The following is a 70,569-nucleotide window of genomic DNA, read 5'->3' as shown; positions in this document are numbered from 1 at the left end:
CGCAGTCCGAATGCGCTGCGAGCAACGGATCAAAAGTTACAGCCGGAAAACGAAAGACGTATTTTCTCAATTTTTCCGCTGCTGGTCCCTGCGTCGTAATATCTCTGCTGTTGGTCCCACGCTTTTTTTGTTGTGTTTTCTGAGTTCCTTGGCGTCCAATTAATCTAGAAAGGGTCATACGACTCGATTCCGAGACGAAAAATTCTCGGCTCCAAAAATGGACGAAAAAGTAAGGCTAACCCCTTTGTATTTTTTGCGAAAATTTCGACGATTCTGAAAAGTGCTGCAATTAATTCTTGCATGCACTATTCCGACGTAATTTTGCGAGAGAAAACGATTGAGCGCAGTCCGAATGCGCTGCGAGCAACGGATCAAAAGTTACAGCCGGAAAACGAAAGACGTATTTTCTCAATTTTTCCGCTGCTGGTCCCTGCGTCGTAATTTCTCTGCTGTTGGTCCCACGCTTTTTTTGTTGTGTTTTCTGAGTTTCTTGGCGTCCAATTAATCTAGAAAGGGTCATACGAATCGATTCCGAGACGAAAAATTCTCGGCTCCAAAAATGGACGAAAAAGTAAGGCTAACCCCTTTGTATTTTTTGCGAAAATTTCGACGATTCTGAAAAGTGCTGCAATTAATTCTTGCATGCACCATTCCGACGTAATTTTGCGAGAGAAAACGATTGAGCGCAGTCCGAATGCGCTGCGAGCAACGGATCAAAAGTTACAGCCGGAAAACGAAAGACGTATTTTCTCAATTTTTCCGCTGCTGGTCCCTGCGTCGTAATTTCTCTGCTGTTGGTCCCACGCTTTTTTTGTTGTGTTTTCTGAGTTCCTTGGCGTCCAATTAATCTGGAAAGGGTGATACGAATCGATTCCGAGACGAAAAATTCTCGGCTCCAAAAATGGACCAAAAAGTAAGGCTAACCCCTTTGTATTTTTTGCGAAAATTTCGACGATTCTGAAAAGTGCTGCAATTAATTCTTGCATGCACTATTCCGACGTAATTTTGCGAGAGAAATCGATTGAGCGCAGTCCGAATGCGCTGCGAGCAACGGATCAAAAGTTACAGCCGGAAAACGAAAGACGTATTTTCTCAATTTTTCCGCTGCTGGTCCCTGCGTCGTAATTTCTCTGCTGTTGGTCCCACGCTTTTTTTGTTGTGTTTTCTGAGTTCCTTGGCGTCCAATTAATCTAGAAAGGGTCATACGAATCGATTCCGAGACGAAAAATTCTCGGCTCCAAAAATGGACGAAAAAGTAAGGCTAACCCCTTTGTATTTTTTGCGAAAATTTCGACGATTCTAAAAAGTGCTGCAATTAATTCTTGCATGCACTATTCCGACGTAATTTTGCGAGAGAAAACGATTGAGCGCAGTCCGAATGCGCTGCGAGCAACGGATCAAAAGTTACAGCCGGAAAACGAAAGACGTATTTTCTCAATTTTTCCGCTGCTGGTCCCTGCGTCGTAATTTCTCTGCTGTTGGTCCCACGCTTTTTTTGTTGTGTTTTCTGAGTTCCTTGGCGTCCAATTAATCTAGAAAGGGTCATACGAATCGATTCCGAGACGAAAAATTCTCGGCTCCAAAAATGGACCAAAAAGTAAGGCTAACCCCTTTGTATTTTTTGCGAAAATTTCGACGATTCTGAAAAGTGCTGCAATTAATTCTTGCATGCACTATTCCGACGTAATTTTGCGAGAGAAAACGATTGAGCGCAGTCCGAATGCGCTGCGAGCAACGGATCAAAAGTTACAGCCGGAAAACGAAAGACGTATTTTCTCAATTTTTCCGCTGCTGGGCCCTGCGTCGTAATTTCTCTGCTGTTGGTCCCACGCTTTTTTTGTTGTGTTTTCTGAGTTCCTTGGCGTCCAATTAATCTGGAAAGGGTCATACGAATCGATTCCGAGACGAAAAATTCTCGGCTCCAAAAATGGACGAAAAAGTAAGGCTAACCCCTTTGTATTTTTTGCGAAAATTTCGAAGATTCTGAAAAGTGCTGCAATTAATTCTTGCATGCACTATTCCGACGTAATTTTGCGAGAGAAATCGATTGAGCGCAGTCCGAATGCGCTGCGAGCAACGGATCAAAAGTTACAGCCGGAAAACGAAAGACGTATTTTCTCAATTTTTCTGCTGCTGGTCCCTGCGTCGTAATATCTCTGCTGTTGGTCCCACGCTTTTTTTGTTGTGTTTTCTGAGTTCCTTGGCGTCCAATTAATCTGGAAAGGGTCATACGAATCGATTCCGAGACGAAAAATTCTCAGCTCCAAAAATGGACGAAAAAGTAAGGCTAACCTCTTTGTATTTTTTGCGAAATTTTCGACGATTCTGAAAAGTGCTGCAATTGATTCTTGCATGCACTATTCCGACGTAATTTTGCGAGAGAAATCGATTGAGCGCAGTCCGAATGCGCTGCGAGCAACGGATCAAAAGTTACAGCCGGAAAACGAAAGACGTATTTTCTCAATTTTTCTGCTGCTGGTCCCTGCGTCGTAATTTCTCTGCTGTTGGTCCCACGCTTTTTTTGATGGGTTTTCTGAGTTCCTTGGCGTCCAATTAATCTAGAAAGAGTCATACGAATCGATTCCGAGACGGAAAATTCTCGGCTCCAAAAATGGACGAAAAAGTAAGGCTAACCCCTTTGTATTTTTTGCGAAAATTTCGACGATTCTGATAAGTGCTGCAATCAATTCTTGCATGCACTATTCCGACGTAATTTCGCGAGAGAAAACGATTCAGCGCAGTCCGAATGCGCTGCGAGCAACGGATCAAAAGTTACAGCCGGAAAACGAAAGACGTATTTTCTCAATTTTTCTGCTGCTGGTCCCTGCGTCGTAATATCTCTGCTGTTTGTCCCACGCTTTTTTTGTTGTGTTTTCTGAGTTCCTTGGCGTCCAATTAATCTAGAAAGGGTCATACGAATCGATTCCGAGACGAAAAATTCTCGGCTCCAAAAATGGACGAAAAAGTAAGGCCAACCCCTTTGTATTTTTTGCGAAAATTTCGACGATTCTGAAAAGTGCTGCAATTAATTCTTGCATGCACTATTCCGACGTAATTTTGCGAGAGAAAACGATTGAGCGCAGTCCGAATGCGCTGCGAGCAACGGATCAAAAGTTACAGCCGGAAAACGAAAGACGTATTTTCTCAATTTTTCCGCTGCTGGTCCCTGCGTCGTAATATCTCTGCTGTTGGTCCCACGCTTTTTTTGTTGTGTTTTCTGAGTTCCTTGGCGTCCAATTAATCTGGAAAGGGTCATACGAATCGATTCCGAGACGAAAAATTCTCGGCTCCAAAAATGGACGAAAAAGTAAGGCTAACCCCTTTGTATTTTTTGCGAAAATTTCGACGATTCTGAAAAGTGCTGCAATTAATTCTTGCATGCACTATTCCGACGTAATTTTGCGAGAGAAAACGATTGAGCGCAGTCCGAATGCGCTGCGAGCAACGGATCAAAAGTTACAGCCGGAAAACGAAAGACGTATTTTCTCAATTTTTCCGCTGCTGGGCCCTGCGTCGTAATTTCTCTGCTGTTGGTCCCACGCTTTTTTTGTTGTGTTTTCTGAGTTCCTTGGCGTCCAATTAATCTAGAAAGGGTCATACGAATCGATTCCGAGACGAAAAATTCTCGGCTCCAAAAATGGACGAAAAAGTAAGGCTAACCCCTTTGTATTTGTTGCGAAAATTTCGACGATTCTGAAAAGTGCTGCAATTAATTCTTGCATGCACTATTCCGACGTAATTTTGCGAAAGAAAACGATTGAGCGCAGTCCGAATGCGCTGCGAGCAACGGATCAAAAGTTACAGCCGGAAAACGAAAGACGTATTTTCTCAATTTTTCCGCTGCTGGTCCCTGCGTCGTAATTTCTCTGCTGTTGGTCCCACGCTTTTTTTGTTGTGTTTTCTGAGTTCCTTGGCGTCCAATTAATCTAGAAAGGGTCATACGAATCGATTCCGAGACGAAAAATTCTCGGCTCCAAAAATGGACCAAAAAGTAAGGCTAACCCCTTTGTATTTTTTGCGAAAATTTCGACGATTCTGAAAAGTGCTGCAATTAATTCTTGCATGCACTATTCCGACGTAATTTTGCGAGAGAAAACGATTGAGCGCAGTCCGAATGCGCTGCGAGCAACGGATCAAAAGTTACAGCCGGAAAACGAAAGACGTATTTTCTCAATTTTTCCGCTGCTGGTCCCTGCGTCGTAATATCTCTGCTGTTGGTCCCACGCTTTTTTTGTTGTGTTTTCTGAGTTCCTTGGCGTCCAATTAATCTAGAAAGGGTCATACGACTCGATTCCGAGACGAAAAATTCTCGGCTCCAAAAATGGACGAAAAAGTAAGGCTAACCCCTTTGTATTTTTTGCGAAAATTTCGACGATTCTGAAAAGTGCTGCAATTAATTCTTGCATGCACTATTCCGACGTAATTTTGCGAGAGAAAACGATTGAGCGCAGTCCGAATGCGCTGCGAGCAACGGATCAAAAGTTACAGCCGGAAAACGAAAGACGTATTTTCTCAATTTTTCCGCTGCTGGGCCCTGCGTCGTAATTTCTCTGCTGTTGGTCCCACGCTTTTTTTGTTGTGTTTTCTGAGTTCCTTGGCGTCCAATTAATCTGGAAAGGGTCATACGAATCGATTCCGAGACGAAAAATTCTCGGCTCCAAAAATGGACCAAAAAGTAAGGCTAACCCCTTTGTATTTTTTGCGAAAATTTCGACGATTCTGAAAAGTGCTGCAATTAATTCTTGCATGCACTATTCCGACGTAATTTTGCGAGAGAAAACGATTGAGCGCAGTCCGAATGCGCTGCGAGCAACGGATCAAAAGTTACAGCCGGAAAACGAAAGACGTATTTTCTCAATTTTTCCGCTGCTGGTCCCTGCGTCGTAATTTCTCTGCTGTTGGTCCTACGCTTTTTTTGTTGTGTTTTCTGAGTTCCTTGGCGTCCAATTAATCTAGAAAGGGTCATACGAATCGATTCCGAGACGAAAAATTCTCGGCTCCAAAAATGGACGAAAAAGTAAGGCTAACCCCTTTGTATTTTTTGCGAAAATTTCGAAGATTCTGAAAAGTGCTGCAATTAATTCTTGCATGCACTATTCCGACGTAATTTTGCGAGAGAAAACGATTGAGCGCAGTCCGAATGCGCTGCGAGCAACGGATCAAAAGTTACAGCCGGAAAACGAAAGACGTATTTTCTCAATTTTTCCGCTGCTGGTCCCTGCGTCGTAATTTCTCTGCTGTTGGTCCCACGCTTTTTTTGTTGTGTTTTCTGAGTTCCTTGGCGTCCAATTAATCTAGAAAGGGTCATACGAATCGATTCCGAGACGAAAAATTCTCGGCTCCAAAAATGGACCAAAAAGTAAGGCTAACCCCTTTGTATTTTTTGCGAAAATTTCGACGATTCTGAAAAGTGCTGCAATTAATTCTTGCATGCACTATTCCGACGTAATTTTGCGAGAGAAAACGATTGAGCGCAGTCCGAATGCGCTGCGAGCAACGGATCAAAAGTTACAGCCGGAAAACGAAAGACGTATTTTCTCAATTTTTCCGCTGCTGGGCCCTGCGTCGTAATTTCTCTGCTGTTGGTCCCACGCTTTTTTTGTTGTGTTTTCTGAGTTCCTTGGCGTCCAATTAATCTGGAAAGGGTCATACGAATCGATTCCGAGACGAAAAATTCTCGGCTCCAAAAATGGACGAAAAAGTAAGGCTAACCCCTTTGTATTTTTTGCGAAAATTTCGAAGATTCTGAAAAGTGCTGCAATTAATTCTTGCATGCACTATTCCGACGTAATTTTGCGAGAGAAATCGATTGAGCGCAGTCCGAATGCGCTGCGAGCAACGGATCAAAAGTTACAGCCGGAAAACGAAAGACGTATTTTCTCAATTTTTCTGCTGCTGGTCCCTGCGTCGTAATATCTCTGCTGTTGGTCCCACGCTTTTTTTGTTGTGTTTTCTGAGTTCCTTGGCGTCCAATTAATCTGGAAAGGGTCATACGAATCGATTCCGAGACGAAAAATTCTCAGCTCCAAAAATGGACGAAAAAGTAAGGCTAACCTCTTTGTATTTTTTGCGAAATTTTCGACGATTCTGAAAAGTGCTGCAATTGATTCTTGCATGCACTATTCCGACGTAATTTTGCGAGAGAAATCGATTGAGCGCAGTCCGAATGCGCTGCGAGCAACGGATCAAAAGTTACAGCCGGAAAACGAAAGACGTATTTTCTCAATTTTTCTGCTGCTGGTCCCTGCGTCGTAATTTCTCTGCTGTTGGTCCCACGCTTTTTTTGATGGGTTTTCTGAGTTCCTTGGCGTCCAATTAATCTAGAAAGAGTCATACGAATCGATTCCGAGACGGAAAATTCTCGGCTCCAAAAATGGACGAAAAAGTCAGGCTAACCCCTTTGTATTTTTTGCGAAAATTTCGACGATTCTGATAAGTGCTGCAATCAATTCTTGCATGCACTATTCCGACGTAATTTCGCGAGAGAAAACGATTCAGCGCAGTCCGAATGCGCTGCGAGCAACGGATCAAAAGTTACAGCCGGAAAACGAAAGACGTATTTTCTCAATTTTTCTGCTGCTGGTCCCTGCGTCGTAATATCTCTGCTGTTTGTCCCACGCTTTTTTTGTTGTGTTTTCTGAGTTCCTTGGCGTCCAATTAATCTAGAAAGGGTCATACGAATCGATTCCGAGACGAAAAATTCTCGGCTCCAAAAATGGACGAAAAAGTAAGGCCAACCCCTTTGTATTTTTTGCGAAAATTTCGACGATTCTGAAAAGTGCTGCAATTAATTCTTGCATGCACTATTCCGACGTAATTTTGCGAGAGAAAACGATTGAGCGCAGTCCGAATGCGCTGCGAGCAACGGATCAAAAGTTACAGCCGGAAAACGAAAGACGTATTTTCTCAATTTTTCCGCTGCTGGTCCCTGCGTCGTAATATCTCTGCTGTTGGTCCCACGCTTTTTTTGTTGTGTTTTCTGAGTTCCTTGGCGTCCAATTAATCTGGAAAGGGTCATACGAATCGATTCCGAGACGAAAAATTCTCGGCTCCAAAAATGGACGAAAAAGTAAGGCTAACCTCTTTGTATTTTTTGCGAAAATTTCGACGATTCTGAAAAGTGCTGCAATTAATTCTTGCATGCACTATTCCGACGTAATTTTGCGAGAGAAAACGATTGAGCGCAGTCCGAATGCGCTGCGAGCAACGGATCAAAAGTTACAGCCGGAAAACGAAAGACGTATTTTCTCAATTTTTCCGCTGCTGGTCCCTGCGTCGTAATATCTCTGCTGTTGGTCCCACGCTTTTTTTGTTGTGTTTTCTGAGTTCCTTGGCGTCCAATTAATCTAGAAAGGGTCATACGACTCGATTCCGAGACGAAAAATTCTCGGCTCCAAAAATGGACGAAAAAGTAAGGCTAACCCCTTTGTATTTTTTGCGAAAATTTCGACGATTCTGAAAAGTGCTGCAATTAATTCTTGCATGCACTATTCCGACGTAATTTTGCGAGAGAAAACGATTGAGCGCAGTCCGAATGCGCTGCGAGCAACGGATCAAAAGTTACAGCCGGAAAACGAAAGACGTATTTTCTCAATTTTTCCGCTGCTGGTCCCTGCGTCGTAATTTCTCTGCTGTTGGTCCCACGCTTTTTTTGTTGTGTTTTCTGAGTTCCTTGGCGTCCAATTAATCTGGAAAGGGTGATACGAATCGATTCCGAGACGAAAAATTCTCGGCTCCAAAAATGGACCAAAAAGTAAGGCTAACCCCATTGTATTTTTTGCGAAAATTTCGACGATTCTGAAAAGTGCTGCAATTAATTCTTGCATGCACTATTCCGACGTAATTTTGCGAGAGAAATCGATTGAGCGCAGTCCGAATGCGCTGCGAGCAACGGATCAAAAGTTACAGCCGGAAAACGAAAGACGTATTTTCTCAATTTTTCCGCTGCTGGTCCCTGCGTCGTAATTTCTCTGCTGTTGGTCCCACGCTTTTTTTGTTGTGTTTTCTGAGTTCCTTGGCGTCCAATTAATCTAGAAAGGGTCATACGAATCGATTCCGAGACGAAAAATTCTCGGCTCCAAAAATGGACGAAAAAGTAAGGCTAACCCCTTTGTATTTTTTGCGAAAATTTCGACGATTCTAAAAAGTGCTGCAATTAATTCTTGCATGCACTATTCCGACGTAATTTTGCGAGAGAAAACGATTGAGCGCAGTCCGAATGCGCTGCGAGCAACGGATCAAAAGTTACAGCCGGAAAACGAAAGACGTATTTTCTCAATTTTTCCGCTGCTGGTCCCTGCGTCGTAATATCTCTGCTGTTGGTCCCACGCTTTTTTTGTTGTGTTTTCTGAGTTCCTTGGCGTCCAATTAATCTAGAAAGGGTCATACGACTCGATTCCGAGACGAAAAATTCTCGGCTCCAAAAATGGACGAAAAAGTAAGGCTAACCCCTTTGTATTTTTTGCGAAAATTTCGACGATTCTGAAAAGTGCTGCAATTAATTCTTGCATGCACTATTCCGACGTAATTTTGCGAGAGAAAACGATTGAGCGCAGTCCGAATGCGCTGCGAGCAACGGATCAAAAGTTACAGCCGGAAAACGAAAGACGTATTTTCTCAATTTTTCCGCTGCTGGGCCCTGCGTCGTAATTTCTCTGCTGTTGGTCCCACGCTTTTTTTGTTGTGTTTTCTGAGTTCCTTGGCGTCCAATTAATCTAGAAAGGGTCATACGAATCGATTCCGAGACGAAAAATTCTCGGCTCCAAAAATGGACGAAAAAGTAAGGCTAACCCCTTTGTATTTGTTGCGAAAATTTCGACGATTCTGAAAAGTGCTGCAATTAATTCTTGCATGCACTATTCCGACGTAATTTTGCGAAAGAAAACGATTGAGCGCAGTCCGAATGCGCTGCGAGCAACGGATCAAAAGTTACAGCCGGAAAACGAAAGACGTATTTTCTCAATTTTTCCGCTGCTGGTCCCTGCGTCGTAATTTCTCTGCTGTTGGTCCCACGCTTTTTTTGTTGTGTTTTCTGAGTTCCTTGGCGTCCAATTAATCTAGAAAGGGTCATACGAATCGATTCCGAGACGAAAAATTCTCGGCTCCAAAAATGGACCAAAAAGTAAGGCTAACCCCTTTGTATTTTTTGCGAAAATTTCGACGATTCTGAAAAGTGCTGCAATTAATTCTTGCATGCACTATTCCGACGTAATTTTGCGAGAGAAAACGATTGAGCGCAGTCCGAATGCGCTGCGAGCAACGGATCAAAAGTTACAGCCGGAAAACGAAAGACGTATTTTCTCAATTTTTCCGCTGCTGGTCCCTGCGTCGTAATATCTCTGCTGTTGGTCCCACGCTTTTTTTGTTGTGTTTTCTGAGTTCCTTGGCGTCCAATTAATCTAGAAAGGGTCATACGACTCGATTCCGAGACGAAAAATTCTCGGCTCCAAAAATGGACGAAAAAGTAAGGCTAACCCCTTTGTATTTTTTGCGAAAATTTCGACGATTCTGAAAAGTGCTGCAATTAATTCTTGCATGCACTATTCCGACGTAATTTTGCGAGAGAAAACGATTGAGCGCAGTCCGAATGCGCTGCGAGCAACGGATCAAAAGTTACAGCCGGAAAACGAAAGACGTATTTTCTCAATTTTTCCGCTGCTGGGCCCTGCGTCGTAATTTCTCTGCTGTTGGTCCCACGCTTTTTTTGTTGTGTTTTCTGAGTTCCTTGGCGTCCAATTAATCTGGAAAGGGTCATACGAATCGATTCCGAGACGAAAAATTCTCGGCTCCAAAAATGGACCAAAAAGTAAGGCTAACCCCTTTGTATTTTTTGCGAAAATTTCGACGATTCTGAAAAGTGCTGCAATTAATTCTTGCCTGCACTATTCCGACGTAATTTTGCGAGAGAAATCGATTGAGCGCAGTCCGAATGCGCTGCGAGCAACGGATCAAAAGTTACAGCCGGAAAACGAAAGACGTATTTTCTCAATTTTTCTGCTGCTGGTCCCTGCGTCGTAATATCTCTGCTGTTGGTCCCACGCTTTTTTTGTTGTGTTTTCTGAGTTCCTTGGCGTCCAATTAATCTAGAAAGGGTCATACGAATCGATTCCGAGACGAAAAATTCTCGGCTCCAAAAATGGACGAAAAAGTAAGGCTAACCTCTTTGTATTTTTTGCGAAAATTTCGACGATTCTGAAAAGTGCTGCAATTAATTCTTGCATGCACTATTCCGACGAAATTTTGCGAGAGAAATCGATTGAGCGCAGTCCGAATGCGCTGCGAGCAACGGATCAAAAGTTACAGCCGGAAAACGAAAGACGTATTTTCTCAATTTTTCCGCTGCTGGTCCCTGCGTCGTAATTTCTCTGCTGTTGGTCCCACGCTTTTTTTGTTGTGTTTTCTGAGTTCCTTGGCGTCCAATTAATCTAGAAAGGGTCATACGAATCGATTCCGAGACGAAAAATTCTCGGCTCCAAAAATGGACGAAAAAGTAAGGCTAACCCCTTTGTATTTTTTGCGAAAATTTCGACGATTCTAAAAAGTGCTGCAATTAATTCTTGCATGCACTATTCCGACGTAATTTTGCGAGAGAAAACGATTGAGCGCAGTCCGAATGCGCTGCGAGCAACGGATCAAAAGTTACAGCCGGAAAACGAAAGACGTATTTTCTCAATTTTTCCGCTGCTGGTCCCTGCGTCGTAATATCTCTGCTGTTGGTCCCACGCTTTTTTTGTTGTGTTTTCTGAGTTCCTTGGCGTCCAATTAATCTAGAAAGGGTCATACGACTCGATTCCGAGACGAAAAATTCTCGGCTCCAAAAATGGACGAAAAAGTAAGGCTAACCCCTTTGTATTTTTTGCGAAAATTTCGACGATTCTGAAAAGTGCTGCAATTAATTCTTGCATGCACTATTCCGACGTAATTTTGCGAGAGAAAACGATTGAGCGCAGTCCGAATGCGCTGCGAGCAACGGATCAAAAGTTACAGCCGGAAAACGAAAGACGTATTTTCTCAATTTTTCCGCTGCTGGGCCCTGCGTCGTAATTTCTCTGCTGTTGGTCCCACGCTTTTTTTGTTGTGTTTTCTGAGTTCCTTGGCGTCCAATTAATCTAGAAAGGGTCATACGAATCGATTCCGAGACGAAAAATTCTCGGCTCCAAAAATGGACGAAAAAGTAAGGCTAACCCCTTTGTATTTGTTGCGAAAATTTCGACGATTCTGAAAAGTGCTGCAATTAATTCTTGCATGCACTATTCCGACGTAATTTTGCGAAAGAAAACGATTGAGCGCAGTCCGAATGCGCTGCGAGCAACGGATCAAAAGTTACAGCCGGAAAACGAAAGACGTATTTTCTCAATTTTTCCGCTGCTGGTCCCTGCGTCGTAATTTCTCTGCTGTTGGTCCCACGCTTTTTTTGTTGTGTTTTCTGAGTTCCTTGGCGTCCAATTAATCTAGAAAGGGTCATACGAATCGATTCCGAGACGAAAAATTCTCGGCTCCAAAAATGGACCAAAAAGTAAGGCTAACCCCTTTGTATTTTTTGCGAAAATTTCGACGATTCTGAAAAGTGCTGCAATTAATTCTTGCATGCACTATTCCGACGTAATTTTGCGAGAGAAAACGATTGAGCGCAGTCCGAATGCGCTGCGAGCAACGGATCAAAAGTTACAGCCGGAAAACGAAAGACGTATTTTCTCAATTTTTCCGCTGCTGGTCCCTGCGTCGTAATATCTCTGCTGTTGGTCCCACGCTTTTTTTGTTGTGTTTTCTGAGTTCCTTGGCGTCCAATTAATCTAGAAAGGGTCATACGACTCGATTCCGAGACGAAAAATTCTCGGCTCCAAAAATGGACGAAAAAGTAAGGCTAACCCCTTTGTATTTTTTGCGAAAATTTCGACGATTCTGAAAAGTGCTGCAATTAATTCTTGCATGCACTATTCCGACGTAATTTTGCGAGAGAAAACGATTGAGCGCAGTCCGAATGCGCTGCGAGCAACGGATCAAAAGTTACAGCCGGAAAACGAAAGACGTATTTTCTCAATTTTTCCGCTGCTGGGCCCTGCGTCGTAATTTCTCTGCTGTTGGTCCCACGCTTTTTTTGTTGTGTTTTCTGAGTTCCTTGGCGTCCAATTAATCTGGAAAGGGTCATACGAATCGATTCCGAGACGAAAAATTCTCGGCTCCAAAAATGGACCAAAAAGTAAGGCTAACCCCTTTGTATTTTTTGCGAAAATTTCGACGATTCTGAAAAGTGCTGCAATTAATTCTTGCCTGCACTATTCCGACGTAATTTTGCGAGAGAAATCGATTGAGCGCAGTCCGAATGCGCTGCGAGCAACGGATCAAAAGTTACAGCCGGAAAACGAAAGACGTATTTTCTCAATTTTTCTGCTGCTGGTCCCTGCGTCGTAATATCTCTGCTGTTGGTCCCACGCTTTTTTTGTTGTGTTTTCTGAGTTCCTTGGCGTCCAATTAATCTAGAAAGGGTCATACGAATCGATTCCGAGACGAAAAATTCTCGGCTCCAAAAATGGACGAAAAAGTAAGGCTAACCTCTTTGTATTTTTTGCGAAAATTTCGACGATTCTGAAAAGTGCTGCAATTAATTCTTGCATGCACTATTCCGACGAAATTTTGCGAGAGAAATCGATTGAGCGCAGTCCGAATGCGCTGCGAGCAACGGATCAAAAGTTACAGCCGGAAAACGAAAGACGTATTTTCTCAATTTTTCTGCTGCTGGTCCCTGCGTCGTAATATCTCTGCTGTTGGTCCCACGCTTTTTTTGTTGTGTTTTCTGAGTTCCTTGGCGTCCAATTAATCTAGAAAGGGTCATACGAATCGATTCCGAGACGAAAAATTCTCGGCTCCAAAAATGGACGAAAAAGTAAGGCTAACCCCTTTGTATTTTTTGCGAAAATTTCGACGATTCTGAAAAGTGCTGCAATTAATTCTTGCATGCACTATTCCGACGTAATTTTGCGAGAGAAAACGATTGAGCGCAGTCCGAATGCGCTGCGAGCAACGGATCAAAAGTTACAGCCGGAAAACGAAAGACGTATTTTCTCAATTTTTCTGCTGCTGGTCCCTGCGTCGTAATTTCTCTGCTGTTGGTCCCACGCTTTTTTTGTTGGGTTTTCTGAGTTCCTTGGCGTCCAATTAATCTAGAAAGAGTCATACGAATCGATTCCGAGACGGAAAATTCTCGGCTCCAAAAATGGACCAAAAAGTAAGGCTAACCCCTTTGTATTTTTTGCGAAAATTTCGACGATTCTGATAAGTGCTGCAATCAATTCTTGCATGCACTATTCCGACGTAATTCCGCGAGAGAAAACGATTCAGCGCAGTCCGAATGCGCTGCGAGCAACGGATCAAAAGTTACAGCCGGAAAACGAAAGACGTATTTTCTCAATTTTTCTGCTGCTGGTCCCTGCGTCGTAATATCTCTGCTGTTTGTCCCACGCTTTTTTTGTTGTGTTTTCTGAGTTCCTTGGCGTCCAATTAATCTAGAAAGGGTCATACGAATCGATTCCGAGACGAAAAATTCTCGGCTCCAAAAATGGACGAAAAAGTAAGGCCAACCCCTTTGTATTTTTTGCGAAAATTTCGACGATTCTGAAAAGTGCTGCAATTAATTCTTGCATGCACTATTCCGACGTAATTTTGCGAGAGAAAACGATTGAGCGCAGTCCGAATGCGCTGCGAGCAACGGATCAAAAGTTACAGCCGGAAAACGAAAGACGTATTTTCTCAATTTTTCTGCTGCTGGTCCCTGCGTCGTAATATCTCTGCTGTTTGTCCCACGCTTTTTTTGTTGTGTTTTCTGAGTTCCTTGGCGTCCAATTAATCTAGAAAGGGTCATACGAATCGATTCCGAGACGAAAAATTCTCGGCTCCAAAAATGGACGAAAAAGTAAGGCCAACCCCTTTGTATTTTTTGCGAAAATTTCGACGATTCTGAAAAGTGCTGCAATTAATTCTTGCATGCACTATTCCGACGTAATTTTGCGAGAGAAAACGATTGAGCGCAGTCCGAATGCGCTGCGAGCAACGGATCAAAAGTTACAGCCGGAAAACGAAAGACGTATTTTCTCACTTTTTCCGCTGCTGGTCCCTGCGTCGTAATTTCTCTGCTGTTGGTCCCACGCTTTTTTTGTTGTGTTTTCTGAGTTCCTTGGCGTCCAATTAATCTAGAAAGGGTCATACGAATCGATTCCGAGACGAAAAATTCTCGGCTCCAAAAATGGACGAAAAAGTAAGGTTAACCCCTTTGTATTTTTTGCGAAAATTTCGACGATTCTGAAAAGTGCTGCAATTATTCTTGCATGCACTATTCCGACGTAATTTTGCGAGAGAAAACGATTGAGCGCAGTCCGAATGCGCTGCGAGCAACGGATCAAAAGTTACAGCCGGAAAACGAAAGACGTATTTTCTCAATTTTTCTGCTGCTGGTCCCTGCGTCGTAATTTCTCTGCTGTTGGTCCCACGCTCTTTTTGTTGTGTTTTCTGAGTTCCTTGGCGTCCAATTAATCTAGAAAGGGTCATACGAATCGATTCCGAGACGAAAAATTCTCGGCTCCAAAAATGGACGAAAAAGTAAGGCTAACCCCTTTGTATTTTTTGCGAAAATTTCGACGATTCTGAAAAGTGCTGCAATTAATTCTTGCGTGCACTATTCCGACGTAATTTTGCGAGAGAAAACGATTGAGCGCAGTCCGAATGCGCTGCGAGCAACGGATCAAAAGTTACAGCCGGAAAACGAAAGACGTATTTTCTCAATTTTTCTGCTGCTGGTCCCTGCGTCGTAATTTCTCTGCTGTTGGTCCCACGCTTTTTTTGTTGTTTTTTCTGAGTTCCTTGGCGTCCAATGAATCTAGAAAGGGTCATACGAATCGATTCCGAGACGAAAAATTCTCGGCTCCAAAAAAGGACGAAAAAGTAAGGCTAACCCCTTTGTATTTTTTGCGAAAATTTCGACGATTCTGAAAAGTGCTGCAATTAATTCTTGCATGCACTATTCCGACGTAATTTTGCAAGAGAAAACGATTTAGCGCAGTCCGAATGCGCTGCGAGCAACGGATCAAGAGTCACAGCGAAAAAACTAAACACCGTTTCTGTAAAACCTCTGCTACAGGCCCCTTCTTAGTGATTTCTGTGCTATTCATCCCGCGCATCTTCTGTCATGTCTCCTGAGAAAAGATCCATGCTATCGCTTGCTTACATGCTACTTACAGCAAGAATATGAAAAAGATGAGATATTTTAACGCGAAACTACTTCCGGTATCGCGGGAACATATGATGTCACGAGGTCGAACGAAAAAGGCACTGACCTACAGTTTGCTCGCGATGTTGATGCTGTAGATCTGAATTCAAGCCTGCATGCCTGAAAGAGCGCCTAATCGTTCACTAAGCAAGCCACAAATCAGAGACTCACGGACGAACAAATAAAATTTGCACCAACTCTTTATAGAGGAGGGGAAGATAAATCACAAACTCATAAGATCAATGTCTTTGTTTAATTTATTCAATATATGTCCTTATCGTAGTACAGGTGTTTTGGCGTCAATGTATAGTATTTTTCTAAGTTCTCAAATAGTATTGTGGTAGAAGACAAAAAGAAAAGCCAAATATTGACTAAGCACTACATGAGAAATCTCACTATAATATGATGAAATGCAATATACATAACCTCAGGCAGGGTATGAAAAATATTATATCAGGTAGTTATTATTGTAGTTTGTGGGTAGAGTTTAAGCTCCGCCCAACCTCCAGGCGCAATGGGTCTCTGCAGGAAATGATGTGTATGATATTGTATGCTCACTATTTGATGTCACCTGTATTCAAATAAATCAATGAACGAATCGGTTCCTCCCTATAGGCGAAAAACGAAGGACTCCTTTTTAATCCACCTGATGTTAGTTCCACGCTTATTTGGTACCTATTTCGTATTCCTGAGGGTCTAATTAGTGAAAAAAGAGTCCTGCAAACCGATTCTAAGACGAAAAGTTACCGAGCTTTGATTATCGCAAAAATGCAAGGCTATCTCTACCCTACAAAAAATGTCGGACACAATCTAACACGTTTGGATAGTATACAAACAAGATCTCCGGATAGACCTTTACAGATTCAATTCGTATCTGTCCGTGTCTGTCAATATCCTGTAAGTATCCTGTCCGAAATGTGTCCGATCCTGTCAAGAATTTTTTGTATTTTTAGCACGTCTCGCAAACAGCTGACATACGTTTTTATATATATAAAGATAATTAATTCAAACAGAAATAAAATGAGATCCACTGCTGACTCACATGATCAACTTACGGAACGCGTTTGCTGCCGCTTTGGACTGCGGACACATTTTCATGAACCGTATTTTGCTGTCGCAGTGTAGCGCTAAGGTAGCAACATGCTGCCACAGAATTCTGCTGCCCTTGGAAATCCAACTTAAGACCAACGTATACCATCGGTTTTTTAATATCCATATCATTACTACTCTGAAGGTTGCTGCGAAGTTTCAGTTGAACTGACAAACGCACAGGTATTCCGTCGGTTGGTTTTGTTCAGTGCAGCGAACATCATCGAATATTCTCGCGATTTCCAGCTTCATTCAGTTGCATCAAATAATTAGATATGGCAGCGGTTTTGCGTGTGAAACGAAGAAACCACGAGGAACCTCTAGAGGCTTTAGTGATCGCTTGTAAACGGCGAAAAACTGAAAATATCGACGCCGCAGAGACAGCCAGCGACCCTGTCACAGCTGTATTAAAGTTTGCCGGTACGGTCAAAAATCAGGTATATATAATTCATTATATTCGTACGCGAAATACAAGTTAGCCAAAGTTTACGCAAAGATAAGTAAACGCATTATTCACTAGAATTATACGTAATGTACTCTTATTCTGAAACAAGGTTATGCATGATTGCCACTCGATCCGATATTGGGGATTTTCCTTTCATCTAAAAGAATCGTGGAATAAAGCCAGGGTGTTTTGTTGAAATTCTGGAAACATTAAAAATTTCAAACTCCAGCTTTTATATCCTTCCTATTCTTATCTTGTTAGCAAAATTTTTGGCGTACCTGTTTATGTGTGATTATTGAGTTTGTAATAAAATTTTTGATATGAACAAAGTTTAATACTTTGAAATAAATTGAATATAGTTTCTAACGATCGATTTAATTTTCTCATTCATCAATCTAATATTAAAAGATACGAGGTAATTGGAAACTTAAGAATTTTGGATCTGGAAAATGTAAAAATTCAGGTAATCTTTACTCCCTGCAATATGTTTTCTATCTAAATTTCGGCTAGCAATTTCAGAAGTCATTTTTCAGTTCCGATATTGTCGAATCTCTTTAATTTAAATTCAGCAGTTTTGACGGTTTCCATCTTTAATTTTCCCACATTCACTTGTTTTCTTTAACCCCCTGCCTTTTTTGCTTCTCTTTTGCAAACAGGAATTCACTATCGTTAATTGTAATGTTCGAAATTGTACTTGATTCAAACTAACTTTCCAATTCACCTTTGTTTTACTTTTTACTTCCAGGCTGACAATGTCATCGAGTACATCAGTAAAACACTCACAAAAGAAGAATTGAAGGCAAACTTCAAGCATCATGTTGTGACCGATGTTACTTCAAAGACACGTGAACAGACTAAACAGAAATCACAGGAAAATCGGTTCAAAGTGGTAAACTACTTTCGCTCTCTCGAACCGAGCGATGTAGAGGAACTTGTCAACAAAGAAATTTCTGTAATTGATGTCGAAGATTCCACTTTTCATATCCCTGAAGAAACTGCTGTCACTACACAGGTAGTTCATTTATGATTTTCATTGCAACCAATGCTGTTTTCCACCGGAGAATCGTTAGAATGTTGGGCTAAATCGAATAGGCTCTTCCAGAGATATTTGCTAAAACAAAATGTACATCTTATTTTCCAAAAACCACAATTTGGAAACTGAAGAACTGCCTTAGTCAAATTGGGTCTATTACCTTGGTTTCATTGAACTTAAAACTGATCAGATTTTAAGCAAAAATTATCTTTGTAATGTTTTTGGGTTTTGGAAATATACAAAGACTGTCAAATATAATTATTTTCGGAAACAGCATTGAAAAGCAGCGTAAATTTCTACAGATTTGTTCGTTTCACTTTTCGCTGGTTAGTTTTTTCAAGTAAATAATATTCTAATTAGAAGAGTTTAGAAACTCGAGCATTAAAGTAACAGTGTCAATAAGAAAGTTGAACAACTTTCTATTAGGAATGCTTACTGTAAATACATTAGATTAGAGAAAAAAAAAAGTTACAGATGCTTAAACACCAAAACATCCCTAACAATTTGATATGTCCCATTTTAGGATGAAAACTACGTCTACGATTTGTATTATACACAAACAGGTGACGACATGCTGATAGATCAACTAGTCTCAGTTCACCCGCTTCAAGAGGAGCTGGTATTTGGCTCCTACAGAGACAACGGAATAGATGCAGAAGTATGCGATCAGTCCGAAGACTCAAACTCCGAATCGAATTGGAGAAACGATTATCCGGATTCCGACCATTCTGAGAATTCCATATGCGAGGAAGATATGCGGTCCGCAGTGAAGAGGATAAGCCTCAGAGATGATAGTGAAGTGTCAAGCGACGATGAAGACCTTGTTTACGCTCTAGCTGAGGACGATGTCGACCGCTTCGGCTTCGAATACGCAAAATACAAGGCAAGGATCAAAGCCGAAATGGACGATGATTTTGCCGACGCGGTTTCGGGCTCGGACAGTGACAGCGAAAATGACGAGTATCGGCAGTACGAAGACCCATCTTAGTTTAAAACTGAAGTAATTAAATCTCGTTGCACAATTCGGCGATAGTTATAAAATTATGATCAACTATTACTGCCTATATTATACGTATTCGATGGACTAATTGTTTTGTACTTGAGAGATTATAGTATTAAAAATTTTCACACTGGTTAATACGGCTTTATAATTATTTACCGAATCTCATAACTTCTTTTGGTATTACGCAAGTTTTCACATGGTTCAAAAACTTCATCGAATTTCATCACGTTTCACTGAGAATCCTGGAGAGTGAATAATTTGAAACTGTAAACATAGAGTCTGGTATTTTGCGATGTGACCGAAAACAATGTGATTTTCCGGATGCAACTACTAGACTATTTATTCTGCTTTTCAATGCTATCGAATTTCTATCATTGAATAATTGGATTGGATGCTCTATCTTTTTTCCGATTCAGTACAGCGATCATGAGCTTTCTTCAATTGCTAAAATCGTATCGAAGAACGTAATCGCATTTTCTGGTCAGCTGTTTATTGTCCGTTATGCATAACTCTGAAAATTTAAAGGTGCATTGATCTAATTTGAACATAGTCTGAACGAAACCTGGAGTTTGTGATTAATTCATCGTTTCAGGTGACACTCAATGGTCCAGAAACGACTGAGTAAGGCCAGTGTTTTTAAATTCGTACAAGCCTGGTTGGGCTTAGGAATATCTTCAGCTTCTGATAAGTTCACGATAGCATTTGCAGGACACTTAAATTGTTACAGCTCAAAAGTGTTTCAATCTTAGCATGTGAATAAAAAAAAAATTATACAACATTATAAAATTGCATGGTCTGAAGTATTTTCATTTTTAAGCTAATGTTCCGGTTTGTGCATCTGTCTTACGACCAAAAAAAAAGTTTTATTCAAATACGAAGTACGAACGTATTAAAACATTGCCTGCTCGGAAAAAAAAAAATTGCGTTGAAATAAATTTTCTCCCTCGTAACATAAAAATTATTTAACAGATTCATATTCAATCGAAATTTGTTCAATTTAGAAGATTTTTCTTCTGAGTATAAAAATCCTTCATTGCTCGGATTTAACGGAACAGGCCAATGAAATTAGCGGTCTTAGTGCAACGTAAGTGCTTATGACGTTACGAAATTGATATTTACAAGCCAGGTCAGCGGCACCTTAAGAACGGTTTACAATGTTCGTAACCGTAACCGCTTCAAGTGAACATTTCAGTTTCCATAAATATAAAAAGCTCGTCCACAATCCCAAAGCCCTCAAATCGTCCAAATCGTCCAAAGCCCTTTGGCTGTTCGTATAACCCTTCAATACGAAGTTAAAGTTTGGCTAGACCAAAAAAGCATGGTGTGATTACATCACGGACTAGACTTTACTGAAACGGATTTTGGAAAAGTGTCACTACCAACTGGTGCTGTAAACCATAAAAGAGCTTCCTTATCCTCCAACTTCCTACTTCTGAAGCTGTTACGGTTATGGCTACGAACATTGTAAACTGTCCTTAAGCTTTGTGCCATGAGATGGAGTTTTAGTTGCAAACTTTTAGGGCAAACTTACAATTAGAATATATATGCTCTAAGGTTTGAAACGATAAATACGCAGGAAGCACTCCAGCAAGCCTATTGGTGTGTCGTACTTGCACACGTGGGTGTTCACCGAAGTAAAATCGCTATTTTACACAAAAATTATGGTAACTCAAGAGAAGTTTCTGTATTCAAAAATATGAGAAATTTAGAACGACAATTTCAATGTAAATTTAGGAATAAAATAAAGTAAAACTTGCAAAAGCAGAATCACGGCATGTCAACTAAGCGCAGTAACCAATCGGTTCAATTTTCCCACTTCGAAAGCATGCCACATTGCCACGTCATGATCACGAAAATATGTAAGACTAAGGTGTGATCCACTACGCGTTTCCACTTGCGTCAGACTTTTACAGCTATAAGTAGCAGAGATACGCTGCCGCTCCCTGCGGAATATAAGTTCATTTTAACTTTGCAAATTTCGTTCTGACTCTTCAAATACTTATAGAAGGTAAGGTACTTTTCTGTTATTTTATTATATTTTGTGTTTGCTATTTACATTTCTCTTCCCATTTCTCTCAATAAAAAAGCTTTACATATTCTTTAATTTTACGAGAATCATGCGTCCCGTCATTTATACTATGTCATTTCATTACTATTGTCAGTAAAACTTTACGTTCAATCGAAAGTTATCATATATTTTCCCGAAAATTCCAATACTTTCCATATTTCTTTTGTTTAATACAATTTGATGCATTAGTTATAACAATTCGTGCGGTACAGTAGCACAATTTGTAAAACATACAAGTGTACACATTTAACATTTACAATAAAAAGATAAATGTGAAATCAATTGTACCTTTGACGAATTAGAATTTGGAACACTCTATCCGTTCGTGTGATAGAGTGACTGTAATAAAGCCATGTCAGTCACAGAATAAAGTTAAAATTAATTTAATCTGAATTGTGCGTGATAGAAACTCAAAAAAATCTCAGCTACTTACTATGACACTTTAATTGACGGCAATAAGATTATATCAACTTACATCGATATAATCATTTCCATACTTATTATATTTGTACGTGGTAAAATCAACATGAAGAATCTGGGATATTATTATTATTATTGTTGTTGTTGTTGTTGTTGTTGTTGTTGTTGTTGTTGTTGTTGTTGTTATTGTTGTTGTTGTTGTTGTTGTTGTAATTCTAAAATGTGTACTTCTTGTTTAATTTACCGTAATCGTCGTTGATGTCATGAATAAATTAATTTAAAAAAAGTCTTGGAGATCGCACAAGAATATTTTAAAGCCAAGACAATTGTATCCTGACTGTAAATTTTCGTGTGTTAAATCATAAAGCGTTTTAAAACAATGCGTGTAATTTATTACATGATTTATCTGACAACTTCAATACAATATAATAGTTTTAAAAAAATGTCAACTTCAGCTTTCAATCTATACATTCCACTCGGAGTTTAGTGATTGCTCCTTATCAATTTTCCTGTGGTCACACTTTCACCACGAACAGATTATATTCCAGACCTGTGTATGAAACCACGATTGATACGTACTCACATAATAATCGCCAGCGAATTTGATGCTTTTAGTTACATATTTATTTTCGATGCGCTGCTTTTTGAACCATAAAATGCGACTACAAAAAACACGCTAACTTTACGCGCAATTGCAACTGGCGGCTGGAATTGGTATAAGATCTATCCATCGAACTATTGGACCAAATTTTACGGGGTTTGAAGAATTTGTAGGTGGCTTTGAACCATTCTTACGTGGGATTCAGGGTTATGAGATACGATACAAGTAGATTATTGACATAATATATTCTAAGTGTACAATGCTTGATGTTTTGCACCATGTATCAATAACCAAACACCATAATCTCCATAATAAAATTAACCAGTGTATAAAAGCATGTCCTCAAATTTATGTATTAAATTTGCGTTACAATAAAGTCGAACCGATTGAAATTTTGTATTTACTATGTTTGTTTAGTTTCAATTCGTGAAACTGAATCAATGGAATGAGCGGTGAAAGGAGCTGAATGACGGACGGATTTTGCAGGACTGGGTTTCCTATACCGGACGCATGGAAGAACAGGTCATCAATAGAACTGTGACGGAGAAACGACGAAGCGACATCACAACATTAGGCTGTGGCAGCCGGGAAACTGGAAGTACTGAAATGGCAGGTGGAAGAACAAGGTGCTGATGCTGACACTAAGAAAAATAACGGTTGAGCAATTGAAATAATGCGCTCTCGTTTCGAACCGTCTTTCTTCTTAGTATCAACACCAGCGTTCTTCCACCAGCCACTTCAGTACCCCCAAATTCCAAAATTTATCATCGATCCTGGTTTTTTATTCGCACAATCGTCAGAGCGTAAGCATCCTCCATTTTTTCTTAGCGTTAACATCGACGCTGGCTGATATAAGAGTGAGGCGTCGATGTTAACGCCAAGAGAAATTTAGAACGGATATCACGGCGTGTGACTGATGCAACCAGAACATGGAAGGACTGGTCAAACGGCAAGACGCCATTTTCGCGCTGAGGATGATCGAAGAATACTTCCAAATACTTCTGCACGGCACCTTATATCGTAACCATTAGGGTAGGCCAAAAAAAAACTTTTAATTTTTTTTTCTTTAGTTACCATGAAAATATCGTCCGAGATGACGAAAAAAAAATTCTGAAAAAGTTTGAGCTCTTAATATTAATATTAAGGGTTGGCGCATCGCGCTTTTCGATTTTCCATAAGAATAACACGGCAAAAATGGTTCTTGCTCCTTGCGATTTTTATAACTAGATAACGACGCGTCTTACAAAAAATTCATAAACATGTTTTTGTAGGAAATTGAACGTTCTACAAAAGAGGTCTGTTGTCATTTTACGATAAATCTACTCCTTCAAAAGTTATTTGAGGTCAAACATCAACAAAAAAATCTCAAATAACTTTTGAAGGAGTAGATTTATCGTAAAATGACAACAGACCTCTTTTGTCGTTGAACGTTCAATTTCCTACAAAAAAAATGTTTATGAATTTTCTGTACGACGCGTCGTTATCTAGTTATAAAAATCGCAAGGAGCAAGAACCATTTTTGCCATGTTATTCTTATGGAAAATCGAAAAGCGCGATGCGTCACCCCTTAATATGAATATTAAGAGCTCAAACCTTTTCAGAATTTTTTTTTCGTCATCTCGGACGATATTTTCATGGTAACTAAAGAAAAAAAATTAAAAGTTTTTTTTGGTCCACCCTAGTAACCATGTCTATTCGATACTGTAATGAACCTCATTTTAATCACCACTGAGTTATTCTATGTGAGGCGAACCTCATATAATCAAGTTAGCAATTTTTATGTTGTAATCTTACTTATCGATCGTACACTGGGTTCGTGATATAACACGGATGCCTGAAAAACGCCTATTACAGCATCCTCTTGGTATCGCACAACTTTGTACAGAAGGTTCCTGATTAATTGCGCAGCGGTAAAACGCATCAAGGAAGGCAAATACCAGTAGACGGCTGAAAAAGTGGGTTAACTTTGAGAATTTACATTAATAATATCTCGAAAGCCAATCATTCAATTCGGTTGGGGTTTGTATCATTCAAAAGTATGCATATCGGGCTTTATTAAAATATTTTTTTCATTCAAACGGTCGCTACTTTTTGTGAGAAAAAAAATTCGAATCACAACGTAGAGGGTAAACTATCCAAGAATGCTGCTCCAAATTTTGGGGAAAATTTTTTAGAACCTTTTTTGGGACGTCGTGGCCATCGTAAAATTTATCGCCAAATGGAATGATTGACGTTATTGTCAACAACAATGCATCTTATTAATCGATTTTACAATTAATGAAATTAATACGTAAATGAAACTCGATCTACATACTTTCAAATCAAATAAACTATAATTGAATTGAATAATTAGTTGACGCGATGTTATTATACACATGTTTCCAAACTTCACCGACTTTTTCAACAGTTTACTTGTTATTCCTCCTCAGAATGCCATCTTATAACTACACTGATAAAAAAAAGTCGTAGAATCAACTAAATGAGCGATCAAGTGCGGGGAAATGAATATTTATTTGTGTCGATTCAAGATCTTTTGGTCTAACGAAATGTTTACTAATCCAACTAAACATTTAAACTAACAAATAAATATTCAATTTCCCGCCCTTGATCGCTCATATAGTTGATTCTACGACTTTTTTTTCTCGGTGTATATAATATTGATTCTTCAGTCCAATCCCTTTAAACAATAAATTTTCTTCTTGACTTCCTTATAAATTTTGTGATTTGCACGCGAAATTTGTGTTGTTGCATGTCGATTTTATCATCTAATCATTTGTTACTGTGGATATTTGTGAATAAATAAATATAAAATATATTTCTGTATATGGATTGAATGAACAATGAATTGAAGCATTTCTTTACTGTGACTACCACTTACAGGGTGGCTACTGAAGTCAGGACCACAAATTCCCTTAGAATTCCAGGTTTTTCTAGGCAGTTGTTCAGTTTTTACAGATGTATCGGAGAGGTGATTTTCTATTCGTGGCGCACTTGAACAATGTTAGTCAGTGTGAAGGAAATTGTTTTATTTTTTATATATGCATTGGATAAAATTGTTCGTACTTCGGTCGTTAAAAAAGACAATACCTATTCGTAAGCTTCGGATCTATAAGTTGATGATTGTTGTATTAATTAAAAAAAAAAATTGCAGTTTCCCTACATTTTAATTCAGACAATGCGACACATTAGTTTCTCGCATATTTCGATTGACCAATTCAGTTGAATTAATAATACTTAATTGGATCGTTACCAAAAATTTATTCCCAATATAGTTCATTGCATATACATATATGTATAATAAGTAGCAGATCAGAATTGTACACCATTAAAATATATTTACGAATGTAATACATTTGATCAATCAGTACCTACTTGAGGTCTATATAACTGTGAATAAATGAAGCCTGAGAGAATAATCCACTAAAAGGCTTTTATTGTACAATTAATATGTACGTACGTTGTCACTGATCCAAAGCTTAGACTACAGAATAAAATTTCTTATAATTCAAAGTAATATCGAAGCTCCTGTTTTGTTCAATTGATTTTTTGCAATTTCTGGTTTTACTTTACTTTGTAAAATATATCCAGTATCTTGCACATGTGCCTATCGCACTAAATAATCAACTGAATTTAGTTTTTAACGCAATGTATTGAAATACATATATTCATTTATTTATACACTGAAATTGATTCCTTGACTTTTCTGTCCTCAACAAAATTTCTGTAATATTGATACATTACTGAATTATAGTAAAGTTGACGAAATTTTATATAAGCCTTGAAAAACCAATTCAAAGAATATCTGACGGATCGTGTTATAGTACTAAAAGAAAATTACACCGTTGACTAAACAGGTAATATTGTGTGCTGCGTTTAAAAGTCGTCGCGATGCGTTATTTATTATTATTATCATTATCATCATTATATAAATTCGTCTGGTTCCCTCGGTGCGTCAAGATCTCTGTAGTGGATCACTGGCCTCATGTCGCTTCCGCCACCACTGAAAATGAGAGATAAAATAGAACAAGAATAAACTTTATTCGGTGATGACGACAGGACCAGATTTCTTTCTTGTACCAAAATGTAAAGAACACAATTCATCATCAAAGGTAGAAAATAAACAGTACAACAAAAAATTATTAGTCTTTGTACAAACGATTTTAAAGATAATCAACAGGTTTTAGAATGCACGGAAGAAGAAACAAACAACATTCAAGCGCGTGGCGAATAGATCATTTTTATTCCAATTTTTCTTAAATACCCGTATTCCGTTGCAGAATCAGGCAAGAACAGAAGTAAAAATTTCAAAAAAAAATAGGTGTAATCGAAATGGTGATGAAAAGGAAAGGTGAAACGTCACGTGGGATACGAAATATCGAAATACGAATAAATAAAGGTTGCAATTTGTAACATACATGATGCGCATACATCGTGCAACGAATAAGCATATTTTTACATGTTTTTGTTGTTAGTTTTTACGTTTTTTGTTTACTTTAACAAATTTTCCAATCAACTGAACTTCTGAGGGATGAAATTGGTGTGGGATAAAAAATAAAAGAAACGATTAATCAGGAACGAAATATATTTTCATTAATCTCCTCCGGGTCCATGATTTTTATTTATTCTTTTATTCGTATGATCCATCATTATTTATTACTATCATTCATTTATATATTTACATATATATATGTATTATATACAGAAAGTTACTTTTGATCTAAGGCCATAATGAATAAATTCATGACGCCGATTAAAGCGTTTTGTACCCATTTTGTGAATGAGTTTTTACCTTTTTTTTTATAAACAACGATAGATTTTCGTCTCACCGACTTAAACGAATATCTCCATCGTGCTCGTGTAAAATTAAGAAATTTAATCGTTCAATTGTTGAAATAATTAGCAATTACCGTAAAAAGTTTAGTATGAAGTTTTTAGCATGGTTAAACACGATATCAAATAATATTCACAAAAAGAACTGACATCAAAAAACTAACATAATAATAGTAATAACAATAATTATTATTATTTGAGATTTGATCAATTGTTTATCTCTTTCAATCAACAGAGGCGCAAATCGATTATATTCTCGAGTTACAAAAGTTTTTTTGAAACCATCAATCGCATACAAGCTTAGTGTTTATAAATATTTTTTTTATTTGAACTGTCAGAATACAGGTATAAATTTTTTATTAATTTGTAACATCAAAAACGAGTTTTGGGTATTGAAAATTATTTCAACAACTGAATAGCTTGTCCAGTTGATTGAAACTAAAACTTTTATAAAGAATTTTTCAGGAATATTATAAAATTTTAATTTGAATTACTTTTTATTTTATGACTTTTGTGACTTAAGTTGTGAAAGAATTGCTGAATAAAATATACTTTACAGCGAAACCAAAAAAAACGAGAATTCGAATAAGATCAAATGTAAATATTAATAAAGAACCGGAAAGAAAACGTTTGAAAATCTATCGATTACAAAAAAAAAAGTGGACAACATAGGTGTTTAGACTAATAGATAATACTAATCCAGCTTTAAAGAATGATTGACTTTCTTATGAAAAGTTAAGTAAAAAATCGAATAATATATGCCTAACTAGACGTTTATTGCTAGCTTAGAATTTTCAATAACGTGCCTATCACCAAATTAAAAAAAAATAATAAACGCCCATATACCGTGTGTCCATAAGGAAAGTGCGCATCTTATGCGCGTGCGTCAAGTCGTTGGAATTTTATTGGCAGACAGTTACAGCCTGATTGAGTACCCAACGCAATACCATTCGCAACTTTCAGAAAATGTCCCTAGGAGCCTACAGCTAACGGTGCGCCTCCTAGGGACATTTTCTGATAGTCGCGATTGCTATTGCGTCGGTTGCTTAATCCGGCAGTAACTGTCGGCCAATAAAATTCGAACAACTTGACGCATGCGCATAAGGTGCGCACTTTCCACACGGGCACACGGTATATTCTGATGTGTGTAAATTAGTTTGCTATACAAGTGCGTGAAGTAAGTTTTTACGTGCGATGATTGTACGAGGTCGTAAAAACTTACGCATGCGTATTGAACGTTATTTTTATTATAACAGCGCGCGCAGGAAGCAACTTTTTGATTGATCGTCATTTCCGTGCGTAATCTGCTACTTGGTACTACTTTTTGGCATAACGTGCAGAAAGTGAGGTCATTTCGATACAGTTATGCTAAAAAGTAGGAAATATAATATAAATAGACAGCACTTTACGCACGGAAATCACTTTAAAAAAAAAATTTACTTTATACACGCTGTTATAAAAATACTTCTTTTGACTTTCTCATTGTAAAATTTTAGTCATTGTTCCCAAATATAATATAAATAGGATCACTTTCATTGTTTTATCGTATTTAAATTCTGTGATACTGCGATATAACATGTGTTGGGCAATTATCACGCGTCGTTGAATATCAATCAAAGTATAAATAATCTAGATAAAAAGTCGATAGAAAATTTTCATAAATCAGAGAGATTGGTATTTTTTTTTTTTTTTTGTTTTTGTTTTTTTGCGTTATTAAACCCCGTATCAATGGAAATTTGCTATTTTCAATTGACACAAATGGTGTTGAAATTACAGTTTAATATCCTCAATTGAAGCGTTAATAATTCACAAATAGGGGGGGAAAAAAGAACAAGAAACAGAAGGAGAGGGAGAGAGAGATAGCAACGGAGAAAAATGAATCAGGTTGGGATATATAAAACTTAAAAAATGTCCATGTCAGGCTGGTCCAAGTCGTTATAACTAATAACAGGCCTTGACGTCGAGTCTGGAGCAGCCCTGCAATCATTACGTGACCCTTATACAATAGAAAATAGGATGCAAACTAGACAATCCAGCCATTCCTTTCATTCACTGATAGGTGAAAAATTTGTAGAGCGCATGCGCAATTGCTAGATTTGCAGTCATAAATTATCAGTTTCAGTGTAAGTCATAGTTTAATCATAAATTTTGAAATCGTTGTTCATTTGTACTAAATCAAATAATGAAAAAAATTTTAAAAATGCCAAATTAAGCAATTATTTTTCTAACTATCATGTTTTGTAAGAACTATGTGGAAACTGTAAGAAGGAATTTCTTTCAGTGTAGATTTTCAGTAAAGTTTCACAATTCTGTTATCGGTGTCACGACGAACAAGTTACAGCATGCGCTTCTAAAGTAGATGTTGAGATTGTTAAAAGAAATTCTTTGCCATTGTTTAAAACTCACCGTCCTCGATTGAATCCCCCACGATTGGGACGCGGCATTCCGAATCCACCGCTAAATCCACCACCACCTCCGCCATATCCAGAACCGTAACCGCCGCCACGTCCGCCGTAACCTCCGCCATATCCCCCAAATCTACTGGGAGAAGGCAAATGAAATTTTCCAATCAAACTATCTGTAGAAACTTTTCTCAAATATGTTATTTGAATGTGCACGGTGTCATTTTCTGCTTCTACAATTCTGACGCTTATTACCAAATAATAAGTAATGAACATTAGCGCTCGTAAAAACTACAAAGTAGTCGACTTGTTGACAGAGGTAGCGTATAAACTTAAAAAAAAGAAAAACCATCAAACTTCTTGATAAATACAGACTTAGGAATAATTATAAAATTGGGTGCTTATTCATTGTTTGTAATATGACTAAATCACTCACACTGCGCCACCGTAAGGTGAAAATCCATCACGAGGTCCTTCTCTAACAGGCGCTTTGTTACCCGGATGTTCAGAGAGCTGAGGACGCTTCGGATCCTTCAAATAATTGTTGAAATACTCGGCCTCAGCTTTTACCTCTGCTACCTTCTCGCCATGCTTGTTGAAAATATGTTTTCTGATGAAATCCGGCCCCTTGAACTTTTTCCCGCTCAAAGGACAAAGCCATTTGTCTTTCGAAAGCTCTTGCGTGTTCGCTTGTACGAACTTTTCCACCTCACTAATCGATGACGACGATGTTAAGGATATGTATTTAGAGTGCCATTCTAATACTACAGAAGCAAATTGAAATAGTTCTTCCAATTCATCGATCAATCGTTTTTCTTACTCATCGGTTAATCAGCGGTTACGATTAACCGATTAATGGAGGGTTTCGCTGAATTCTTTTTCCGATTGCTTACACAGTAATAGTTCAAACGTCAAATTTAAAACAAAATAAATTTCAAAATTGAGTCTCAAAAGAAGCCGTTACAAGGCAATAGCTTGTTCATTCACCAATGTAACTGATTCAAATACAACCGAAACGAACCGTTCAATTCAATGCATAAAGTAAATTGCAGTACCGAACGTAAAACATGTGAAATTATAGACGAGTAATAATTTTGTAAGAAAAGGATACGCTTCAGAATTTTTAGCGCCAAGTTTGTCGAATTCATCGGAGGTAGTTGTTGCCATGGGTGTCAGAAATACGGACATCTTGCTCTCAAAATTACGACAATACTCGGAAAGTTCAGTCGCAGATACTTTGGCGGTTGGCGGAGATCCTCTGACGTGCATTATACCACATCTGTTCGGCATCTCGTCTTCGTTCGGATATTCACAGTGGTTGTAGTAATCCACGGAATGCACTATACGCAGGTAGAGAACCAGTCTGTCCAGAACCTGAAGTAAACCAAAATGAAGAATTCAGGTATTACAGGTAAATGAAATGCAATGAGATACAGTTACTTCGATTATTGTTGTTTCATTTTAATAACAGACTGTCCATTAAATTTAGTTCTGAAAATTTCCTCCTTTTTCCTCAAATAACTGTGTGAATCGTGTTAAAATGTAACATTTTTCGTGTTCCAAATATGACGTTTAAAACGTTTCCCATGTAATTGATAATACATGGGTTTTATATAAAAAAAAATGGACGTAACATCGAACTCTCGCACCTTCTAAAAATCGCCTCGTTACCCCCTGGAATTAGATTCGTATTCTAATTTCGCTGATAATTCTTTTCTTGAAGCAAAGTTTCATAGAGTACCTTTATAAGCAGCGGGTCACGTTCTATGGGACCATCGCCATCGCCGCCAACTTGTCCTTCCTCTTGGTCTCCTGACATACCGAGAAGTTCTTCCTCCTCGGCTGATGCTTCCTCTATCAAATAATCCGTTATATTCTTCAGGACCGGATTTTTCGAAGAGAGTCCAAATGCCTATTGAAATTTTTTTTTTTTTTTTTTAAACCAATGTGACTACACGGATTACATATTGAAAAAACATACTCAGACAACAGATAACTATATGCCCTAATTGATGCCTGAACAATGTCTCATAACATCATGGGTTATCGTGTTTTGACAGAAAAAAGTTGCTGAATGCATTTTTTAACCAGAAAGATCTGTTACATCTTTTAGAAATAACGATATCTTTTCGAGGTGAAAACACGAGTCGTATAAAATATTTTGAAAGGTTTTTTTCTTTTTTGCAACTTTCAAGATTGTACTCTAGAAATTTTCATGGATGATAAACAAAACGAATCAATCTATTTAAGATATTATTGAGGATTCAAGAATTCAAAACGAGTAACTAGAATTAAAGAAACGGGATTTTTTCAAATTCCACAATTGAATAGCCACTAACCAAAGTAAGAATGAATCGAATGAAGGATAAACAAAGAAATACGTACAGCTTGTTCCACTTCGTTGGAGGTTCTGCTATCCTTGCCATCAACGCCCTCTTTCGAAGCATTTCCATCTTTCTTATCCTCGTTCCAAAGTCCTATTCTGTTGTCTAAATTGTGGACGATTTTCGCACTGAGTTTTATGTCGTGTCTGACGATTTGTTTGTGCGAAGTAAGTCCATTGACCGTTCGAATACGCCGAGAAAGATCCCGATTAACAATTGCACCTAGTTCACAGTCTCGAAGCTGTAAAATGCGAAACATGATTTATTTTTTCTGTTTCTTTTTTCTGCAGCGTGAATACAAGAACTTTCTTTTCTCACGAGAAAGAGAATTGAAAAATTATATTTAGGTATACGTACTCTTATATTATTCAGGCTCCAGCAGATCTCTTTTATGTTAACTTGACGCTCGAAAGACACCCATCCTCGGCGGAACCAGCGTCTCTCTGGTTGAGGATCGGCGATAGCGACTCGCAGAAAGCCAGGGAACCGTTTGCACATCTGTATATTGTTAAACTTCAAATTAGACACGGCGGAATGTTGTATGGGAAGAAAACAGCAGCCTGTTCATGTTCATCTTTTTTAAAACAAGTTGCTACATTGTTCGAGGAACGATTTGCCCCGGTATTCAAACCACAGAACTGCCACATTTTTCTATTCTAGTTGAAAATCAGTATGTGTAAATCTTTTCTACTTATGCGCTTGCCGATCATCCAAAAGTGAGGAACTGAACAATTTTAAAGCTGCTTCGTCATTGAAAATGGATGATTCACAAAGATAAAAAATGATTGAAAATGATCCAAATCTGTATAAATAAACTGTTGTGAAACCAATTTGTCAAATGAAAATAAATGATTCATACAGATGGAATACGAAAAACACTTGAAAATAATCAAAAACTGAATAAATGAAAAGTTTTGCAACTAATTAGTCATTGAAAATAGATCATTGAGGCAGAATGCAATAAAAACAAAAAAAAAAATTAACAAAATCCTCTCTCGATTCTTCGACTTTGCATTATTTAGAAAACAATGATCTGAGAATACATTAGAACAAGAACAAACAACTTGAATTCAAGGTCAACATGAAATTTCAATATGAGATTCGTAATTACTCATATTTCTTTATACATTGCAAATAAAATATCTATCCAATGACAAATTTCCAGCTTTCAAGTTGTCTTCGTACTCACCGCCTCGACTTCAGCTTTAGTAATAGTTGGCGCTAAATTCCTGAGAAATATGCTACTAGTTTTGTGGAGTGCTCTTGGTTCTCTGTCTTTCTCCTCGGTAGCTAAATCGATAACAGTTTCAGGTTCGTTGGCATCCTTGCTCGTTTCTTCCTCGCCCTCTTCTTTGTCTTTGCTTTCGTCGGCTTTCTCATCATCTTTGTTTTCAGTTTTCTCTTCCTCGTCTTTGTCCCCAGATTTTTCTTCAGGTTCTAAAAAAAAAAAAAAAAAAAATAAAAAAAAAAAAAAAAAAAAAAAAAAAAAAAAAAAAAAAAAAAAAAAAAAAACATGGTAGTAATAGTCTTTATCTTTCTTTATTCTCATACTCTGTAAAGAAAACGCTGGAAGCCACATTAAAGGAATCGCGTAATTTATTGTTGAGAATACAAATGTTCTTGGTCTTCTGATTAAAAACAAAGAATAAGTCTCATTGACCTAATATTACCATTTTAAATACGCTTGTTTCGCTCTCCGTATTGAAAAACTGTAATTTTAAGTACAGTAAATTATAATCGGGAATTTTTATAAATAAACAAGAGCTTCAAATCATAAATTCCCAGACTAATATTGCTTTTCAAGTATATAAGAAAAGGAATTTAAAAGTTCAAGTGAATACGATTAACGGTTAATTGCTAGAAAAATTTTCTGCCTAAGCGGCAAAAAAATTCAATTCTTCTAAACTTCCAAATTAATGGGGATAATCATACACGACTTTTGAGAATCGATCTTGACGCAGAATAATTAAAAGCCATAAACCTAACAGGCCGACCATTATTGGTCTACAAGTTTATATACGAAATAGTATCTCTTGTTTTGTTTCAGATACTTACGAGCATCAGTTTTTGGAGTGTCTGGCTTATTGCTGTCGCTGTCAGAAAGGCTGCTCGAACTGCTGCTGCTGCTACTACTGCTATTACTGTCCGAACGTTTTCGCTTCTTGGAGTTTGGTTCCTCAGATTTTTCCTCTGTTGAATAATAAATCGGAGTATTTAAACACTTGAGAGGAAAAAACTATTTTTTTCGCTCAAATCAAAGCTCGAGGAATTAATGATAAAACTGGTGAATTAAAAATACCTTTTTCATCCGGAGTTTGAACCTCTTGAACCTCGACTTCTTTGGCCTCAGAATTCTCAGCTAATTTCTCCAGTTCGTCTTTCTTCTCCTCTTTTTCTTCATTTTCCATTTCAATTTCACCGTTCGCTTCATTGCTTTCATTTGGTTTTTCAGCATCTGCTGGTTTCTCAGATTTGTTATCATCTTCCCTGAAAAGCGATAGAAATATAAACTGTACGGGTTGAAATGTCGAATTTGAAAAGTTCCGAAAGCACCAAATTCCGAACTTTTTGGTGACAAAATTCAAAGTAAAAAATCAAAATTTGACGATACGTCAAAGTTTCAAACGGTCCAAAACCCGAACGCTTCAAGTTCCGAAACAACATAATTGTGAAAGGACAAAATGGCGAAAAGGCATAACTCCGAGAAGTCAAAGTTCTAAAAGTGCTAACTAAAGTGCTGTTTTAAAAGGTCAACCTAGAATTCGCTCAATTCTTTCCAATTCTCAGTAAAAAAATTTCTACTCGCGCACTCACGCTTTTTCAGGCTCCTTTTCCGGCTCTTGGTCAACTTTTTGTTCTTTAACTTCCTTCTCCTTAGGTGCGGGAGTAGTTTCTTTCGGCGTGGGAGGATTCGGCGGTTTGGCGTCAAGAACTTTGAGGTCTTCTTCGGTTCCGCCTTCCAGTTTAATAACGACCGCGTCCAAAAGGTGGAGCAACGCGTCTGCTTGGTCAGCATCGACAGAGACTTTGTCTATTTCGCCTAGCCGAAGCATCTCCAAAAACACTTCGACGCGTTTCTAAATTAAACATATTAATTATATTAAAATGCACTAAATTCCTCATTGGCATATTTTTTATTATCCAAGCAATGATTTTTCTTAAGAAATTTTCAGAGCGAATGATGAGTAAGAAATTTTTTTTCTATACATAAGATTTCAAAGCTTGAGCAAGAATTTTTTCTCTTCTTCTTATTCATAAACTTGTTTTGTTTGGATAAGAAGAACGATTTTTTCAGGAAATTTTGTTTTTCTAACAAGTAAAGCATCACATAAAGGAAAATATATTTTCGTCGGGTTATTGTTTTTCAAAAAAGAAATCAAAATAGAGAATTTTTTTAAACGAACTAAATGCAAACTGCGAAAAGTCATCTCGTACCTTGAGCGCAGATATTTGTTCATCTTTCCGCTTGACAGATTCTTCAGGGTGGTATTTTATCTTGAACCTATCGCCGCATAAAACAAATATTCTCAATTACAAAATGTCAATACTTAAACAGAAAGAAACAAAAATAGTATAATAATAAGAATAGTAGTAATAATATTCTGGCGATAACAATTTCAGAATAAAAAAATCTCTTATACTCGGTCGTATGAAATGATATTTTGATTTAAAAATTTTAACTTAATATAAATAAAATTGATGCTTGATCAGTCTGACAAATTTTTCAAACAAACACAAAGAATTAGTACGCGAGCATTCTTCATCAAGAATAAATTTTGTGAGATACAAATACTGAAAAAGTTTCAGCGACGCGTTCAAATCCTGATCTTTTAAAAGTTTCGTATTCTTTGTCTTGATTCTTATTCGTCTTCGAAGTTATCGTATGAAGGAAATTATCACTGGATATTCGATAGGAATCCACAGAAACATTATTAAGAAATTAAGATACATCTTTTTGTTTTTTTTTTTATCATCTTGCAAAAACGAAATGTATCGAATATCCGGTGTTCAAATTCAATCACATCAAGGGTGGATAAAGAAAAGTGAAGAAATATTTTTAACGTGTTGTTATCTAATTCTAAGATAGCGAATAAGATTTCCCAATAATTTGTTTTAATTTTACAATATATTAAGAATTGTCACATATTCTGTAAGCAAACGTGAAAGAGAAGATGAAAATTCAGTGAAAATATTATTTAGAAGCGTTTTTCCACTCTTGATCTGATTAGAAACAGTTTTGTTATTCATGTAAGTTAAGAATATTTATAGTACCTTGAAGTAATGAATAATACATCTATAATATTATAAAGTATCCCGTCTTAATCTACCCGAAAAAATTATTCTCTTTTAACACAACCAGAAATCGTAGTCAACCAACGTTGAAGGGTTACTCGTGACGGGACAATTTCTTTCTAAATATGTCTAAATTATTGCATATGCAAATATCTGATGAGAATTATACACTCTAGATTAAAGTCGCTACTGAAGAACATTCAGAAAATGTTGTATCCTGAATTCCAGAAAAATGGCTTTATCAACTTGAATTTGATTTATCACTTTCCAAGCCTCTCTTGCTTCCAGTTACCGAATCGCAAATTTTTGAAACTTTTCAATCATTTTTTTGCGTATTCTAAATTCTAAATTACAGAGGAACGGCTCGACTGATTCGGACAAAATTCTAGTGACATACGAAGTAATTGGTAAAGAAATTTTTCCAAACTCCTACTATTTCCTAACGAACGAGTAAATCGATTCGATTGAAATTTGTGTGGAAAATGTTACATTTTTTTAGCATCTCTCAGCTCCTGGTTATAAAATAGACAAATCTTTGAAAAAAAAAACCACAATTCTCAAAATTCTCTTACAATTTGCCTAGAATTTGGTATTTATTATAATTCAGTGTTACTTGTTTGGAGATAATTTATTCCACAACTTGTTACTCGATCGTTTGAATTGTTCTTTTACATGTATCAATTTCTTCCTCGTTACTATTCATTAGTTTGAAATATTTTTCAATCTATTCGAACATCCAATAAACTAAACCGAGCTACGGAAACTAGGAGTTTGATAATTTGGTGCAATAAAAGCTGAACTTTTTTGTTTTTCCGCGACGTATTGAGTGTATGGTCGGTAAAAGAGAATAATTTGAGAAAATTTGAGTAGGCGGATTAGGACGGAACACATTGGAAAAAACGAGTGTTATGCATGTGACAATGACAGCATGGTTCATTTACAGAATGGAGCCTCACCTGTATTCTGATATATGTATTTGCTCGCATTCAGTTTCTCGACGTTTCTGAGAGAGCGATTTATAGATATCTAAAACCATTATTTCATAACGGCAAGTTGTTGATATATAAAATATTATTTGCGGGTTTAGAACGCGGCCTAAGCGAGCATATTTGGGCTTTGCGCGCCCAGCTCGTAATCTCTCAGTCATATTTTGTAAACTTATTTCAAGAAACGGCGTTTCTCTGTTTGTTTGTTTGCTTTTTTAAGGTCTTCTCGTTGATGCGCGTGACGCGGTTATTAAAATTTTCTTTATTCGTTAAAAATCGTGTCAAAAATAATAAACGGACGTTGCGACCTGTGCTCGAGGCATAGGGCGACCGGCGGCTCTGTGTGCTGTAGGGATAGACAGATCTGATCACATTGTTACAAATTTTACGAAGATTAAACTTGGCTTATATCGTTTGATCTTGGTTTTTTCCCCATTTCTTTCGTCTTTTTTTTTTTTTTCAAGAGGCTGATGTTGGTCGAAAATCGATACTTTTTATCCATTTTATTACAAGATAGTCGCCAGTCGAGTATCCATCAAATTATCATATTCGTTAAGCTACGAAGATCTCTTTAAATATACAAACGTAGAAAACAGTAAATTTGCGAAGGAAAGCTTAGATATCGGCGCTTAAAAGTTAGTAAAAAATATGGATTTATTCGATACCACTCAACGATTGCTTATTTTACTCGGAAGTCCATTTTCTACAAATCCATTGAAAAACTTATATTTCTTTTTTATTCGTTTTTTTTTTTTTTTTTTATTGCATCAGCGTCTTTGAATACTTAATTTTGAAATATTTCAGTAAGGTAAAGAAATCTGTTTCAGTGACTTTGTAGAAAATAGTCTTCTGAATAAAACGAGTCGTCGTAAATAGTCGAATCGAACGAATCTAATAGATTTCCGACAGTTTTAAAACGATTTAAAATTACTTATAATTCAGATATTTTCGGTGTTTGTATTATATTGAAAAAAATCTTGCTATGTAAATATGTAACAGCAAATATAATAATTAGATAAATAATGAACGTGCAAATATTTTGTAATAAAATTGATAATGAGCATTGATTTTGGCCAACAAACCTTATCAATTTCTAAATACTTGGTATTCAATTTTCAATTATTTTTCTTTTCTTTCCCTTAATACCATCAACTTTCCATCAATATTTTTCTATTCTCTTTTGTCTATTCCGGCCATCTTCTCACACTTCAAAAACGGCTTTCCTTTCGTTCGGTATTTTCTTTACTTTGTCAATTTTAGCCCCTCGGCCCACAAAATAAATAAAAAAATAAAAAAAATACAACAATTAACAAAAACTTGTTCATTTTCAAAATTTCTGCAAGAAAACTCTCAAGAACTTTTCTTACGATTGTGCGATTGAAAATCATTGACCGACGAAATAGAATTGAAAGAAAGAAAGAAAAAAAAAAAAACACATAGATAGGATAATATTCGTACTGTGAAAATTTGTATGATGTAGAGAAAAAAATAATAACAATTCCGACAATACTCAGTAGCCCAATAATTGTGATAATCTCATACAAAGTCCGACACGTAAGAAGGAATACAATGATTTTTTCAAAGATTTCATCGCAAACAAAAAGCCGTTGTTGAAGTCGATACAAGCGTAATAAAAATACTAATAATAACAATAACAATAAAAATAATAATAAAGATAATAATAATGTTACCAAATTATCTACATTCTGAGAAAATCATCGGTATTTAATTTCTTTACATAATTTTTTTTCCCAAAACTTTCAACTAATTTAATCTGATTTTTGATTCGAATTTTGAAACACGTGCCAAGAAAACTCCAAACCCTGTGTATGAATACGTTATTGCAGCTCTTGGAATAGAGTTTATGAAGTGACATACATACTATATATATATATATATATATATATATATATATATATATATGTATTGTAACATAAATATATAATAACGATAAATAACAACAATGATAAAGATACAATCACAATGTAACGAATAACCTATGGATCGTCACTTACCACTCTTCGTCCTTGTGAGCAACAAAGAATTCGTTGAGTTGCTGCCGCCTGAACTCCAGTTTGTACTCGTTGTAACGTTTTATCGCTTCCTCATCTGTAATTGAGTCTTCTTGCGTACCAAGAAACGCCTTGAACGACATCATCGGCGGCTGCGTCTCCACATTCGAATTACTGAAGTTTCCGGCAACTTCGCGACTGCGAAAAATATCAGGGTATATTAGAAATAATAATATATCTATAGTTTTCTGAATTGGTAGATAACTTTCAGTTTAAAGGGAAAAGAAAAGTTACAAATGCAGGTCAAGCGAAAGAAAACACTCGTCATAAAATTACTCTTTCTATACATTGAATTCAATCGATGAGATTTTGCACAGTTCCAGAATTTTTTAATAATTTTAAATGATTCTATATGTAATTTCAAAAATTAACTGATCGCTATTGTTAAATTGTTTTCAACATTGAAACGTCAAGCTTCACTTTTTCTGCACGTCATTGAGAGATTCGAGACTTATTCTATCCCTTCGTTAAATTTGCCAGACATTTATTTTTCTATTAAAAGTACAAAGAAGCTACGGTAAGAAATCTCAACAGCTTCGAGGTTTTTAAAAGTCTTCGTTGTTAGAACTACAAACTCCAACAATCTTGCGAAATGTGAAGTTAAAATAACGAATACCCACCTCATCCTGGCCAAAAGTCTAGGCGTGAATCTGCTGCGCTTTGGCAACATTCCGTGCGAAATAATAGCGGACAAAACTCTATTATCTTCAAATAATCTCTTCATGATTAATTACAGCGAGACAATAATGAATGACAGAATAAAACGAGCACGGAACCTTGTTCTCATCGATCTTTAGCACATGCAGCCATTTGTGATAAAAAATTAACGAGCATTTGAAGAAAAAAAAAAAAACAGAAAAGCTCACCTGTTGTTGTTTGAATGGTTGCCATAGTGATGGTTGCTATGGTGCGCCGGCGCGTAATGATCTGGACCCCAGGAAGTTCCGCCGCCGTAATAATCGTGGCCTCCGTAACGCGGACGGTCCTCCCAGTCAGCCCGCATCCGCTTCATCGGCGGAGCCATTTCCTGAGATCGAGCTGGGCTGTATCGTTCCCGACCTCCGCCTCCGCCACCACCTCGATACTCTCGGTACTCAGGCCTCGCTCTCGGACGACTCGACCATTCCCTGAATGGGAACAAAAGTGAAAAGGTGCATTTGGTACAGAATTTTGTCTCAAAAATACAAGTGCATGGCTTGATAAAAGAGGAAGAATTGATGAATACAAAATTGAGTATGACGTTAAAGTTTGTAAAGTTATTGGAATGGCGGATTATCAGAAATACTCGTTGTTTCGAAACTTTCTAAACTGTCTGAAATATAAAAAATGTACATGTGATGCTGCAGTAGCAAATTCGTATCTTTGAAATTCAACTCCTTCAAACTTCATTCTGAGTCTGAGGGTTGTTACATTTTTTACTATCACACTGAATTCTCTGATTTTTACAGGTTTTTTATAAAGCCTATAGACGAGAGATTTGTAGCTTAAACGATATAAAATCTATATTGATAACGGCACAACGTTAAGCGTAAATGAGTCCCACCGTCTGAATTGAAAATTTGGAAACAAAAGGAAAAGCAGTTTAGAAGATCCCCAGCAGTATTTTTTTTTTCAACCATTAGGTTTAGGCCTCACAGACGACCATGTCCCAGACCCCGGCGGTATTACTTGGGCAACTGATACAATACTTTCTAAACAGTTTTTCCTCTTATCCGAACTTTCGTTCAAACAACCCAGGTAATTGATCCTTAATTCGACGTATAAATTATTCAACATACAGTTTTTCACACCAACACAACGAATGATTGACTCTCATTTGCTTAAATAATTAATCACCTAATGAATTTAGTAACGATAATGTGATGAAACGTTTAAGAAAAATTAGGCATCTCCAACTATTTCGAATACATTGAGTTTGCTAATTATAAATTAGGGATATGGTATAACTTAGTTTCAAACAACACTGCTGTAGCGAAATGACATATTTTCTGGAAAATCCATTGTTACTAAAATGTTGTCAATGCCCAGACTGCTGTTCGATCGATGTGTGTTTTTGACAAAGTGTATAAAGTTGCCTCCGCAGTGCTGAACCTGGAAAAACTCAGTTAGAACATGGGATTTACACCCACCTGTCGACCCACTCATCTCGGCGACGATCATCACCGCGTCTTCCTTCTCTGGAGTACGACTCTGTTCTCTCGCCCCTGAATTTGTCCCTCCGTTTTCTGTCGTACTCGTCGTCAGAGTCTGCCATTATAATCTGTAATTTGATAAACGATAGATTCAGCTAGGTGCCAAGATAATAATAATAATCAAAATGATTGTTCACTTTGCTCAGCTCGTACAGAGTCGTAGATAACTTAGCACAACTCAAGATCTACTATAATAATAATGAAACAGATTATTGTGCAAGGCGCCCAGACCGTAGTTGAGACAAGGTAAAAGCTTTAAGGGACAGAAAACGCTAATCTCTGATAGATACAAACTCGTTGCAAAATTTGACTGCCGTTATTCTGTGACACGCCAAATGACGACGCGTAGTCTCGTTGACTTGGACGGCGGTACGGAGACTCGAGTGACGCGTTATTGGGAGGTTATGCTCGACGTTTCAGATCTAAGGGCGGATTATTATCATGCGAAATGTATTCTTATACAAAATAAAATCGCAGTACAATTACTTGAACGGTCGTGGATTAAAAAATCGGCTTCGCCTCGCGGCGCTCAACACGTAGACACACAATTTCCCGTCCTGCGGCACTTCGTTATGAGTAACCAGAGTTGTCTGCGATGCAGGATAGCGGTAGGAAGGAAGCAGTATTTCGTATGGGGTTTCAGCTGAAAAAGTATCGGCCACCAAATATTAGTTCAAAAAGTGACCAGAATGGCGCTCATAAGCAATAAACGTCACGATCTGATTGGTGTTTGGTAATCAGGCTTCAATGTGATTGGCGCTTTGTGGAGCTTAATTCGTTTCTCTAGTATTTTGGTTTTGCCACGATCTCATAGGTATACGTGGTGTGAGTATACATGGTGTGCCTATGAGCGCAGAGGAGAGGCCTAGGAAATAAGGCGGCAAAATACCATAGATTAATGGTGATTAATTGTTGTGACGTTAATCTGCATGGGGAAAAAATGAGCGGGACTTTGAATAACTCACACCCTTAGGGTGCGTTCCGAAATTAGCTGGCAGCGTTAAAAACTCCCTAGGACAGAGGCAGAGCAGCCTCGAACTCGTCAGCGCAAAAGAGATGAAAGATTGTTGATAGCACACTGAGAGCTAATATCGGAACGCACCCTTCACCCTAGATGCTCTAATCTCATACCGCAACTATGGATGCGTTCCGAAATTAGCTTCTAGTGCTATCAGCAATCTCTTATCTCTCTTGCGCCTGTGAGTTTGTCACTAGTTCTGTCTCTGTCCTAGGGAGTTTCTAACGCTGCCAGCTATTATATTAGTGCCTGGTGCTGTCAACAATCTTTGATCTCTTTTGCGCTCCAAAGTTCGTGATTAGCTGTGATACTGTCCTAGGGAGTTTTTATCACTGCCAGCTAATTTCGGAACGCACCCTATAAGTGATGGCATTACCAAGCAAGGTAGCATTCGTCAGAAAAATAATTCCCTAACAATATGTGAATCTCTTTAGACAGTTGGTATACATCTCACTTAAGAGCTTTAACTTCGAAAAAAGGGACATGTCGTAAGAGTTCTAGCACTGATCTCAGTGAGATCTGGGTATTGAGATAAAATGTATATGCTGTAAGGATAAAATGGACATAGTTAACGTTTTTCCCGCCTAGGGGCACTGCAATACACTATGTGGCCACAGTAGTTGACCAGCAGGAAAACGTAGTGGAGGTGACGAGAGTTTGGTAAACATTTATCGTACATATTTCCACTTTTATATGCGTTTAAATTTGAGAGTTTTTCATATTGGCTACCGAGAATGACGCGAAAATGTTTCGTCCGCGGATGCTCGAGTGGCTACGCATCTGAAAACAGGGAGAGCACTTCTAGAGGAAAAAGGAGAAGAACTTTGTTTAGTACACCACGGGTACGCGATCCCTTTTTTGCTTGAGTAACGTATAAATTACGGACTGTTAAAATATTTTGGTAAAGATATATTTATTTTCCAAAAACATTAGGAACTCATCACTCTCTCTAACGAAAAATATGTATTTCTATATGGCAGTGCGAAGAACTGCGGAACAAGTGGAATGCCGCCTTGGCTCGGGACGACCGAACGTTATCTGTAAATGACTCGGTCTGCGAACTTCACTTCCATGATAGCGATGTTGAAAAGTGTTACCAAACTAAGATGCCTGACGGAACTATCCACAGGATAGAACGCGGTAGATACAAATTGAAACTTGGCGCTATACCGTCTGCTTCTGTAATCAAACGTTCAGAGGTATAGTACCTAAATTTGTTTCAACGGATAGATTAAAAAATTTTTATATACTCTTGATTTTCTTTCTAGTATATACATATATATTCATAAATATTTAGGATATGGAGAATAGAGCTACAAGTGTGGAGAAGCACATTTTAAACGGGAAAAATGATACAAATTTGTCGCTAATAGAAATAACGAAAGTTGAAACTGAGCATACTTGCTTGACTAGTTTTAATGAAAATATTACGGAAGACGATTGGATGAATCAACAAGTACAATCTGGTGACGAAAACATAGTTGAGGAATTTAGCAAGGCCCACAAAAGCCTCATAACAAGGACTAAGGAAGAGTTACCTCAAGAAACGTTGGAGAGTAGTACTGAAATATGCCAAGAAGATTCGAGTTTACTGTACAGCACGGAAAGACTGAAATTTGACTTGGATAAATTTCGCCTACCTAAGGGGTGGGCATATATATTTATTGGCGAAGGAGTTCACTTATCTCACTTATCGCTAACCGGCCAACCAAATTTGAATCTCCTGATTGATGGGAACATGGAAATGAAAGTAAAAATATGCCAATTTTTTCTATAAATGTAAATCATTCAAGTTCACTCAATAATTTGCGTTTTTTCTTTCAGATTTCGACAGGCGATAACAAAGCGACTTTGCAATATCCAGAGGAGTTAAAATCCTTTCAAGATTTTCTATCCAACTTAAAAACGCTGGAGATACTCGCTAACTCGCCGTGTCAAGGAACTGGATTTGACAATTCGTATGAGAAATATTTCCATGTTTGATGTAACTTGTTGTGTAATCATATTTCTGACAATGTCTCAAATTTAAGGAGATATATCCGAGTAGATGGCTGAAAAAATGGGTGAATCTCGATAATTTATAGTCCAACAACCGAATATTCAATTCGACTGGAATGCGACTAATTTAAAACTGTAGTTTGCGCTTCATTTCAATATTTCTTTCATTAAAATCCATTAATAGAAAGCATTGTTATTGATATAATGTAATTCTGCACGATGCTACGTTTTGCTTCACCCACGATATCTCAAAAACTGTTAAACCGATTTGCTTTAAATTTGGAGAGGGCATTCTTGAATACTGTTCTCTTCGCAGCGATCCACAGCCAATTTGTTTTGTTAACTTCTAACAAAAATTTGATTTCTTGGCTAAAATTTAAAATTTTTTTCAATTTGGCACCAAAATGATATATTAGCTATAGCAAAAGCGAAATTGTAGCAAAGAAGATCAACTGTTTGTTATTGTCAATAATAATGCTTCTTATTAATTATCGCTGATGAACGAAATTCCTAAGTGAAGCTCGATCTCCATACTTTTTATGAAAAAAGCTTCAATCGATTCAAATCATTGATAGTCAGAATATTAATTCCAAGAATTCATCCACTTATCAGCCGCCTGCTTACATGCACTCTTTTAATGAATATATTTTGTAGGAGAGCGGAGCTATGTACCGGATTTTGTACCAAAAAGTTGTTGTCAAGGCGATATTGTTTTAAAAGGTGTTCCGCTTGTCGACTTCTGAGAAACCAGAAACTTAGTCAGGAAAGGTCGAAGCGCTTGAATAATAATAAACAAGAGAAGAGGGCTAACTTATTGAAATCTTTCAGACGTAAAAACGCACGTTTGCAGGCAAAGGTACGTATTTTTAACAATTGCGCGACTTATAACGTCTAAAATATACCTCAACACGTTACTCACATTATGGTAATTATTTCAAGGTGGTCAAATTGAAGAAAATTATTGAGATGGCTATGAAAAGAATCGCACTCCTCAATACCACGATTATAAAGAGAAAAATTGGCGGATTGAACGCTTCGCAAGAAATTGCACGAACATGTTTAATTGAGAAAAAATTTTTAAAAAATTGTAATGTAAGTTGTAAGTAACTCAGGGATTAGTTACAAACGAAATACTTTTGTTACATATAAATGTACCTTTTGGCTTACCATCAGAACATAACGCAAAGTCATTAAGATGTGACTATTTCGAATTGATTAAAAAAAATATAATTTTCGGAAAAACAATAATCGCTCAGAGTGAAAAATATTTGTAACGAATAGAAATAGAAAATAAGCCGTACCGCAAGGTGCGATTGTAAAACGGCAATCTGTTTATTTTTATATATCAATGCCATAAAAAAAACAAATACACTTTTAGTGTCAACATGCCAAGCTAAGTAGCCACAATATTCTAATACATAATGAACTCATTATTAATCAGTTTCATCAGTTATTGGAACGCAACCGAACTTAGAGTTATTTTCGACTACTAACTACACAAAAGTAATATGCAAAAAAAGAAAAAAAAACAACTGTCAAAATTGGCGTAACAACATGGACGGATCGACAGCTTTCAGCTGACTCAACTCTTGCGTTTAGCCTTCTCGCGCAACACTGTTGAATAATGGAAATGAAAAATTTATCATCATTTGACGCTCGATGTAGTTGCCGAGTTGAAATTTCGAAATATTATGTGAAATAAGCATTTCACAGTGGAAATTTGGATTCTTTTTTTCTAGCGTACATGATATAGGTAAATGCATCCTTTAAAGCTATCATCTAACATCTTGGAAAAAGTATCTTCAGAGATAATTCATTCGTTCAAACATTCTTTCCTTGAGTGTGAAAATATTTTTCGTTTTATTTCCGAGCAGACTGCTGAAAAAGTTGATCAATTTTGGGAATTTACATCTTGAGAAGCGATTTTGCAATTCAATTGGGGTTTAATTTATTCTAATGTATGTAGATCAACTTCCATTTAAATACTTTTCTTATTAGAATCGATGAAAAGTAAGCATTTTTACTAACAATAACGTTAACCATTTCACGGTTTGCACGATATCTCGAAGACGGCTCAACCGATTTACTTCGAATTCGTAGACACTAATCGTAGATAGTTTATTTTCTCTGCCAGGACCTCAATGTTTGTCAATAACAATACTTCCTATCAGTTAATTCTAATGAAAAAAATATGCAAACGAAGCTCAATCTACACACTTTTGAATAAAACAAACCCCGATCGAACTAAACAATTGCTTGTCGAGATATAAATTATCAAAATTCACTCATTTTTTAGTTCAGCCATCTACTCGGATATTATACCCGTGCTTAAGGTGCATATAAAGACCCGTTGTACACCTCGAAAACGCGGGCATGCAAAACTCCTATACCGCTCAAGCGATCAGAGTGAAACTTGGGCAGTTGATGCCTTATTTTGGCAAAAAGTGGAGCGTCTTTATACTTTTTCAAAATTTTGAAAGAAATTTTACAGATTGGTTACCACTCACAAAAATTGGCCAAATTTTCACAGTTGCACTGAATGGATCGTAGTATTCGGTATGATGCCACTCGGCGGTGATGAAACACACATTTTGAGCCCAGTCCCATGAGATTTGATGGTGAAATGACGAAATGGCAGCTGATCTGGTTTTCGATTACGAACTACACCGAAATCTCATTTTGGCGACATTTGTTACCGATATTAGGCGCATGCCGGTAATGTATGCGCGTAATGTCGGTAAGAAATTACCGGCATGCATGAAAGGTCGGTAACAAATGTCGCCAAAATGAGATTTCGGTCTCCTTCGTAATCGAAAACCAGATTAGCTGCCATTTCGTCAATTCACCATCAAATCTCATGGGACTGGGCTCAAAATGTGTGTTTCATCACTGCCGATTGGCATCATACCGAATAGTTCGATCAATTCAGTGTAACTGTGAAAATTTGGCCAATTTCTGTGGGTGGTAACTAATCTGTAAATTTTTTTTCAAAATATTGAAAAAGTAAAAAGACGCTCCACTTTTTGCCTAAATAAGGCATTAACTGCCCAAGTTTCACTCTGATCGCTTGAGCGGTATAGGAGTTTTGCATCCCCGCGTTTTCGAGGTGTACAACGGGTCTTTATATGCACCTTAATAACAGTAATAACGGTGATAACTAATCCGCAGAGATTTTTTGGTGAAGCAAAACTTGAATTTTCTTATCCAGTCTTTTCAGATCTGCTATTCTTTCCGGGGTATCGATCGCCGAGGGCGCGTCTCCGCCTCCGATCGTTGAACACTGGTCGATTCTGTCTGCAGCCATAGATTCACCCAAGTTTGTTAGGCTCGCATCTCTCTCCACGTTAATTATACTCTCGGTAATATCTCGCGAAGCCTTTACCTCAGGCAGCGAAGTGTCTTTTGTACTCTGAACTTTTCCTGGGGTGCAAGAAATTGATAACGTCGAGCTTAGAGTGTCCGAGAGACACGTTATCTTGTCCAATATTCCTGGTGATCAAAAAACAGACACGAAATGTTACCTTGGGTCAATTTTTTTTTTCTTTGCTTTCATTAAAAAAGGTTTTCATGAAGAATTTCAGGTACTTCAAACCTCGAAAACTGCACGCATGATCAGGTTCCAACTTGAGAATAAATTGAATAAAAACTGCATAGGAACAAACACTGCTGGAATAATTGATTTTTAGAAAAAAAAAAGAGTTTGAAAAACTATGAAAAAATACTGTTAAACTATGAAAAGTGAATTTATTTAATAATATTCTAATTTTACCCCAATTTATGGACACTTTGGTAGAGTTTTCTGTAGTTTTCAACTAAGATTATTACCGTAATTCGCATTTGAATTGAAATGAAATAAGTGATGAAGTTCAGTAAAATCAAGAAATAACAAAATATTTTAGAAGAATAAGATTTTAAGGAACCAGTGAAGAAACTAAAACTGAGGAGGATTAAATCCCTTGTGTTGAGAAAAAGTTGACTGAATATATTCAAAGTGTACAGAACTCATTCAAAATGGTGCTACGCAAGAAATCAGAGACTGAAATTGAAGAAATGTTCTCTCATCTCGCTCCATCTGTCTGTTCATCGTATAAACTAATAATAATAAGAGTTCTCGCTAAATTTCGTGCAATGGCTTTTGAAGTAGCGGAATGTTGATAAATTTTAAACAAGCAAACCAGTCAGAATGTGCTGAAAAATGATTAGGCTGGAATAACATTCAAATTTCTAACTTACCAGTCAAGTCGAGAGTCTCTGAATTCATATCAATGTCTTGTTTTACGTCAAAACTGTCCCTGCTGAACAGGTGCTGCCTGACGATGGATAAATTTCTAGTTCTCGATTGGTTGTTAGTTTGAAAAGTTTCGTCCAGGTTTATAGATATTTCCTTGACATCGGCTTTCGGCGTTTTGTACATGATCGATCTCTCAGTTCGCATTGTTCTGCCGCGTTTTATATATGGAATCAAACGCGACTGATTAGTCGGAGTCCTTGGCGAACTGTTCGCCGGTTGTATGGACAGTGGCTGCTTGTTGCTGTTGACTGATGAAAAAAACGAGGACAATAATGATGTTGAGAAGGCTGGTTGACCAAACATCGATACTCCTTATTTTTTTTATTGCAAGATAGTTGAACATTAGGTATTTCTAAGAGTATTATATCCGTAAGCTGCGAAGATCTCTTTGAAAAGACGAGAATAGAAAACACTGGAATCTTAAATAAATGCTTGGATATCGATGCTTTGTTTTGAATCGCCTGAAAATTGTTGAAACTCTACTAAGTTCGTTCGATTTTACTCTTTGATCAATTTAATGAAAATTATCAACTTCTGGCCAACCAATCACCCTGAATTACAACCGATAAACGTTAAATAATTATAAGATCAGGAAAGCCAAAAAAACAAAATAAATAAACAGAACATTCAAAACGTTATTCTTACTGAATATTTTTGATCAAAACAATTCATGTTTGCAATCTGTGTTCAGCATTGAAGTGTTTTCCTTTACTCTTTTTTTTTCACCTTTTAATTTTCAATTACTAAACAGGCAGGCTAGTTTAGTTATGAGTATGAATAAATGTATTATAAATACCTGTATATGGTGTTCTGATGTACGTAAAGGTTCGTTCATTTCTGGTAAATCCGTAAATATCCGCAGAAAATGTGAGACCTGGATCTAAACAATAAAAAAACTAATTTAAATACACATATGCATTGTGCGGTTTCAATTCGCAACGTTAAATTAACAATGAATTCTTAAGAAAATGTGTTACTTTGCTAATTTAATCTTGTCTGCAATTTACTAAACAATAAGAAGATTATAAGAAACTCAAATTTCGTGATCTCAACTGCTTCAAAGTCGATTTTTGATTGAATATTTTGTTACGTAAACATTACTGATTCAGTAATAAATTGATAAGCTGTCTATAACTTAGTTTTTTTTCCCATTTGTTCACAGTCAATCGGCAATATTAATAGTAATTCTGAGAAGAGGATAGAATTAAGACTTTCTTTATGGTAATTACGATGCTTTATTTACCATGCAATGTATCGCCTTGACCCATGCTTGCCTTTCCGTAACTTGTGTGCATTGAGGTCGAACTGTTTATCAAAGTGACCAACGCAGGCTGCAGGCGTTTAATAACATTAAGAATTAGCTCGCACCTTTTTATGACTCGCAACTGCTGCGGTTCTGTCGCGCTATCGAGGAGTATTTTTGACGCCATTCCAGCTTCGTAAATTGCTGAAAGTTATTTACAATTAGCAAAAAGAAATGGAAAGTAGTTGGTTTTTAAACTTTGTAAAACGCACATGAATATAATTCAGCCAAATAGGTATTCAAAAGATTCTTCGACAGTTTTATACGAATTTTAAAGACACATACTGTAAAAATGTTGATCGAATGAGAAAAAAAAAAATTTATTACGATTATTCAAAATCTCACACCGAAATGAAATTCACTGTTTCAATATTGTAAAAAGAACAATTAAAGTACCTAATTAAACAAACCAAGACTCATTAGATTTTTCATTCATTCCTTTCCTCTAATTTCTACAATAATTTTTTTCTTTCATTCAAATGGATTTCTTCAACTTTTTTCCATTTTTCAGACAAGAATACTTCAGTTTTTCTATTTACAGCACAAGATTGAGAACAAAAAAGTTGTAAACCTAAACTAAAATAAAATCTTTTCAATTGTCGCAATTGATCAAAGAAATTATCAAGCTTTCAATCAACTCTATGCCTTTCGAAGATATTTTTTACCAGCTTTCAGTTCTTGTATCATCATAATCGTCGGCCTTTCGATTTGATCTCTCCCAATGTCTTCGACTGTTGCAGATATTTGGCTGGATAGTGACAAAGCCTTTTGCACGACTCCTTGAACCTGGGCTTGGGTCACACCTTCTCTGTTATCAAGGTATTCGGACATCGTCATCACTCGCTGTTGTATATCATCCAGAATTACCTATCGATTTCAATTAATCAAAGTTGTTACACTATGGTTGTAATAACTTATTTAAATATTTATTAAGCCAGAACAGGATCAAAGATTATTCTTCAAGATTCGAGACTACATTTACCGTTCATTAGTTTCATTTCAAAAGGGTTCTACAGAACTCAGATTCTCAAATTTCCTAATGTTTTTCAAGATTTCAAAGCTCAGGAAAATTCCTCAAGCAAGTCTGGACTTTTCAGGCTGTGTAGATGTCATTATCAACTTTGTAAATAAATATTTATAATCAAGCGATCGCAGCAAGTCAAATAAGAATTTTAAAAACATTCAAGCCACTGATAAAAATTGTGAAGAACTAGTTTAAACTATTACTAATAGCTGGAAAATTTAGAAATCACATTAAACACTTTACATTGCAGAATTTCCAGGAACAACTGCAAATATTTGCTGAAATTTCCTGACATTTTCTAAACTATTATTCAAGCTCTACGTATTTACCTGACAATATGCACCAGAGTCAATGATGACGTTGACCAGTTTGTGCAATTTGTTCATTTCCAACTGCCACTGTCCGGTCAACAATTTAACGGTGGCGCGCATTTCCTTGTTGTCAGGATGCAGATAAAAGGCGGTCGTTGCGGGAACAAGTTCGGGCTCCAGAGATTCCAGACTAGCTAAGCAAGTTCGTATTTTCGATACTCCTGTAAAAAAAATAGCAACTGTATTTTTTGAGATCAATTCAAACTTTGCACAATTTGCAGCTGACGTAAATTGAATTTAAGACATTTGATGCACAGATTTTATCAAATCTTGAAAGATTTTTATTATTTTACAAATTTAACCCTTTAAAAATTAAATAACAAATTTAATCCACTAATGTTCTACTGATTACTTACTGTTCAAGTCCTTGCAGCAAGCGATTGCGAACATTCCGATCTGCATAGCTTTGTCAGTTATTTGGTCGAACTCCTCGATCGCAGTGCTCAGGTCGCTTCTGCTGCGCTCTCGCGCTGCCAAAGAATTCCCGCAAGTTTTAATGAGCTTCCTGAGAGCACCACAAGGGTCGCTGAACACTTCCATGACCAGAGTCAGCACCGATACGTTTACTTTTTGCTCAAGCCTGTACAGAGCATCGTTCAAAGTGTTCATGTACAGGTTGTTTATACTGGGATCAGGCTTCTCGGAGGTCAGTTGCGACTTCAGGCTCTCGTACTCGGTGATTATTGACTGGGAAACTCCGGTAATCGCGTTGAAGTTGTAAGGATGACAGACTTGCGCTATCGCCATTGCGTGGGCAAAGACGTCCTCAATTGCGAACCACAAACTCTCGCAATCTCGGATTTGTTCCTCCCCAGTTTTTGTTGAGATTTCAGCCAAAATGTCTAGTGCCAGATCCATTCTAAAAAAAACATGACAAACCGCTTGTTACAATTGAACAATCCTGAAATTGCCAAAGACACGAGTCGGGTGAGTAGAACATTTCTACAATTTGCTAGTTCTATCGCAGATTGTCTATCACTTGTCTTGTGACGTTAAGAACTCTTTATAATTCTACCAGATTTTAAAATCTGTAATATTTACACTGAAAAAAAAATAGATACATAAGCTGGCTGACTCGTTGAATTTCTACCTGTAAACAAAGTGGTTTTCTTTTTCGAAATTTTCCTCTTCGACTGTTGGATTAGGAGCATCAAGAACGTCTACGAGCATTTTAAAGCACCAACTCATTCTGTCACAGGCGTACTTCTTGCAACTCTGTTATAATATCAAATTTTCATTCTTATTAAGATCAGACATCATGTTGAACTTTGCAAATTCAACGCATGTTTTTAAGGAGCTTTACAATTTAATGAAAATTATCCTCAAAGTCTAAACTTTCTATGCGGATGAAGTATAGGGATTGTTTCTCACGTAAATTGGACTGTTGAGTTGGTGCTGTTCCTGGATAAGTAGAAAGAGTACGTTGAGAGCTGCGCAAAGCTGGCTTGAATACAGAGCAACCTTTTCTGATAGTAGATTCGAAGCCAAGCTTTTCCTGTACTTCTGGAGGGGGCCAAAAACTTCCACAATTGAGGCTCCCAATTCCTATAGAAGGAACAGTAAAAAAATACAGAAGCCATTGCTGCCTTACGCGACAGGAGTTTACAGTTACTTTAAAGCCTAAACTGACCTTGATGTTTTGAAAATCTTCAATCTCTTGTTCAGCTCCCATGTCCTTAACATAGTCCCAAGAATCCTGGAGACTTTGTTTCAACGGAAGGCATTCCAATTTCTCCAGAGCTTCCAAAGCGCTTGTAAATTTGTCGAGGATATCAGAAACTAGATCTTGGCTGTCCACTTTGTGCAATTGCATCACCTGTAATTAGATTTATATTGCAAGGTTGAAACTCACATAATAGCACACGAATGAATAAAAAATGGAATTGAAATTTGTAACAAAATGACTATTTCGTAATTGGAAAATGATTTTTAAAGAGTTATTGAGTTTTCAAAGTATGAGTAAATTTTACTTTAGATTATATGATTCAAATAAATTCAAATAATCCTAGCCGCAGAAGAAAACATTTTTCTTTCTAAAAATGCATCATTACAAATCGTGTTGAGAATATGTATACATATTAAGCAATATATGAGAGAAGAATGAAAAGTCAGGAATCCAGATAAAATGATTTCCAAAAATACTGACCAAGTCATTGTTTTTGTTAGTAGAACAAAATTGTTCGATCAACGCAACGATTTTGTTCTTCATTTCTTCAGAGTCGCAGCAATTGTTATTTGATAATAATTTCTCAAGCTCGTCTGCTAAAATGCGCAATTCCTCAGAAAGCGACGACGAATCCATCGCAGCATCAGGCATTCCAGGGTTTTTTGTTGACAATAATCCTCTTAATCGTTGAACCTGGTGAGTTACATTTTGGATTACTTTTCAAAACCATTCGGATTGTCTGCCATTTTTCACGAAAATTTGAAACAACCTACCATTGAAACTTATTGTTGATGATCGCACCTTTAGTGCAATTAAAAATTTTAAATCCCAATTTTCACAAAAGGCTGTCCACCTTTTGCAAAGCTTATTTGCTTACTATATATTTGCCATGTGATAAATAATTTATTGATGGAATCACCAAGGTGTCAAGTTCACAATCAGTGGGATTTAAAAGCGTGATGCCTAAGTTGTTTGGTTTACATATTCTGATGATGATGCAGACGATGATCTATGAGGCATTTTTTGGCGAGCCACTGATTGGGTACCAAAATAAACCAAAGTATGTTTATGTCACACACGATATTGTTCTGGTACACTTTGATTGCTATACCAGTGGCTCGCCAAAAAATGCCTATAGCCAAATAATTAGGTGTTAGAAGAATAAAGTTTTAGGGTACCTGAGCCTCGATGGGTTCTAATATCCTACGCATGCCAATAGTTTTCAACAGCATTTTTCCGACTAAAATTCTCCGTCCAAATCAGTCTCTGGAAAATTCGTGACACATAAGTTTACTCTGTTTTGAAATATGAATGAACCAACTGTTTGTAAACAAGATGAACATAGTAGATATCCAGTATCCAATCACAATACATCAAAACTCAAACTAGCAGGGCTAGCAGGTAAGATAATGGTTGCGTTCCGAAATTAGCTTCCAGTGCTATCGGCAATCTTTTATCTCTTTTGCGCTGCCGAGTTTGTGACTAGCTTTGTCTCTGCCCTAGGGAGTTTTCAGCGCTGCCAGTTAGTTTCGGAATGCAAAAATATGACTAGTAGGTAGCGCTAAAAACTCTCTAGGACAGAGGCAGAGCTAATCACAAACCCACCAGCGCAAAAGAGATAAAAGCAACTTATTGGGAAAATTCCCTGCATTTGATTCTGATGGTGCGTTCCGAAATTAGATGGCAGCGCTGAAAACTCCCTAGGACAGAGACAGAGCTAGGTCACAAACTCTGTAGCACAAAAGAGATAGGAGATTGTTGGTAGCACTGGGAGCTAATTTCGGAACTCATCACGTGCATACATATATGTGCCTAGGTGTGCAGCTTGTTTCTCCAAAAAAGTTTCTCTCTCGCGTTGGACTGGACTTAGGTAAGATGTGTCCTAACAGCGCCAAAATACCCTAGATCGGTGGTGATTAATTGTTGTGACGTCGAATCTGCGTGGGGAAAAAAATAAGCGGGACTTTAAATAACTTACACCAAAACCATAGATGATGACATTACCGAGCAGGGTAGAGTTTGCCAGAAGAATAATTCCCTAAAACACATACAGGTTATTCGTGATATCGAAAATGGATTATTTCCAATGTTTTTCGCAGATAAATATAAAGTTTATAGTAGAAGTATCGCATTCATGTATTGTGCAATATTGTGGAAATGATCGCGCACATTGCGTAACACTTAATTTCGATACTTAAATTTCTATACCTTGCACTGACAATCGAAATATTCAACATTAAAAAAAAAAAGTATATTCTCCAGTACATGAACCCTGCAACATTATCGCTGCAATTGAGGAGCTAGCGTTAGAGTTGATATTTTCCTTGCACAGATTAACGTCGCATCAATTCTAGGGTATTTTAACGCCGTTAGCACACGTCTTACTTAAATCGAGTCCAGGGCTGCGTTCTGAAACCTTATTCGAGGTACTCGAGTATCATTGTTTCTCTATCTGATCTTATGCGTTTGACAGAGATACGATGAAACCTGAGTTAACTCGAGTAAGATTCCAGAACGCAGCTCAGAGCGAGAGAACAACTTTTTTGGAGGAAGAATTGAAGAAGCTGCACTCCTAGGCAAACCATGTATACTCACACCACTGTTCAGTCTACGACTCCGTGACTTCAGCGTGTACCACACACAAGTACATAACTTAAAAATTGGTCATTAATTGACGCAATCGATTTGTATTCTGCACACATAATACATACGTATTTGAGAAAGGGCGACAACGAGGCTACACTTGCTGCTCCATGCAATCTAAGATCCTCGGCTGATCAGGTGCATGCGGGTGGCGTTTTGGAACGCACCCCCAGTGAGCTGAGTGAATTCAATGCGTGTGTGTTGATCGAAAGTTAAGTATGAGGTTCAAATCGTCCGTCGCTCTATTGTGCCAGTGCCAGTAGCTATTAAGTATCTAGAACCTCTTTTCACGTCATGTTTATTTCCTGGTGTTAAAATCAGGCATGGCGCACTCTATTTTCGACGCCTTGACAGGTAAGACACAGTCAATAATTAACTCTGCGCCATGTATTTTTGATTACACTAACACCAAACTTGTATCAGTGCATGCATACACATTTTTCATTTCACTGTGATATCCCATGTTATCCTCGTTTCAGGAGTCTCTTTGGATCCTTCGGTGCAGTCGCTTCTCGAATCTCAAGCATTAATTACAGAAGCTGAAAACGCCGGTAAGTATCTTCGCTGCTTTCGTTTAGTTGCCATTAATTTTACGCAGCGAAAGAACAAGTGCTTCTCTACATTCGCTAAATTTACACCGCAATTAATATGTCTATACTGCTTATTCTTGAAACTCGTTGAATATTAACAATAATGTGTATGGGACTACCAATACCGAAAAGTGCAATGAAGTCTCAAGAACCGTTTTATAGTTATTACTTCATACAAAACCAACATGTCATACTTACATTTTTTACGGTTTAAGAATTCCAAAATTATCTTGGCACAATTCGTTGAAATAATCGAAAGCTAGTAATTTATTTCGTCCTTTATTTTCAACAGCTGGCATAGACCAGGATGAGGAAGATATATTTCAGTGCGGAAAGTGCAAAAGCCAATTTACATCCCTGCACATGTTTATACTGCACAAAAAACAGCACATCAAATTGGAAGAGCAGACTGTGGATATTAATCAATACCTGACCTGCAACGACGATCGTATACATCAACCTGAACCCGTAAGCCAGGAAAATGTACAATTTCCTTCGCAAGAAACGTTCATACAGGCAGATACGATGGGTGAACCTATCATACTCGAGGAAAGCGACATGCTGTTTAGGTGAGATTGAGAAGGAGAATGTTAAGTCAATTTTTTACTTATAGTCTGTTCAAGGAAAAGCAAGAGTTATTGTATTAAGTTCAAAATAAAAATGTTGAATAAACACTGTGAGTTCATGAAATCGCAGTTTGCATCACTCATGTAACAATATATTTTTAAGAAAATACCTTATTTCGCAACTTTGGTCTTGCCTGAAAGTCAGTAAATAGTAATAAAGAAAGTAATCTTCATCGTTTGAGAGTTCGACTTGCTCAAAATCATTACAATAAATTTCAAAACAGTAATTTTTTATTACATTGATGTTACTTTACAATGGATGGATCGATTTAAATATAACTTAGTCTGCTGATTTGACTTCACTCGACTTATGACTGTTGAAGTTTTTAACAAAATCGATAAAACCATTCCTCAGTTGTTTGTAAAAATGTAAATTCTATTCTCCGTGATTTTTATTTCTAGTCCACTTTTCCAACTTGTTTTTTGGCAAACTAACTTGTTTCATATTGATCAAGACTAATCAAATATCAATTCAAATCTATTTATGCATCGTGTGTTTTGATTTGGCTCACTAAATTCAACTTTTTCATTTCATAGTCAGGAAAAAACAGTCACGAACCGAATCACATGTTTATTTTACATTCCGAGTGCTTGGAGCTACTAATTTGTAATTCGATATATAGTATGGAGCAGGAAGGTGCGAGCTACTTGACTCCCGATTCGAGCTTCAGTCACGTGCCGATAATTCTGACGTCAGAGAACCTCGATAGTTTTGAAAATCCGGTAATGAATCCTGAAAATGACACTGTGCAAGAGCTGAAAGAAACTCAATTATCGCCTGAGCAGTGTTTGATGCCTGAGAAATCTTCTGTGGAGACTGAAACTCTCGTATCGTATCAACAGAATAATAACGAAGAAGAGGAAGCTGGAGGTGGACAAAATTTAAAGGTGAATTTTTTCTCAATGCTTTTTTGGAAAAACAAGTTACTTTTAGATGTGTCCAAATAATTCGAATTTGTCAAATCATTCAACCAAAAATCCTAAACTGCAATTTACCCATTCATGTTTCACTTAAACTTTACTCCAATTTTAAGAAACTACATTTAGTTTCGTGTCGAAAAGAATTTTGATAGCCACAGAGAATTTGAGATTAAAACCGAATAATTTGAACAGTTTCAACTGTCGTCTTAAATACTCAAATATTTGATTCAATCTTGGCAAAATAATGAGTTTTCTGACACCATTCGGTTACAGTAACGTTACTAATCACAATCTTGTATCTTTCTGACATCCGATAGCCAATTTGACTTTGTTTATTAATATTTCGTTTCACACTTTCAGTACAAATGCAGCTACTGTGAAAAACAGTTTTCTAAAAAATTCTACTGGCAGCAACATGTGCGATCTCATACCGGTGAAAAACCATATCAGTGTGTTGTTTGTGGACGAGCATTTGCCCAGAAGTCAAATGTCAAGAAACACATGTCGTCGCATAAAGTCTGGCCCGGCACAGCTATACATTCTCTACCACCAGATGTAAGACATTAATCAATCAATTCACCAGGAATTTATTTACTTATCCAGACTTTTTCTCTCATAACTGTGATCTCAGAATTTTTTTTGCATTGATAAAGTAAGAATCAAAAACTCGCATTTACGCACCATTTTTCTTTTCTTGAAAAAAATTAATTTACGAATCACACAAATTCTTGGACGACTTTTGAATCTTGCTATCTAATTTCTATATTGCAAAGAAATTTGAAGGTAAAATGAGGTAATGTCTCTATATCACTACAACTTAACGATGAATCATTTTATTCATCATTTTTTTGTTGATCCCTCTTTCTGTTTAATCGTTTCAGACACCTCCTGATGGAGACATGGATCGTACTTATCATTGTCAGTTCTGCAAAGAGATATTCGATTCGTACAAAGCATTGAAAAGGCACCTAATTGTCTCCCATCTAACGCTGAAAGTATACAAATGTGTGCAGAACAGCTGCAGCTTGATGTTTGCCGAACTCGAGGATTTTCTCGAGCACACTCGTAGCCATAAACGTTCAGAATATCGTTGTCACGTTTGTGGCGAAGTCTTCAACACGCTGTCAGATCTGGGTCTCCACCAATACACGCATTCTTTTCAAAAGCAAAAGACTTCGGAAAAGTGAGTGGCTGATATCTCGACAACTGAATCAACATTATTAGGGGAACAAAATTGAATTGAAATAAATTTTCTTTCTCTGACATTCACAACGAGTGGGTGAATTTAGGACATTTATGTCTGGATATTCAGTTATTCGATTCAATTTGAGTTTGTTTTATTTAAAAGAATGTAGATCAAGCTTTATTCACCAATTTTTTTGCTATTGACAATAACTTCAACCATTTTGCTCTGTGATAATGTTTTGCCGTTTCTACGATATCTCCAAAACGGCTCAACCTATTTGCTTCAAATTTGGATAGACTATTCTTAGATATTTCATCTCCTTCAAGCCAACGAAACTCGATCTGTATAGTTTGTAATAAAACAAACGCCAATCGAATTGAATAATTGGTTGTCGAGATGAAAATTTCCACAATTCACCAAATTCTTCAGCCATCTAGGAATCAATTATTGTATCTAATCGTCGATTTTCAATGAAAAACTTAATTGAAAAACTGTAGTTATCGTCTAGAAACAGTTCACTATGATAATCTGTGCACGTTTGATTAATTTCGCAAAGGTACTACTGCTGCTCTGTGTGCAAATCGTCGTTTGCCAATCTCGAGGCTCTTCAGCATCACACCGAAACAACGACGCACAATTACGCATGCCCTCACTGCAGTAAAAGCTTTCCCGTCGAACGGTATCTGCGTCGGCATTTGAAAACGCATGCAACGTCGGCTGAATTCACCTGCGAAGATTGCGGAAAAGCTTTTAAAACTGAACAATACTTGGCCAATCACCGATTAATTCACAGCGAAGCGACTCCGTTCCCTTGTCCGGTAAATATTTGCGACACATACAATTTAAGAATACTTTCAGGGTCATTATCGAGCCACTTTTGTTCATTTTAGTAGAAGCTTTCTGGTATCGGTCCTGCAATACCATTTGATTAATTGTTTTCTCTTGTGCGTTATTACCAATCATTATTGAAAACGATTATCAATTATGAGAATAATTTTTTTCAGCACTGTTCAGCAAAGTTTAAGAGGAAAGATCGACTCGGTCGCCACATGCTCATCCATGATTTAACAAAGAGGCTCAAATGCCCGTTCAGAGGATATTTGGGATGCATGAGCGAATTCTCTCGCCCTGATAAACTGAAAAGACACCTGCTTACCCACAGCAATATCAAACGGTTCAACTGTACCCATTGTAGCCGAAATTTTCATCGAGCTCAAGCACTGAAGCATCACGAAATCAACAAACACAATGTAAAGTGCGACACTTGCTCGCATGTAAGTATTTTCAACTGAATCTTGGTTCTTGAATATTGTTCTCCGGAAATATCTACATGAATGCGTTTCAAATGATAATTAGAAAGTGTCATCGAACGACGCAGTCGTAGTTGGTAACATTAACGTGTCGAAACAGTAGACTGAAAGAGATAAGTTTTCAGAATGTCAGGTATGTTTTGCGTTATTACGACTATTAATGTTGATATTCATATATATTACAAAGATTTTTAACGAATTTTATGCACACTGCTTCGAAAAATTGTGTCAACAACTTGTGCGTAGAATTGTACACTATTTCCATTTTACTTCATGACTTAGAAAGAAATGTATTGTTGAATCTTATCTTTTTGATAATCGCAACTAAAATGAGAATAATCTCATATTTTAAAGAAACAGTTATAATGAAAAACTATCTCTCATAATTTCTCCAGGTAATAATACGAGTTATCTTGTGAAATGCAGAATTTATGCTTCAGAAAAGCAATCTTTTCAACTGCGATCTAGTCAAAAACTTTAGATGAAGTGTTTAGAAAATATATCAGATAGATTGATGAAATATTTCTCACTTATTATCGTGTTGCACGATATATCGCTAAGGAGTTATGAAGTGTAAGAATTGTATTGATTACAGGCTTTTAAGTCCAAGGAGCAGCTGGTTCTTCATAATTGCGAAATTACCGCAACCGATGTTAAGCGACACCGGAAGGCATCTGGGAGTTTCAAACCGCGAAAACCAACGCCACGTAGGCAAATTTTATCAAAACCGACAATCAACAGTGGAGATAAAGAAAAACCTGGAAAACCCCAAGCCGAGGAATCACAAGTCAAGGTTTATACTTGGTTTTATACATCTTAATCAAATTATTCAAGTATTGGGCAAAATGTTTTTCGTAATAGTAACTATGTATAAAATGATACGTAGTTCGTATAATCGAATTTAAACTACAGAAAATATCATTTTATTTAATTTTATGTTTCAGGATTTTTTACACGAGGCAACAGAATCGGATGTCAATAATCGCAAAGCGATAGCAATGACAAAGGAAGAGATTACGGAGATATCTAACACGTCGAATCCTGCGTTCGAAATGATCTTGTTACCCTTTCCGGCTGAGAAAGAAACTGAATACGAACTGCAAGTGCATTCAAATAAGGATAGTAAAAATTTGCAAGACATTTCAACTTGTTGAAATAAAAACTGATCAGCTGTACGGTCAAGCTGAAGAAGAAAAAAAAAAACTTCAACATATATTGACGGTCGACGCAAATTTTGACTTTTTAATTGTATATATGTATATTATATATATTCTTTATATGCATTTGAACTTTTTCATGTTAGATGTTAACATTTTTTACTTCAAGAGATTTAAGATTTTGCTGAAAAGTTAAGCATATTTCTGCATTTGTGACCCGAAACACTAACATTTTCAAAATTATGACCAACTAAAGTTTCAAAAAGATGGTAAAAACCTTGGAGCTCAAACATCAGCGACGTCTTATAACTGTTGATTGGCTTGTGAGCAGGTTATTTGAAATTTAATATACTACTTTAACTTTGCGATCCTTGAATCATCAATTCCTGACAAAATAAATTTCAAATTGATATCGGCATATGTAAAGAAAAATTGTAAATTAATATATAAGTAATGCCCTGAAGTAAAAATGTGTCATCGATCCACGTGGAAATGCTCAGATATATATCTTTTTTACATATCTGTGATAATTACATTATTATTATTATATACACAAACAGTCCATGCACAGGTTCTGGCACCTAAAACTATACGAGTCAGTCAAAATGTCAGTTTTAAAAATATTTTTCTCTGTTGACAAAAACTTGTTAAAGTTTTGTTGTAACTGGATAAAGGCGTATTAGAATTTTTAAGTTCATTTTAACGTTACAGAGATTCATCTGTAGATTTTTTTGGATCTTGTCACAAATTCAAAAATCGATTATTTTAAATTGTCGGTCTTCAAAAAATCTAAGGAAGTTCAGAAAAAAAAAGAAATGATGCATACATCTTTCCATCGAATTTCAAAATAGTGATTAAAAAAAAAAAAAAAAAATTAATAATGTGCAATTTATAGGTAAAAACTTTATACCGTTACGATTATTTTGTCTGACATTATATTAACTTGCATCATGTTAGTATTTGAAATTTTTCTCAGAATATTAAATCGCACCTTACACTATACCGAAAAAGTGTAATCAAGATAGGTGATTTTAACATTTTTAAACTGCAACTTGGAAAGTTTTTTGGCGATTTTAACACTTAACATCTTGGTATGTCTTTAGCTGTAAATTATACCGCTCATGGCTTTTTACCAGGTATTGATTTCTTTATTGGTAAAATAGAACCGTTTTTCTTGTCACGATAGACCAAAAAAGAATTCTAGAGACTTTGGTTTGTAACTTTTTGTACGCCGGAACCTGTCTATACGTACGAAGTACGTACCTAGGTATAAATTTAAGTATGCAGCTGAATGTGAATATTGATTGGGATTGTTTTAGTCAATGAAACTTTAAAAACTCGATTTCATTATTGTTCAATGTCACTTGCATCGATTTGATATTTTTCTATGTATACAATATTGACGAGAAAAAAAAGTCAACGCCAATCCCAGGAATGTATTTATGTGGTGTGTATGTTTAATGAATGTATCAATTATTTACATTTTATCTTTTAATAAAAATTTTCGCAATCGCGTTTATTGAGGGAATAAACATCCAAATCGATATAATTCTTCATTTCGAGAATTTTCAACCCACCATTCTCTGTAGCTATGATGAAACTTTGTGTTCACATTAATTTTATCGTACATAATCTGAATCAGAATAGCTCTTTGTGCAGCTTATTTTCGTTAATGTAGAAAAGCACTTTGAAGGAGTTCTTTTGAAAACCTTTCGACTTTTCAGAGCCATCAAAGAGGTTTTTGGAACGGTACTTTGATTGAAGGCTGATGCAGATCCTCGATTATTTGGTAAACTGTGATCATTTGTTCAAGGAAATTTTTTCCCTGAATACACGTATCATTTTATAAAAATATAAATGTATACATTCCTCAAGTTTTTTTAATTAATTTATTTTTTCTTCATTTGATAAATTTGCAGAGTATAATTAACTGAAAAATTTTACTCGAATGCAAGTATTACACAGAATACCCAAACTATCAATAGTGATAACTTAATTCGGAAAATTTGTTTTAATTATAACGAATACCTCAAACTTCAAGAATATCGTTACAAAGTAATCGTAAAAGAAATATGGTTAATATAAATATTGTTGTATTCAGGAGTCTGATTGCTCAAGTTAGATTCAAATGTTAGTTTTATTTTGTTGTTGTTGTTGTATGTGGAAAGCATGACGAACAAATAAGGAGTAAATATCCAGATGAAACTATAATCTAATTATTACTGATTAATTTCGCCATGAATCGGAGAAGGAAATCAACGGTATTTACAGGAGAAACGATGCTCGAAAGGAATCGTGTGAAACTCACAACTTTGGCGTGAGTTGAGGAATCGCATCGTGGCAATGTACTTCAATCTCACAACAGGACGCCGTTTGAATTACAGGGTGGCCATTTAATTTTTTTACGAAAGTTCTCAGCTCTTTTCTAGTTTTTCCGACTGAAATTGTATTCGAATATCGCAACACTTCTTCTTCATTTTAAAAAACATCAAGAGTTGAAAAGTTCAGTAAAGAAAAACAAAAGTTTGTATGTACTGATGCCTGAATACGAAGTTTAGGTCTTGAGATTACGTAATGACATTGCAATTAACATCATCCTTACCATTTTCATGAATATATTTCCATAATCGAGAGAGCCCAGAAAGTGAAATGAGAATCTAGAAAACATTCGAGCGAGCGATGAAAAATTATGAACGGCCATCTTAAATTCCCAGCAACAGTTGAAGAATTTTTATGGATTGCATTGAACACGCCATATTTCAAAGAATTTTCAAAAACAACTGCAAGTATTACCTAAAATTCCTCGTCTTCTCAATACCAAACGAAATAATTCCTCAACATTTTTTAGTTTTCCCAGACGCAATGCCACCCTGAAGTCAGTCACAATTCTTGACGTCTTTCAGAAACTGTGAGATCGATAGGAGATTACAATTGAATTAAACAATCGAAGGCTTATTCACATTTGTAGTGTACTACATTATCGATGTTACCAACTAAACAAACAGTGCTAGTTCAATACAATACAAGCCTCAAGTGCACAAATTGATATGGGTTATAGAGGAGGTCAAACTGAGTGAATTAACCCAAAACACATGTGGTCTTCGAAGTCGCGTTCGCAAGATACGACCGGTTAAAAAATCAAAAGAAAATCCCGCTAAGCGCTGGCTTGCAAGCAACCGAGCACACTCACTGCCGGCATTTAGGCAACCGAGTACACATCAGGCACCAGTTAGCGATCTTGTTGATGCGCACATGACTATTCACGTGAAACACAATTTAGATTACGCATTCAAATTCACGAGCTTCAAACAGAAACACTCCTGACATTGAATTTTGCCGGCGGTGTGTATGCTTGGTTGCCTACATACCGGCGTTTAGTGGGACTTTTTTGACCAGTCGTATCGCGCGAACGCGACTTCGAAGACCACATGTTTTTTGGATTAATTCACTCAGTTTGACCTCCTCTATAAGCCCTACCAGTTTGTGCACTTGAGGCTGGGACACCCTGTAGATTGTGTATCAAGAGCGGAAAGGAGGCGATTTTGTTCCCTCATAAGGGCTTCACACGAGTCAAATTGCATTCCGCATGTGGTTGTACACGATACTTTTTGTCCGGCCCTTTTAAAATGCGTTATTTCATGCACGTAAAGCAGGCGCAAAGTAGCGCGTTTCAGGCCGATTCGGAAACGGGCAGACAAGGACTTTGCGCCTGCTTTAGATGCATGAAATGACGAGTTTCAAAAGGGTCGAAAAAGTGAATTTCAGCTCTGAGAGGTGCTCAAAAAGTTTTTATTTAGCACATTCGAAATTTTTAATCTCTGGTGTTTTTTTAATCCCATTCCGCAGTTTTTTAGCTTATTTTGCTCGCTGACTGGATTCCCACAAATTGTCTAAGAAACAATAAATTTTCAATTTTTCCACTTGTGTTATCAAAATTTCCTCACATTCTGTGACGTATGGACGAAGCGGTGGTGGCTTGCCGTTTTCGAGCTTGGTCGCAGACTGAGCGCTGCTCGCTTTTCGCCAGCCCGACTCGCCTCGCGCCGCGTGCTCGCTCGCCGCCGCGCATGCGCAGTGCGGGCGCTCGCAACTGGCTGACCTCAGGCGCAAATGTGGCGCCGCAGCGCTCCGCTCGTGAAGGCGTCGGACTAAGGCACAGGACTAAAGTGCCCGAACGCTTGGGTCGCCTTCGATGCGCATGCAGAATGGTCTCTCGACCTTCCCCCGACCGGAGGACGTCGAGACCACATGCCTGACGCCTGGTTCGACCTTTCGGGTGCGTGTACGGTCCTCCGGCCATCTCTTCCACAGGAAGATACCGAGACCACGCCACCCGACGCCTGGCTTGTCCCCTGGTGTGCATGTATGGCCCCCCGACCGTCTCCCTGACAGGGAAAAGTGAAGATCGCATGCACGACGCCTGGCTCGCCCCTTCGTATCCACCGACGGACTATTGGTCAACTTGGCATCTCCAAGCAGCTTGACCGTATTACGAGAGCTGAGGAGAACGCCTCGTCGCACTCTCTCTTCCCTTTCCCGGCTCCCTTCGCGCGCGACTTGCCCGTCGAAGTTCGTACGACATGACCGGGTTCTTCGAGTGGGTGAGACCCTTATTGCGAATCGAAGGCTCTCACGAACTCGATTCTCTTCTATATGGTGCAATTGAAGGGAAGATAACACCCTTGAATTAAGTGGTATAATTTTAATGACCAAAAAAGGGAGCTCCATAAGTAATAACAATCGTTATGACATAATTGCCATAGCAACGGGTCGCTGAACTGTGGGTTGGCGACACATTCATTTCTATTGTATAATATCAATGTAGTACATACATAGTTTTATTTGTGTCCACCGTCACAGACTCAAATGACGTGACTTAGAAATTTTTTAAGACGGTTTTTTGTTTTTCGTAACTTTTGATTCAAGCAATGGGGCCCGTGCATCATTAGAATCACAGTGCTTTACTACGAATTTTACATAATTTGTTCGTTTAGTGCATCGTTCAATCAAAGAGATTTTAAATACAAGGTTGAAGATCGTAACAATAACGCGATAATGTATATTCAGTGAACAACATCATTTCGCATCTTCCATCTTCTTTCTGCGTGAAACTCGCTATCAGTATTGCTTAAAATACGAAAATTCGTGAAAATTAAAGATTTATTTTGGAAATTTTCATATTCCATTGATTTCAGTAAATCTTAATTTTTTTTTTTTGTAATTTTGGCATTTTAAGCAATACAGATACCGAGCTTTGCAAGAAAAAAGCTGGAAGAATTATAAAAACGTTTCAGAAGTAAAAAAAATCAGCATTTAATGATAATGAACTGAAAACTAGTGAAAATATCAATTTTCAAAAATTCCTTTCGAAGAAATGAAATTATATGTTATACATATAATTAAATCAGAGTTTTTGGAATAATATGTTTTCGTTTATCAGTGATTACGTGAAATCAACGCTAAAAATGCCGTGTATTTCCGCTAATCTTGTTTTCTCGCAAAATGGAAATATGCTAAAATAATTACACGATAGAATATGATAACAATGACGATGACAATAAATTAATTTTGCGAATTTTTTTCACACTTTGGGGCACATTTTAAAGCGCCTGGCACAAGTGATCGAAAAACACGTTATCATTGAAGGGTTAAAGGGACTCGAGCCCTGCATAAAGCGCACTTTTCGCGCGTTGGAAGCTAATTTCAGGAATATTTAGGTGAAAAAATAAATCACATCTAACATCATTCACACGATGCCTCACTTCTATACAGCACAATATTCATGCACGTCGTCACGTCGATTGTAGGTGAATAATTTCATCCTCAGTCTACACTAGTGAGGTGATCAACTTCGAAGACTTACAAAATTATGTCCGGCAAACAACTTTCTCTTGAGGCTTTCTATTGATAAAATATTAACAGCATTAATTGAAAATTCAACGACACATAACCTTAATCAAGTATAGATACCACAGGCAGATATATTTCATTCGACAAATAGACTTACATTTTTTTTGTTTGACACCCGTGTCTGCACTGTACGTTCGTATGAATAATAATATTGAGTAGACGTATCATGAAATTATATTCCTTCATAATACGTATATTTTTTACTTATCTCATACGTATAACTAGAAAAATGGTGTATTACGTACAATTCAGTCTGGTGTCCTATCATGCTCATATAGTCATATCCAAAATGTACGATGTTTATAATACTTTTATTAGATGGCAAAAAATTCTAAGTCATGATAATTATATGCGGTACCTAACTATTTTCATTTTGTACTTCAACCGAAAAATATATTTGTGAATACAAAATTAAAATTAATCTTGTATCTGTAAACAGAAAATCGAGGGTGGGTACTATTCTTCCGTTTATGGTCATTCCTACCATGCATTTTGTAACTGTTGCGATAATTAAATGTTGATGCAACAATAAATTGATATTGTGGCCTGGGTGAACTAAAAATGGCCAGAAAATCTAGTATAGATAACTACAATCGCACTGAATGAGTACTTGGACAAGAATTTTTTCTAATCCCAAGAATCCCTAACACAATGAGTTCTTGAGATGAAACGTAAACTCATTTATTTGGCGGTGGTGTGTTTTCTTCAGTGTTCAAGTCGATATCTTCAAGGTAAGGAAAAATACTTATTTTCTCAGATTTCGGTTCGCACCGCCAGGCTTTTCTAAGGGCTCCGTTGTTGGCGGCAATTTTCGCAATACGCAGACGGCTGGGTAAGTGTCCGCCTTCGTAGAGTGATCTGAAGGATGTTGTGAGAGGCTTCTTTGTGCAATGCCTCTGTAAATATTGGAACAACAATTACGAGTGGTCAATTGGTAGGCTTAACAATGAAGAGCGTAGTGCGTATCATTCGAAAATAATCTATGATCCTCGTTTTTACAAACTGCTCGGTTTCCCTGTCAGTCTTACCGTGATTTCTCTATGAGAATACAGTTCTCAGTATCTGTTGGAGCTTTACCTTTTCCTGGTAGTCTAATTTAGACATTGAACGTACAACAAACGGTGAACATATTCATGCAAAAGTATCATAAGTATCAATTATGCAGGTACCTGAGCATAGGCCAAGAAAAATTGTTGTATCGCGTTAGGTTCCGCATTCGTTAGCCAGGGCAACGGTATTTTCTCTTTCGGGAGTAAGTTTAACATCGTATCGTAGGCCAGCTGAAGGCCGGCGTCGTCTGAGAATCTCTCATTGAGACTGAATTCGGGTATCTGAAAATTAAGTCAATTCCAAATCATTTATTCGGGTTTTCATCATAAGATTAAAAATTGGGGTGACATTAATAAGATAAATGATGTCTTAATTTATGACATTTTACTCATTATGTGTGTAATGATACAGTTCAGAGAAATTAAATTGAATTTTACAAGGCACTCGCTTAGGGCCGCCGATCAAAAGTAAACCATCAAGGGTCGTGAAAAAATCATTTCCATATATCTATAACTCACGCAGGCGATTTACAGAACATTTAAAGTATGAGTCCACTTTGAATTCAGGAAAGATTTTAATGAGCGACTTGATATAAAACTGAGTTGTACAATTTTTCCATATCGCTCAAAACTTCAACAATTAGTCAGTCGTGATTTATCATAAGTATATTGACGATTTATTCGAGTCATTCAAACGTCGCTCGGAGAATATATTGAGAAATACCTAAAGATTATTGTACTACGACCTTATATTTGATTTGTTTAACCAATCAATAAAACTCATAATTTTGATCGTGTGTGGCTTACGTTGTATTGAACAGTTTGAGGAGTCGATGGCAGCAAGATGGAGTCCATTTTCACCATCGATTCTTTGTAATTAGTTTTGTACTTTTCGTAACGTGAATGATCCGCTTCCAAAGAGCAAAAAACACCCCTCGAGTTATGAGTTTGCCAACCATTTAGGTACTTTATGCCTGAAAAAATATCGATCACTTGGGGCTTAAATCTCTGGGAAATCACAAAATTTTTTAGAAACCCATAATGTGGGTAACCTGAATTATCCAATATTTATAATATTGGACAAAAACAAAATACTAAAAACTAATAGTGAATAGCACATCTAAAGGACATCAATATCTTCAGTAAAAAGTATATAATCTTTTATCGGCAGATCCGAGAATCTCGAAAATCTCGACAAAACTGATTGTTTCGGTGACGTATTGATGTCACAGTTCAAGTGAAAGTATTATCTCGCACTCATTCGTCGTGCCTCGAAACAGATCAGCTACGTATTTCATGTATCGTCTACTGTCTCAATATCGTAATTTTCGGGAATCCCGACATTTTTATGAGTTTTTTATGTTTCCGGGAATATCACGATTTCCGGGAACCCGACCCGAAGAACTGGTTATGCGACTCAACTTTCAATAAATATAAGCTACGATTCATTTGGCAAAACCAAAAATAATACATCGGTATGTCGACTATTATTGTTGTCTTCCGGTCACAAGGGATGGGATGGTTATAGTATCGTTTCGCCCAAGAATTGGACTCGTTATGTGGGTAAGTTTAACATTCGTGTACTTCAGTTGTCAGGTGCATATAATATGTGATAGATGAAATAACTGTATGTGAGCGTGTAATCATTTGGAGTAGTAGTTCTAATCAAAACCAAAATTGACATATGCAGCCTAATCATGGCAATTGGCATATCCTTCTGACACCCTATTTACTCAGAATTGGTCGCAAGTCGAGAAAAACTCATTTTTGTCACACATGCGTAGAAACGCCGATTTCGTTACTATTATCGAGGTAGCAAAGTACTGTTTTGCCGACCGGAGAGCCGTTTCTCATGCTTTGCTCCCAGTTTCCCCTTCTTTTTCTCCTACCAAATCCCGGCTGGCCCTCCGGCAGTTTAGTCTATTCCCTACTTACCGACATAGTAGCAAAATCGGCTTTTCCATGCATGTGTGAAAAAAAATTCGAAAATCGGTGACTTGGTGGAGGAAATACATAGACTCGTATTGTTATTTAGTCATTAATTTTTCTTCGTATATGAAAAGGAGACGTATATATTTTCCATAATCATGAAAACTTTTTTCATTTTTAATTGAACTAGCGCCGTTCGCGTAACTCCTTTGCACTGGATCGCGCAACAAAAGTCAGACCAACGGTAGCCTCACAGCCTTCACTACCCACAAACATACCACAGTTGTCATCACTGCTAGGATTTCTTTTAATATATTCTTAAAGTTGATATAATTATTCAATTACCTAGTGTCACAATTAGCGAAACTGTTTTCTATATTTCCTTCACCGATAGTCGTTCTAACTATACAGGGTGTCGCAGATTAAAGTGCAAAAATTGATAGGGGCTGTGGAGCAGGTCGAACTGAGTGCAACCGCTTGATGTGCATTCGGTTGCCTAC

The 70,569-nt window shown here is 37.3% G+C and overlaps 5 protein-coding genes across 9 annotated transcripts; 3 read left to right on the top strand and 2 right to left on the bottom strand.

Annotated features, from left to right (window-relative positions):
- The first annotated feature begins 16,514 nt into the window (after positions 1-16,514).
- Positions 16,515-18,954, top strand: LOC124410823 (probable RNA polymerase II nuclear localization protein SLC7A6OS). Its single transcript, XM_046889469.1, has 3 exons — positions 16,515-16,785; positions 17,539-17,805; positions 18,350-18,954. The coding sequence occupies exons 1-3, from the start codon at positions 16,624-16,626 to the stop codon at positions 18,812-18,814; spliced, it is 894 nt and encodes a 297-aa protein (XP_046745425.1). The 5' UTR covers positions 16,515-16,623; the 3' UTR covers positions 18,815-18,954.
- Positions 18,955-25,810: 6,856 nt separating this feature from the next.
- On the bottom strand, positions 25,811-41,662 carry LOC124410996 (serrate RNA effector molecule homolog). Of its 4 annotated transcripts, none has more exons than XM_046889797.1 (16): positions 41,564-41,661; positions 41,015-41,145; positions 39,752-40,012; positions 38,829-39,023; positions 34,970-35,036; positions 34,349-34,611; positions 33,834-34,021; positions 33,590-33,724; positions 32,724-32,971; positions 31,892-32,032; positions 31,536-31,775; positions 30,892-31,062; positions 30,262-30,524; positions 29,587-29,862; positions 29,155-29,286; positions 25,811-25,918 (listed from the first exon to the last, which is right to left on the bottom strand). In XM_046889797.1, exons 2-16 carry the CDS (start codon positions 41,137-41,139, stop codon positions 25,840-25,842), a joined length of 2,784 nt encoding a protein of 927 aa, XP_046745753.1. In that variant the 5' UTR covers positions 41,140-41,145; positions 41,564-41,661; the 3' UTR covers positions 25,811-25,839. The 4 variants fall into 4 exon arrangements, with proteins under 4 accessions (XP_046745753.1, XP_046745752.1, XP_046745755.1 ...); XM_046889796.1 differs by having other exon boundaries at positions 29,155-29,289; positions 41,564-41,660; XM_046889798.1 differs by lacking the exon at positions 25,811-25,918 and adding an exon at positions 28,446-28,725 and having other exon boundaries at positions 29,155-29,289; positions 41,564-41,662.
- A 1,013-nt stretch (positions 41,663-42,675) lies between these two features.
- LOC124411125 lies at positions 42,676-48,524 on the top strand. Of its 2 annotated transcripts, XM_046890040.1 has the most exons (7): positions 42,676-42,937; positions 43,076-43,294; positions 43,393-43,845; positions 43,920-44,053; positions 44,748-44,949; positions 45,033-45,185; positions 48,471-48,524. In XM_046890040.1, exons 1-7 carry the CDS (start codon positions 42,830-42,832, stop codon positions 48,480-48,482), a joined length of 1,281 nt encoding a protein of 426 aa, XP_046745996.1. In that variant the 5' UTR covers positions 42,676-42,829; the 3' UTR covers positions 48,483-48,524. The 2 variants fall into 2 exon arrangements, with proteins under 2 accessions (XP_046745996.1, XP_046745995.1); XM_046890039.1 differs by lacking the exon at positions 48,471-48,524 and having other exon boundaries at positions 45,033-45,490.
- LOC124411124 lies at positions 45,648-54,118 on the bottom strand. Its single transcript, XM_046890038.1, has 13 exons — positions 53,927-54,118; positions 53,229-53,441; positions 52,713-52,898; positions 52,454-52,627; positions 52,173-52,297; positions 51,439-51,941; positions 51,041-51,243; positions 50,353-50,554; positions 49,628-49,831; positions 49,181-49,264; positions 48,327-48,632; positions 47,225-47,582; positions 45,648-46,420 (listed from the first exon to the last, which is right to left on the bottom strand). The coding sequence occupies exons 1-12, from the start codon at positions 53,978-53,980 to the stop codon at positions 47,251-47,253; spliced, it is 2,586 nt and encodes an 861-aa protein (XP_046745994.1). The 5' UTR covers positions 53,981-54,118; the 3' UTR covers positions 45,648-46,420; positions 47,225-47,250.
- Positions 54,119-55,557: 1,439 nt separating this feature from the next.
- LOC124411199 (zinc finger protein 341-like) lies at positions 55,558-61,796 on the top strand. The gene is made up of 10 exons (XM_046890183.1): positions 55,558-55,745; positions 55,871-55,942; positions 56,274-56,550; positions 57,231-57,495; positions 57,889-58,083; positions 58,410-58,711; positions 59,271-59,532; positions 59,719-59,988; positions 60,620-60,817; positions 60,969-61,796. Exons 1-10 carry the CDS (start codon positions 55,715-55,717, stop codon positions 61,176-61,178), a joined length of 2,082 nt encoding a protein of 693 aa, XP_046746139.1. The 5' UTR covers positions 55,558-55,714; the 3' UTR covers positions 61,179-61,796.
- The last annotated feature ends 8,773 nt before the right edge of the window (positions 61,797-70,569 follow it).

This window comes from Diprion similis, chromosome 10, assembly GCF_021155765.1.
Source record: "Diprion similis isolate iyDipSimi1 chromosome 10, iyDipSimi1.1, whole genome shotgun sequence".
Lineage (NCBI taxonomy): Eukaryota > Metazoa > Arthropoda > Insecta > Hymenoptera > Diprionidae > Diprion > Diprion similis.
The sequence above is the reverse complement of the archived record's forward strand: the minus strand, read 5'-3'. Positions and strand labels throughout refer to the sequence as shown.

What these genes read in the sequence shown, in the direction of transcription:
- LOC124410996 (XM_046889796.1), bottom strand. Translation starts at nt 41,139, where the DNA reads ATGGCAGACTCTGACGACGAGTACGACAGAAAACGGAGGGACAAATTC. An exon ending in GGAGCCTGAATAATATAAGA is followed by an intron (nt 31,776 to 31,891) that starts GTACGTATACCT and finishes CGCATTTTACAG; the next exon opens with CTTCGAGACTGTGAACTAGG. An exon ending in GGCGCTAAAAATTCTGAAGC is followed by an intron (nt 29,863 to 30,261) that starts GTATCCTTTTCT and finishes GTCATCGATTAG; the next exon opens with TGAGGTGGAAAAGTTCGTAC.
- LOC124410823 (XM_046889469.1), top strand. Translation starts at nt 16,624, where the DNA reads ATGGCAGCGGTTTTGCGTGTGAAACGAAGAAACCACGAGGAACCTCTA. An exon ending in CCGGTACGGTCAAAAATCAG is followed by an intron (nt 16,786 to 17,538) that starts GTATATATAATT and finishes TTTTACTTCCAG; the next exon opens with GCTGACAATGTCATCGAGTA. An exon ending in AAACTGCTGTCACTACACAG is followed by an intron (nt 17,806 to 18,349) that starts GTAGTTCATTTA and finishes GTCCCATTTTAG; the next exon opens with GATGAAAACTACGTCTACGA.
- LOC124411124 (XM_046890038.1), bottom strand. Translation starts at nt 53,980, where the DNA reads ATGCTGTTGAAAACTATTGGCATGCGTAGGATATTAGAACCCATCGAG. An exon ending in TAGAACCCATCGAGGCTCAG is followed by an intron (nt 53,442 to 53,926) that starts GTACCCTAAAAC and finishes GTAACTCACCAG; the next exon opens with GTTCAACGATTAAGAGGATT. An exon ending in ACTCTGGTGCATATTGTCAG is followed by an intron (nt 50,555 to 51,040) that starts GTAAATACGTAG and finishes TGAAATCGATAG; the next exon opens with GTAATTCTGGATGATATACA.
- LOC124411125 (XM_046890039.1), top strand. Translation starts at nt 42,830, where the DNA reads ATGACGCGAAAATGTTTCGTCCGCGGATGCTCGAGTGGCTACGCATCT. An exon ending in CTTTGTTTAGTACACCACGG is followed by an intron (nt 42,938 to 43,075) that starts GTACGCGATCCC and finishes TCTATATGGCAG; the next exon opens with TGCGAAGAACTGCGGAACAA. An exon ending in ATGGGAACATGGAAATGAAA is followed by an intron (nt 43,846 to 43,919) that starts GTAAAAATATGC and finishes TTTTTCTTTCAG; the next exon opens with ATTTCGACAGGCGATAACAA.
- LOC124411199 (XM_046890183.1), top strand. Translation starts at nt 55,715, where the DNA reads ATGGCGCACTCTATTTTCGACGCCTTGACAG. An exon ending in GAAAGCGACATGCTGTTTAG is followed by an intron (nt 56,551 to 57,230) that starts GTGAGATTGAGA and finishes TTCGATATATAG; the next exon opens with TATGGAGCAGGAAGGTGCGA. An exon ending in GAGGTGGACAAAATTTAAAG is followed by an intron (nt 57,496 to 57,888) that starts GTGAATTTTTTC and finishes TCACACTTTCAG; the next exon opens with TACAAATGCAGCTACTGTGA.